The 58583-nt window shown below is 43.0% G+C and overlaps 1 protein-coding gene across 1 annotated transcript; it reads right to left on the bottom strand.

The window, feature by feature from the left end:
* Positions 1 to 3249: 3249 nt before the first annotated feature.
* MED13 (mediator complex subunit 13) lies at positions 3250 to 57326 on the bottom strand. The gene is made up of 30 exons (XM_010150554.1): positions 57261 to 57326; positions 55127 to 55361; positions 45248 to 45416; positions 30983 to 31128; positions 29681 to 29878; positions 28646 to 28840; positions 27709 to 27871; positions 27300 to 27410; positions 24660 to 25343; positions 20481 to 20697; positions 19475 to 19559; positions 18993 to 19114; positions 17692 to 17782; positions 17302 to 17516; positions 16649 to 16845; positions 14541 to 15457; positions 13055 to 13222; positions 11771 to 11994; positions 11032 to 11221; positions 10075 to 10531; positions 8871 to 9090; positions 8070 to 8261; positions 7704 to 7927; positions 7141 to 7283; positions 6788 to 6946; positions 6512 to 6697; positions 6180 to 6328; positions 5793 to 5966; positions 4575 to 4675; positions 3250 to 3928 (listed from the first exon to the last, which is right to left on the bottom strand). The coding sequence occupies exons 1-30, from the start codon at positions 57324 to 57326 to the stop codon at positions 3796 to 3798; spliced, it is 6531 nt and encodes a 2176-aa protein (XP_010148856.1). The 3' UTR covers positions 3250 to 3795.
* Positions 57327 to 58583: the final 1257 nt, after the last annotated feature.

Raw genomic sequence — 58583 nt, 5'->3', positions numbered from 1 at the left:
GACGTGTCCAGAAAGGAGGCCACAGGCTGCGTCATCCCAAGGCCAGCGCTCGGCAAGGTCCTCACATCCAGTTCACTCAAAAACCTAACGCCAGACGAGTAACATCCTGAAAACGCGACCCTGAGGATTGCGGTAGGTCCCAAATCCAGTTTTGCTGTAAATTAAGCTTTACTCCACTGAAAACAAAAACTACACCCACAAACAATACAAATAATATTAAAAAAAACCCTTGATGTATGAAGCACAGTCCTGGGTCTTTTAAAAAAAAAAAAAAAGAAAACCTCAAACCTTCCCAGCTGGAGGCTGTAGAGATGGAAGGTGGTACCATGTCACCTCATTAAGGAGCTCTCCAGAGAAACCGGGATCACGCCGTTGCTCGCGCAGTGCTGCCGTCAAAGCGGACCGATCCGCTGAGCCACGCTGCTGTGCGGCAGCTTACGTGGTGCAACAGCATCTTTAGGAACATTTTACTCTTATTTCGGAAAGCTGTAGAACAACGTGACATGAAACTTCGATATTACAGTGATGAAAGACGCCTGTGAGTCTGCACCGCGAAACACGACTTGAAAATCGCCATCGCAGGGAAATACAGAAATATCGTGATCTGCACCAAAACCGAGAGCCAAGTAAGAACACAGCTGAGGATTCAAATATAAATCCATTTGTATTTCATCGTTTCAGGAAACGGTAGAAACATCTAGATCTTACAGCTGCCTGAAAGTGGAAGGGTTGTTTGCAAGTACAATTGGTGGCCTGCTGGTCTGGCAACAGGGCTTTCAGAACTCTAATGCAGAGTAGTGGGTCAAAGGTGACTAAACGGCGTAAAACCGGTAATAGTCAGGTTTAAAAATATGTATCCAGAGGAAGAGGAGTCCGAGATCCTTCCATTCCCATTAAAAATACGTGAGAGGAGGTCAACCTCCACACAGCTACGTAACGGAGCGCTGCCAGGAGGTGTCTTCTCTTGCAAAACCATTCTGAGAAGCCAGAGCTGAAATTTTTCAAACACTTAAGGTTGTACTTGCTAAAGAACCCAAGTTACTGCATTGTGACAGTTTTATTTATAAACCAGCTATTATGTGCACTTAAGACAGTTCAACGGAAGCAGCCAACAACAAAGTACGCCCGACGTAGTAGCTGGCTTTGCTGTGGCAGGTTTGGTATGGACGTGGCTGGCGGTGACTGTCACCCCAGACACAGCCCTCCTGACCTTTCCTAGTGGTTACAGCATTCTGACTGACTCAACTGCATCTCTTTTGGGGGTGGGGAGGGACACTGGCAGCTTTCACAGCTGGAGAGTGAGAGAGGGAAGGCTGTGGTCCACGTGATGGAAGAGTCACACCGCGTTCAGGCAGCCGATTCACTTACCTTCACGAATACAAGTCAGGTTTACACAAAGAAAGCCACGCCGAAACCCAGCCCCCGGGCTACCTGAGCCGGGGTTAAACAGGACCACAAAAAAACCCAAAAAGCTTCCAGAAACAGAATTAAAAAAAGGACATACGCTTTGAAAATTCCAGTTTTAGGAGCACTTTTCCACTTCAGCCCACTGAGAAAACCAACCCTCCTGTTAGAGAAAAACGTGCGGTTTAACCTGCAGCGCACTACCATTGGCGAGGTAACGGACAGGTTGCTTCCAGCTCCATCCAAACACGCTGGCTCCTCAGCGCACTCACGACGTTTTGAGGAGACTACTGAAAATTTTCACCGCCAGCTGTCAAACTTCTCTACACACAACCAAAAAAGCTGCTGATGTATATACACAATGCAGCGAGACGGCTCACACAAAGTGACCCAGGCAGGCGTTTGGCATTTAGGGAACACGATGGGTACGAGGACAGCAAGCTGAACAGCGGGTGCACAGACAGACCTTAGAACTCGCTCCTCCGAAGGTTTAAGCCAGCGAGACGGACAGTGTTAAGACCCAGGACACGGGTTGTCGCAACAGGCTCCCCTGAGCCCTGCGGGAGTTCAGGTTTCAATCGGGCAGGCAGATGAGGAACCACGAGAAAGCATACGCAGTTGCTCTTCAGCACCCGTAGGGGCTAGTTTCGAGCAGCATCAGACACGTGGCATGTGCTAGGAGAAAGGAAGGAACCTACGGAGAAGAAATGGTGGCTGGAGAGAGGGGGAGACGTTCCCGAAAGCCTCGTGTCAGTCCCTTCCTTCAGGAGGGCTAAGCCTCCTGGCACATGCCCCAGCCAGAGCCAGAAGAGGGGAGGTGGGGAAGGCCACACGTGATACCCAGGGCCTTCACCACAGTGCCAAGAACGCATTAGGAAGGAAAACGTTCAGGGTTTCGTGCTGTTTGGTTTTTTCGACTGGAATAAAATCTGAATACCAGAATTCACTGAGAAACTATATACACCACATTTTAGTTAAACACACACCAATCTTAAAGTCAAGATTGACTATTTTTGCATTTGTAAAATGGCTAGAGCTGGGCTAAAATTTCAGCCTTACAGGAGACTTTGGATAAGATGAGGATTTTCTGGGTGTTCCGCCTCAGAGTCACATTTTGTCACAAACGTGGAAGGAGACAACGCAGTCGCCACAGTGCTTCGACTGGAATAAAATCTGAATACCAGAATTCACTGAGAAACTATATACACCACATTTTAGTTAAACACACACCAATCTTAAAGTCAAGATTGACTATTTTTGCATTTGTAAAATGGCTAGAGCTGGGCTAAATTTCAGCCTTACAGGAGACTTTGGATAAGATGAGGATTTTCTGGGTGTTCCGCCTCAGAGTCACATTTTGTCATAAACGTGGAAGAAAACGCAGTCACCACAGTGCCAAGAGTATCTAGGTAAGGGCGACGCGCGGTAGGTATTCTTGTAGCGTTACAACCTGTGTACTGAAAACTGAGAATCTAGCCACAGCCCTGAACCATAACACAAACTTCAAGAGTTTATTCGCTTTATTCTCACTACAAGTTAAACCACCTACAATATCACTTATATATTGCCATTGTTACTCTGTAAAGGTGTGATATAAAATGCTGTAAGACCCGGTACCTTTTCAATTTATATAAACACAGTGAACTTCATTACTGTACATGTACTCTGCAACTACAGCTTAGCTGTAAATCCCCCACACACAATGGTATGGACATTAACCCCTCTATCCCCATTAAACTGTACATCAAGACAATACAAATTTACTGTCCCCACCCACCCCTTACAAAAAAATAATACTCTAAAAGCAACCTACTGCAACTTTTAATTAAGACGATTACATATATTTTAGACCAATTGCTTTAAAGCAAGAAGGCAGTATAAACCTTCTAGGAAAATTTTTATAAAAGAGGTTAAGAAATATAAGACAATTTATACATTTAAAAACTTACAATAAATAAGAGATGCAGGCATTTTTGAATACTAGGTACTATAATCCAATACAAGAACATTTTGATGTTCCGAAGCCATAGGTTGAAACTTATTGTTCCTCATGTTTCTTCTCATCTCCATGCTTTTAATATTCATTAACCATGACTGGGTACTATGGCTCATTACTCTTCACAAATACTGTGGCTGGGGAAAAATGGTTAATTTTGCTACTAAAAACGTCATAATACACTCTCTGATCATCATTCTAGAGCGTCCCCCGCAGTCGATGACTCAAAGGCAGTCGGGCGATAGCCGCCCCTCTCGCAAGTCAAAACAATATTTGTTGGAAGTAACGAGATTCATACCCCATCACAAACAACTTGGGCTGAGAAGAATTTTATTTTAGTCCTGCAGTGAAATATCCCTTTTCCTCATTTTTGTCTTGCAAAATTCAGATGAAGATCACAGCATATTCATTATAAAGTTATACAACTGATTCAGCACCACAAAATGAACTGGGAGACATGACCGTCTGTCCTGGGTTGCAGGATCACAGGTTAGCCAGGAGAGTGCATTGTACTGTTCCAGAACAAACCTGAAAAGCAAACAAGCTTCCGTCAGGCCAGCAGATTCTCTCACCAGTGCCCGGCAGCCCTGATTCAACATGCTCCATCTCTCGGGTGCTCGCCAGCCTCCCGAAGTAACAGGCCTTCAGCTTTACTACACATGGTTCAAAGCTCAACTATTTCAGTGGGAAACTGCCATTTTAATTGTCAGTACTTCATTAATGTCAAGAGGCTCACACAAAGAACAAACCTACAAGGAAAACGGTGACGTTTTCTCAGCAAGTGTCTTGTGTTCACACGAGTCTATCCAGGCTCCTGTCAGCACTCCAGGATTCCCACAAGTTTCTGCCTTAGGCAAACTACCTTCCACTCACTTACCCACCATCTCCTGGTTACCCCCCAGGCTCTTTCAGCTTGAGGAATTTATTGTCTTCCAAGTATTTCCACCTGTAACCAGCACTAAAGAAGGGCTTTTGCTTTTGGGTTTAATTGCACTGTTCTGCGATAAAGCCACCTTTCAATCGCCCAAAGCCCAGCAACACATACTGTCCCTGTGACGTACTAACGCTGTCAGCAGCACAAAAATCTAACAGCACGAAAAAGAAACACGTAGGTAGCCTCACTGCAGCAGTACTACCAGCGAACCGCAGAGCGCTTTTGCAAGCGATCAAATACCTGAGCACATCAGAAGTTTGATTAGAATCGAGTGGATGGGAGTGTTTACTGTGGAGTAGCTCGTCTGATTGCACTGAAGGCACGTGGAGGTGCAAAGAGGCCTGAAAAATGAAGAAAGATGTTAGCAGGTGCTGCCTACGGCACATTTTCCTCCCTCTGTGGTGCTGACCTGTACCCTGCGGTCACCTTCTACCCTCTGACACACAAGCCAAACCAAATCTTATCCTCAGGCCATCGGCAAGTTCAGGAATTGTCAGAATATAAAGGAAACGCACACAGACCTCTCCCGAAAGCACAATGCTAGCAGCGTAATATATTTTAGGAGGGTTTTTTTAATCGCTTTGCTACTTCAGGTGATTATTAAAAAGGCAACTGAAGTGGCCCAAATAGTCTAGTAAGATACAGGCGTGGAAGTTCAGTTGCTTTCCCTAAGCCCAACCTATTTACAGAGCTGCTTAGGATAAACAAACAACCCTCTGTTCAAAAAACTGTCTTCTACCCAAGCCACAGCTGAGTTTAGGCCAAGAGGAACTGCTAATCCAGACACAAATAAGGCTGAACAAGGTATATCTGAATCATTAGAAAATATAAACTGGTATTAGAGGTGCTAATTTAAGTTCAAAAGTGAGTAACATTAACGGAGAAAGCTTCTCTGTATGCTAATGTCTAGCCTTAAATATCCCAAGTATGTCTTGATTGTGCCATAAACAGATAAGGAGATGGGACAACATCCAGACAGGTCACACAACGACTGTCACTTGGCAACAGCCAACATGGAAAACCTAGCTTTTATGCTCTGTGCGGTGCAAAGGCGTTTATTTCTTACTTTTCCCCAGTGTGAGCTATTGCATGACACCTGTGTATTCCCCTCAAGAATCCAGTATCAACCAGAGATCTGCCTAGGGACACGGCCTATCCTTACAAACTACCGCAGCACAGAGCGGGCCAGGCTACCGCAAAGAAACCTCCAGGAGAGCTGAACCCTTCGCAACATTCGCTACTTCCATTCACCTTTTCCCTTCCTTTAAAACCGTCAACGCAGAAAGCCCAAGCTCAGGAACGTGAAACCCGCCCGCCCTCCAGACCAAAGCAGACGTGTCCCCAGAGACACGCTCCCGCCTCGTTTTACACGCAACGGTTTCCACGGGTCAGATCCCCGCGCAACCTCACGCCCACCCACCCGGGAGGACAGCTCTCGGGCTGCCGAAGGCTCAGTACCTTAAGAAACAAGGGACACTGATTTTGTGCTTGAGGACACGCCGACCAAAACCAGTCAGGCAACGGACCTGCTTTGGCAGTGGACACAAAATAGCCAAGGGCCAAGGGCTGCTGCAGTATGTTTGTTACTTCGTCGTGAGATTCTGTTGAAAGCAATCGGTCTGTGCCCTGACCCTGCAAAACAACAGGCGGCGGTTAGCGTCAGGGGAGCACGAGCCTGAGAGGAATTATCCTAGCTTTCAAAACACAAAGCGTCTTGAGATATCCAAGCATTACACGGATCTTGCAAAGACAATCTGATATCCAATCAATTCAAAGCACTTCATCAGACCCTTTCATTCCACAAAAGGAAATTAGAAACCACTCCATATTTACTCCAATAGTTACCTTGCCCATATCACCTCCGTGGGGGTAGTGGGACCCTGGAGAATGCACAGGGGATCCAGTAGGTGATGCAGGAAGAATATTTATAATATCAGGATCGAGATCATCTCCAGTGTCTAACAAGTCAAAGATTCCCATTCCATCTGCTCCATCTTGAAAAAGAAGAACACCAGTTAGTTTCTGTATTTTCCCTAGGCGAAGCATATGACAACACACCCTGAAATCACATTGTCCACATCAATCTTGTGGTTCATTAGAATAAAGTTGTATTTTTGTCACCAAGGGCTTTTTTGGTTGGTTTGCTTTTGAAACAAGAATAAACCCAATCTACTAACCGTTGTTTGTGTTAAAGGCCAGATCCAGGTTTTCAGTGGTGTATGTTGACGATGCTACTTGCACAGATGCAGACGTGGGAAACACGAGGATGTGAGTGCACGAGGTGTCCTGGGGAGTATTCAGCTGAGACGTCTGCATATTTAAAGTGGTGCTACGTCCAAATACGGAGCCGGTCGATACAGAATCTTTGGAAGAGAAATCAAGCATTTCCTTAGTTTTCCTAACCCCGAATTATTAGTTCCGTTGCCAAATAAGGGAAAGGGTTTCTCAAATACCTGGCATAATAATGAAGGACCCCTGTGGTTCCATTGCCACCAAACAAGCACTGAGAATGCTGGGAGAGTCTGCAGCGGAGATGCCACACATTCTGCACATGTCTTTTAGCCTCTTACTAAGGGACTGAAGGTTTCGGCGACTCAGCAAACAACTCCAGTCTGAGGACATAAAGGATATCAGTTTGCCTACCACCGCACCCGCTGCAGAACACACATTCTACATCTAATAGTGCAGTGCACACATCACGCCTCTTAATTAATCATGTCTACAATTAATCAGGGACAGACACTTTCTATTACTGACAAACAGAAGCTTCAAACCAAGTTTTAGACTCTAAAAATGCCAACGTTACCTTTTAATTCCCCGTGTCCTATTCGTCCTAAACGGCCTATTACCACTCTCCACGGCAACGAGCTCATCTGCACAAGTCCCAAGCACCATTCCCAGAGTTTCTGAAGACCAAGTCTGCGGGCAGAGCCCTTTTTCCTGCGAGCTCTGGAAGTCAGAAAGAAGGGAAAACAAAGCTAGAACTCCTCCGCAACAAGTTTTTATTGCCACGTTTGGAACCCGTTTGTATTAACCTGAACATGCACAGGACCCAGGAACGTCAGTACTGTAGCACATCAGTTGCAACTCTGGCTTGTCCGTTTGTTCTGATCACATTCCTGACATGGACATCAAAAGCCAGCAAGGGTGTGTGGGGACTATGAACACTCACGAATCTCGTCCAACAAAATAGCTTTCTTCTAGAAGTTTAACTCAAAACACCACACACCCAATATGGGAAACACTCATTTGCTTTAGCTAGTTTTGCAACAGAGCACCTACGATACTCTTACAGCATCAGCCACTAACTCTTACGGGAGCGAAAGAGTACGTACGTGTGAAAAACAAATTGGGCAGCTCTGTCCTCACCTGTTAGGGACATCAATGTTAATTATGCAGGTTTCCAGCTGCTCTCCGTAGAGGTCTGTACAGGATGCAAGAAGCCATCTTTGATCGTGAGACAAGCAGTAGCCGACAAAGAGTACGTTATACTTCTGTCCGGCTTCTCCAAAAGTCTCTCCCAGTTCTGTCTGCTTGTCCTTTACAGGAGCCAGTATAAAAGGAGGGGTGTAGAGTCGGATACACTCGGGTCTCTACAAGGATGACAGAGCAGATAATGAAGTTTCAGGAAGTACTTATTCCCAAGAAATGTAGTCAGTCAAGGTGAACGACGACAGTTAACGGGCGGTGACATTTCTCTGACCCACATATTTACACCACGTTAGCAACACTCACATCAGGGCTCTTAAGAGCAGTTTCCATGGCTAAACCTGGGCCAAAGCCAGTCAACGTTTTCACGTTGGTGGAAGTTGGAAGAGGTCTCCGACACTGAGTAAAAGCTGAAAACGCCAAAGATTTTAAATGCTGAGTGTAAATCTGCCGGTCTTCATGTTTCACAGGTTGTAGAAGGTACTGACATGGAACAATCTGGAACAGATTAGAGAGGGAGAGAAAAAATAAATTGCTGATTCATTAGTACATAAAAAGGCTTTTGAGATGGCATTTGGCATGTTGCTTTTAGAATCTTGCTTTGCAATCCAATTTCTCTGGTTCTTGGATACCCCCTGCCACTTCTTCCAAAGCCATGTGGGACTTGAGGCAATTATTCTCACCGAAACGCTCTTCAGAGAGCAAAAGAATGTGTTTATAGAAGAGTCTTACATATTCCTCCAAAGAGGGGCTCTCCGTTAACCAGTCTGGCAGCTGCTGACAGCGTTAGCGCTGGATGTCTGTCAGGGAGGAGCATTCAGGCTCCAGCCATGGGACAAGCAGCTTTCCCATACTTCACTCAGTGGAGTGAGTGGGCCACAACATTTCCTCAGAGGTAAGACTGAGGAGTTTAGAATCTGCTACAGGATTTAGCTTTGGTTAGTAATACCCAAACTGCTCTAAAAACTGCCATCTTAATGATTTAACACTGTAGAACTCTGTTGTTTACAAAGCAAATGAAACTTTCCCCTTGAGGGGGAGTTTTTCACCTCAAAATGCAGCCAAAGCCCGAGACAGTGCGGCGCGTTTCTGTAAGTGCTGGCTCACCTGCACAGAAGTTATGTTCTTAATGTGAGGAGGAAGAACCTGAACCATCTCTAAAAAGCAGCGCAGAAGTCCAAGTGTCCAAAAACTAGATGAGCTGCTGTTCTCATCCTTTTTCTCATACGTAAAAGGATCAATTATGTAAACCACAATTGCAGGTGGGTAGGTGACAGCATGAGAATCTCCATCTGTAGGGACTCCAACTTTATCACGATCCATAGTGCTGGAAATGACATTTTGAAACCCATTACAAACAAGCTAAGGTTTATAACGATTTATTTTTACTTAAATAAGATCACATTGTCAAACACTAATCTGAAAGGCCCGCATCAACTGTGGTGAAAGAAACAGTCTTTTCATTAAATTTGCATATGCAAGCTTGTCAGCAACTCGGTACTGCTTGTCTCCTCTTCAGCCTCCTTTATTACAGACACCCAACGGCACACAGTTCTACAGCTTCTGCCAGGAAACAAGGATACCTACAAGGGCAGCATCCCAGTAAGAGCTGTCTGTACTACTGTAACTTTGGTAACTGAAGTAGAATCATAGAATCATGGAATGGTTTGGGCTGGGAGGGACCTTAAAGCCCATCTACTTCCAACCCCCCCGCCATGGGCAGGGACACCTTCCACTAGACCAGGTTGCTCAAAGCCACATCCAGCCTGGCCTTGGACACTTCCAGGGATGGGGCATCCACAACATCTCTGGGTAACCTGTCCCAGTGCCTCCCCACCCTCTCCATGAAGAACTTCTTCCTGATATCTAATCTAAACCTCCCCACTTCCAATTTAAACCCATTACCCCTTGTCCTGTCACTACAGGCCCTTGTAAAAAGTCCCCACCCAGCTTTCTTGTAGCCCCTTCAGGCACTGAAACTTTAGAATGGTACCAGTTATCCATCTCCTCCTCTCCTTTAAAATACAGAATTGAGTTATTTGGTAAATCTTCTCTCTTTAGAGAGAGAAGAAAAAAGGAAAAGTTTCATGCTGTCCCACAGCAGACACTGAGATGCAACTAGAACGGCAACTAAGACTGGAGCCAAAAAGCTCAACTCCACCATGAATCCTCTTGTCCCTAAAAAGCAGCCTGGGGAGTAGGACAGAAGTACAGGATTTCTCCAAGGGGGTGAGAGTGGCATTAACAGGTTCCCATTAGCTGAGCTGAGGGGTGTTTTAGGCAAAGAAGGTTTGACTCCAGAGTTGATTACCTTTCAGAAACCTCCGGGTGGGGCTGTGCAGATGCTGAAGCGGTATCTCCAGACATCCCTGCTGCTTGCAGTGTTGGCTGTTGCTGCTGTCCCCCTGTCTGCCCACTTGGGACGGTGGCGGCCTGAGCGGGCATGGAGGCAGAAGTGGTATTGTTCATACTGCTGAAAGATGGAAACGAAGAAGGCTTGCTTGTTGGTATCCCACCGCCTATGCTGGCGGAAGAGGCTGATTGGGCAGTGGTAGTCAACGTTGAATTCACGGTGGTAGCTGCAGAAGACATGGCACTGTTTGATGTCGCTGCCATAGTGCTACTGGCAGGAGCAGACGACGGAGCATTGGGATTTCCAGTGGCAACTGTCATCGAGGGCAGAGCAGAGGCAGGCTGGCTGGAGGGTGGGACCAGATTTGTTTGGGAAAGTAAGGAATTGTCCAAAGGCTGAGAAGCAAGGTAAGGACCTAAACCAACCAAACAAAAAGTGTAAGTTTTACATTGCAGCTGGTTTCAAGTATACTTCATCTACGTAAGGCTGTAGTTTTAACAAAACAGAGCAAACCCTTAACGTACATTTTACCTCTCAAATTAAGATCCCCATATTAAATTTTCACCTTCTAGTATTCTTGTAACTCTCCCAGAAATATCCAGAAATCAATTTTAAAAACATTTGTTTCAGCCATGCCGAAATGCTGAAATCACTGCTTCAGGATTTCCGTCACCAATACACAGAGACGGCCAAAGGCCCTGTCAGGCAGCAACACTGCTGTGCCTGAAGATCCCGCTAGGTGGCAAGAAGCCATTTTAGCGCGTATCTAAACATGGGGGGTTGGATTTCCACCCCCCAAGCTTAAAACCAGAAAACTGCAAGAAGCAAGGAATAAATGCACTGACTTTCCTCCACTGGCATGGAGTGAGTGGTAACTGGATGAAATAAGAAACACTACCAAAAATAAACTCATACCGAGCTCATATCTGCAGACTTGGGCGTACAGTTTGAGTCTGGAAAACGCTTCGTTGTTGGCATTAGTCGTCTGAGAGAACCACTCGGTGACCAACTTCTCCGAAAGTTTCTTTGAAGCAGTGGGTCCAATCCTCATGATCCCATCAGGCAGTAACTTACAGATAGGTCTGTGCTGACCAAGCCTGCATGACTGCAGAGAAGGCAGAAGATGCAAGGTAAGGAATTTCTAAGCCTTAAAAACTGAAATGCCACATGAAGGAACAGAGACACCGAGAGCTCGAAGCTGAGTTACGATACTCATTCAATAACACTTAATTCTAAAATACTACACCAGTCTACAGTGTTGAAGTGACTGTACCATTTGCTTTCACATTTTCTTAAATGCAAGAAAAACAGATTGATACATCATCTACTTTAATGTTAATCACAACCCCAGGAATAAAAGCATTTAATTAATTAATTAAATGTTACTAAAACAATTAAAGTGGTAATGCAGAGCTTTACCACTGAGTGGCGTTTATCAGATAAAGACTCTCAGAACAGCTATTGCTGAAACGAACGGTGAGCAACATGGACCGCCCTTATCTTCCAAGCGCCCGTTCCTAAAATCCTTTCTAGCAGCTTTCCCAGACAGCATTCCGTGCAAGCATTCGTGTCAGCGGAGACAAGCCTAAGAAGTAGTTAGGAGTCTGAGTCTTTCAAAAATCTGTTTCACCACTGACTGCCATGAATAACGTACCTCATATATTGCAGTCAGATCCCTAAAGAAGCTTTTCGCTCCATTCAGCAGAGCCTCGTTCTCAGGGCACACCACAACATAAGCAACATCTCTTTGAGATCCGTAAGGTTCCAGCATCAGCCTCTCCCAGTACGGCAAAGCAAATGGAGACAGCACCAGAAAATCATAATCATACCCCAACAAAAACGTTGGGATTGGCAGCGGTTCCGGGGACTCATCAGTTCCTGGAAAAGCAAGACAAATTTTCCAATATATTAAGCAGAAAGCTTAAACACCCTGCTTCTAGGAAACATGGATAGAAAAAGCACTAGCATTCCCAGAATCTAACAGGAAGTGGCACTGATTACAGATGGAAAAGTTCTCATTTTAACAGATACAAACGAAAAAACTGCATGTACGATCTAACCCTTCCGAAAAAAGCATCAGCTAATTATGTTTATCTGAAATCCGTCAGGGCCTCAGGCAGAGGCTCCTCAGCCGTGTAGCATTTTTATCGGCAGACAGCCCGCGGGTAACAGATCTGCAGTGCCCAGGACGCCTTCCCCACAGCGCGATCAAGAAGCAGGAGGAGAACCGCCAACAGTCTGCGCAGGCACGTCAAGGACCCCAGAAAGAAACCCCCCAATGCATTTACGTGCCCTAAACGTTAATTACCATGTTCTAAATCACTACAAGATATCTGCTGGGGGAAGGTCACTCTTCTACCTGGTGGTAGATCCATTTTACATGCTAATGAAGTCAGTTTAAATCCTGAGTGCACAGAGTCGACCTCCTGTCTGTAGAGGTGTAGTGTGTGCTGGCCACTCCAAATATTTATCACAGGCAACACACAGGAAAACCTCAGATCTTCAGCCCCACTTGAACTACTGCGCAGTACAGCGCCCCTTTTTGAGCACGTCAAAGCCAGTATTTTTAACTACGCTATTTTTAGAGTGATTAAAGTGGAGCAATTCTATTGAATTTAAAAAACAGAGCAAGTCTGGGGTTTAACGTTAAATCTGTCTTCGCAATTCCAGTCCCTCGCGTGCCGAGGTGTCAGGTGTACACAGGCAGTGCAACTGGAGCTGTTAATTGTAAACACACATCAATTACTGCACTGCTTTAAGGTATCTAATATTTTCCGGTTTTCATAAAAGAATTCTCCCCTGTCTATTAGCTCTTGTTAGTTTAAAGCAAGGTCAAGTGCTGCTTGGAATTCCAAGAGGCTGAGCAGCATCCAGAGGCCGCGGCTCGGAGGCCGGCCCAAGCCGAGACTGCCGGACAGGAGCCCGCGCAGCAGTTTACCATAGGAGCCTCTGCCAGCCATCTTGTGAAACTGCTGCCACGTGAGGGGCCCTTGCACACCCCAGGATCGGACCGTTCGCTTCTTCTGAATGGCGTCCTGAAGAACCGGCTGGAGCGAGAGCAGCATACGGAGGATGTCCTGGGAACACTGCATGCTCACATCCACAACTGAAAGGACAAAGAGTTGTCAAGGCCTACTGCAACAGCAGGATCCAACAGAGCCCTCCACAAACAACCTGGAACCCTCAACCACCTGGATTTTAAAGTCACTCTCTTCCGAAACGTACGTGCGGGCCACCCACAGGACATTACATAGGAAGTGAAGCACACAGACTTACAGCTCCCCTCCTTCCCCTCCCTGCCCCTGTACAAAACACACAGATGGATTTTCTTTTTCCCTTGGAAGCCTTACCATCCGATGGGTGAACCGTGGGGAAATACTGATTAAAGAAAGAATACAGCCAAGGCTGTACAACCCCTCAACCTGAGGATTTTCCCTCCGAAGCAAGGAGGGTCAGGCACACTGCCACCCAGTGCTCGCTTCGTGGAAGTCGAGGGGAACCTCGGTCACAGCCCATTGCGGCAGCCTGCCACCACTACCCTGTACAAGCAAAGGGCTGACACCAACCTGGAATGCCTACAGCCACACAGCCTTTCCCTTAAAAGTATCTTTACATCTTTTCACCCCAAGTACCAAGGTCACAGTAACACTGAGTCTTCTCCCAGGCACCCAAAAACATCGATTCATCTGCAGCCAGGGCTTTTAAGCTTAATCCCCCACCAATACAGAGGAACCTAGCTGTGTTTTACTGCTAGTCCTCCTCCTCAACCACCACGAATTGCAGCTAACTGCTTGCACAGTTTCATATTTCACTCTTCACCCTGCTGGAAAAAACTAGTATTGAGAGGAAAAGTATGCAACTCCATCATAAAGGGTATTCCATGAGACAGTGTGCCATTGATCAGGTCCTGGAAGGAAAAATCCAAGGATCTCTGGCAGACCCAACATACAGCGAAGGCTACAATAATGCTTTATTTGCCACACATGCCATTAAACTCCTGCCCCAGGGGGGGTGAAGCCAACTGAACCATAAATCTTGTTTAATTCCACCGCAGTAGCCTTGACAATAGTCACCATTTGAGCCACCCACACTTCCTAGGTACACTCATTCCTCAGAGCCTCCCTCGACGCAGCCACCAAACACTGCTCTCTGAGAATGCGCGTGCTGTTACGTTACGCTTCAAATTTACCTTGGGATTTTACAGCTGAAGGTAGCCAAGGCCTACACTCTGCCTGGTGTATCGTACCAGCACAGAGCGTAAAAGGAATAGTTATTCTTGACACCGTTAAAACAGAAGTTTATGCAAGCGTGCAGGTGGAAAAATAGTCTGAAGCATCCAACATTCACAAAAAGCCACAAAAAACGAACCCTTTAAAAAAAGTCATAGGTGGACAAGTAGGAACTGAGCTGTTTTCAATACTTACCATTTCTTTTTGACCAGTGGTGCAAGCAAGTGGTTTTCACAAGTGCTTCGTCAACTTTCCCTCCTGACATATTGTCCATGAACTGCCGTCCATGTTCCAAGGCTAAGTAGCAGTCATTGCAACAATCCCTTTCTTCTACACGTACCAGGTTGCTAACTGCACCAACTTTGGGAATGGAATCTTGATCTGCTGCTCCAAAGGGTGAGAACAGGTTGGTGCATTGATCCTGCAACAACAGTATCAACTCATCAGGCAGTTTCTCAGGTTCTTTCAGCCCTCCACTGCCGTGCTCAATAGAAGTAGCTCTGAGAGCTTCAAAGCGTTTTTCTGCTTCTTTGCCACACTCCGTATTACGTCCCAGAATATCCAACTCATCTTCAAGAAACAGTCCAGAACTGTTGCCAAATTTTCTATTCATAACAGCACTGAAACCACAGGTACACCTATATTGGGCCTCTTGTGTTGGATCGGGAATGTAAACTCCAACATCAGCACCTTTGATGTTCATATTGCAAACACATATGCAGCAGCTATCAAAGTTACAGTCTTTGAAGAGATTCATTACAGACTCGGAGAGGATGAGATTCACATAAAGACTGTGTGCCTCTGGAATGGAAGGCACAGTCGCAGGTTCAACAGAATTAAGCGGTCTACACGTCGATGGCGTGGAAGCTGGTGAGTATAAATCAGAGTTCTCGTACTTGACTGAACCCTGCGCACTTGCAGGTCCACCAGCTCCACGGGGTGTTCGAGGAGTCCTTGGTGTTCGAGGAGTCGGGAAACGAGGGGTGGAAGGAGAAGGGAGAATTCCAGCTCCACTGTTACTGGGAGGCGCGCTGCTCGGTGGCATCCCAAACGGAGTATGAGTCTGTGGCGTGTACGCAGGGCCATACTCTTGATCCATAGTGCTTCCATCACTAACAGCAGTCACAAGAAGGAAGAAAATACATTAAGTACACAACATCTGGTTTTGAAGTTTAAGTCTCAAAGGACCATCCTAATTTATATTTGCTTTTTAAACTTGTCTTCATAATCCACAGCAAGATTTTCCTTCCCTAAGGAACTTCAAGAGCATTTGTTCTAAACGACTTTGCAGGACTCCCCCTGACAGAAGTGTTAAAGGGTATTTCCCCTCCTCCTTTCGTCTCTTCCTTTGCACAAAGCTTCCAGGAACCAAGTACGGTCAGAATAAATTATAAATCCTGTGGCTGTGTGGAGTCTAAAGGACACCTTTTTGTTCATGTTTTATTTACACACTCTGTTGACACACTCTAAGAAAATATAGCGGGTCTATCAACAACAGATTCAGCTGGATCCAGGAGGAAAATATCACCTGGAAACGTTTAACATTTTCCTTCCGAAGCAGCTGAGTATCTCCCAGGTCCTGCAGGGCAACTGTGACCCGCACACATACTGCTTCTGAACGACCCGAACAGAAGCAAAGTCAGAATTTACCACAAGATGTAACAGTCATGTAATTTTATCACTACATACACAGCCTCCGTGTTGCCTCATCCACTTATGCCAGCTACCAGGGCAGGAAAGAACCAGAAATAAGTATTTTCTTCAAGAACTGCCAGCAAGACCATCGCTACCAAATGCAGATTACAGAAATGCCTACTGCAACACTGCTGTTCCCAGGCGGCATCACACCAGGCCTGGCTTCCAACCCAAGGCTTGGCTTTCCTAGTCCCCGAGATTACTGCTATTTAACAGAAGCACCACCTAGTAAGCCCTCACAGTACCTACACCACCACCGCAAAACAAAGTCCCACGTTTACATTTATTGTGTTACCATCTTCGTTACTTATTAGAACTGGACTTGCACTATTAAGCTTCCCCAAGAAGCCTTTACGTGAGACAACGCGTAAAACATACGCGCAGTCACGAAGCTTTCTGAGCTGGCAGTCTTACAGGAAGGTTTATCGTAAGGACTTTTTAAAGGCTTCTGTCAGTTCCATGAAGCCAGGCTGTCTTTACAAATATTTCTCATTACAGCCTTACAAGAACCCCCAAAATATTCACAGATGTAAAATTTAGGGAGACTTCCTATAGCATGGCAAACCGACCACCTTCCAAAGCTCAAGCCCCCGCGGGGCAGGTCATACCCGTCCTTGATGAATGGCATGGCAGGTCCGGGGGGAAGTAAATCCAGCTTTCCCACAGTCCAACTCGGGCGATAAACGCATTCTTCTGGCAGTTTGATGGGAGGAAGATAGTGGCTGGGAAGAGTCTTCAGTGGTGCAAACATGGAACATCCCACTAAAGCTTGACAGTTCTCAGATTTATAAACATAAGAATAATCCTAGAAGTTAGATATGGTAAAGCATTAGTGTGTCAATTCGGTAACTTCCACAGTCACAGTGCTTCTCAGAAAACCACAACTAAGTTTAAGAAGTCATTCTTTGGCAGCTGTATTGGGATTAAATACTAAAGAGAAAGGTTTATACACACAACATTTGCACCCATGGTTCTCAAAAAAGCCATACGGCAACACAAAACAATGAACTGACATTACCGAAACGCGCTCCGAGCTTACCAATGGCTAATTATGGATTACTCTTTCTTGAAGTCTAAGTGGCAAAAAGCTACATACTAGTAATCTACTGTATATTACTAGACTGTGCATTACCTATCCCAGTATAATACAGGGCACAAGTTACAAACTGTAATTAATTTCCCATGTTTCCTATTCAGGATCAAGTAATAAACTGAATAATAATCACTGGAAACATTCACCAAGACTATCAGCACTACCTACCTTTATTTCAGCAGGTTTGGGGCTGCAGAAACCCTCATCTACTTCAATTCTGAACTGAGCTCCCACACTAGAGCTATTCCCTTCAAGTACTGTTCCTCCAAGTGTAGTGTCCATACTGCCATATTCCTTATTATTCATGTTCATTGGAGAAAATCCCATAATATGTTGTTCCAAGGATGGTGGAGTTGGATACATTTTATGGAGATCTGCAGTGCCTTATTTGGGATTAGAAGTAGGCTTTAGAGCATGAAAACATTTTAAAAAGTATTCCCGTTGCCTTAAAATTTCAGTAGGGCAAATGAAGCATGTGCTTCCAAAATCCCACAACATATTAGCAATCAAATGTTTAGAGCGAGTCTCTTATTTAGAAAAAAAACAAGCAAAGCTTACTTATGCACGACAGCGGGTCTAGATTTCCTGCTTTTGCCTCTTTGCAGTTGGATTTGTCATCAGCACCATTCACTGTTCTTTTAGATCCAGGCTAAGAAAGAAATGCAGTATTGTAATAAAGTCACTTCAGACATGACCACACGTTCCTATTTCCTGCTAACAGGAAATTTCATGTGCCATGGACATGTAAATCTGAGACTTTGTATAATATCTAGAGATTAAAATAAATCAGAAGCCCAGCACGAGTAGTCGGGGTTGCGCTTGTCGTCCCTTCATTCCCGTAACTCAGAGGATGCTCTCCCATCAAGTCACGGCGCTATTAAAATGAATGACCAGTTAAAAAATCCCTCTCAGCCTGTTAGCAGACGTTAAAAATGCTCAGGAGGGCTGCCCACAACCTATCAGAAAACACATACGCACTCCCAAACGCACGCTAACGTTACTGCAGTCACCACGTGAACGGCGATAGAAAAGAGAAACACAAATCCAGAACAAGAGGTACAGGGAAGAAAAGCTATTGAAACTGAAAGAAGAAGAGAGAGTTCACTACCTTTAGACTACTATAATCTGTACAAAATAATAGTCTTCATCTTTAAGAGCAAATACACTTGCTTTATATAATGATGACCTTTGATGACCACTGAGATCCCTCAGCCTTCACTCAGCTGCCGCTCCCGTGAAAGCTGATGGTCATTTCGTCTGGGTACGGGGAGTTAGGATACATCACGGAGCAACGTACAGATCAGAAAAGGCAACTGATTACGAGCAGTGTTGAAACAGAAACTAAAAAGATAACGGATTCAGAGCCATCAGAGACTGCAAGAGAAAGTGTTCCAAGAGAATAGCTGCTGCAGTGAAGCTGCTTATTTGGCAGAACGTCCTCGTGTTTAAACCCCTCTTCTCTTTTGGAAGCTCTTGTTTTATTTCAGTATTCCTTTTACTGACCAGCTAAGCAGAACCTAGACCATAGGAAAAGTGCACTACTACCACTGTCAACCCTGTAGAATTCCAACTAAAGGTATATTCAAGACGCATATACTGCCTGGATAGTAATGATATACGGTCAAACACTTGTTTATATCAAAGATGTGACTGTAGGAATCAACCAGAGCAGGACGTCTGCTAGAGAGGAGCCACTGCACTTGCTCATATGCATGTTTTACCACCTCTCCTACCAACACCAAAAAACCCAAACTCCGAAACACAAACCAAAATCATCACCCAACCCAAAACCACGGAGACGTACTTGTTCCTTGCAGTTTTTTGTCTGGCAGCTGCCGAGACTTTTGCCCATTACTTACTGTTAGTTCATCTTCATCAGAATTGAAGAGATTGTCAAGGTCAGTGTAAGAGACCACCAAGTCTGTTTCATGGAACAGGCTAGTTGATGCAGTGCGAGCATGAGCAGCAATACGTTGGGCATCTATAAAGAACAAACATGACAGAAACATTGGCAAGATACATTCGTTAAAAGCACAGAGGTATCTTAAGGACTGTCTCCACAGCTGGGGGAGGAAGGAGAAACAATGAGTACGTTCTCAGCTCCACTCGACTACCTCACGCTTAAGTGAGGTCCCTCCAAGTTTATAACATTTGGGTTTTACAGCCAACATTTATTTGCAAGGTGCAAAAAAGAAAATGTATTCCAAGCAGATTCCCAGTTCTGAAGGGACAGGGAAAGAACAAGCCACCAACTAAGACCTTAGAGGCCTATTAGATGTACTGATTATTCAAGAGATCGTTGATATAGCACAACTAGGAGGGGGGGGAAACGTCACTTTACCTTGCTTGACCGAAGGACTGAACAGAGACATAGCATCCTCTCCTTCGTGGGACAGAACTGTAACACCAGACGTCCCATCCTCGGCCTATTAAAAAAAAAAAACCACAAGAAGGTGCACGTTTGCTTAAATTAACTGAGAGTGTGGAGGGCATTTTATCTCCCTACGGGAATTTCTGTACGTGTCAGAGGCATCAGGTTCTCAGCAGCCTTCTGCTCAGCAAGGTGCAGTCTGGGGGTCTGTTAGTGGTACTTGCTCAGGTCAGAGGAGGACTGGAGTGCAGACAACGTGCCAGCAACACAGAGGTGACGAGCACAGGTAAGGACGGAAATCTGAGTTTGTGTGTTGGGGGTAAATTTAAAAGCAAGCTGTGGATTCCTGATAAACACCTTACTGAAAAACACTCAATATCAAATGCTATACATTAACTACACGAGCTGTTGAATGAAACTCTGGAACGCACACACACAACTAGTCCTAATAAGCAGATTTATTCACAGGCAAGCTCCCAACACAGTTACATTTTCTCCTGTTTTGGAGGGTGTACTTTTGTTTTAAGATAAAGCTTCATATATTGGCTAAAGGTGGCGGGGGGGTAGGGGGCGTGGGGATTCACTGTCCAGGCAACTGGTCAGAGCTCCCCTCACCTTCCCCAAACCTTCCCACATGTGCACAAAGCCCCTGCCGTGCCTGTCTTCTCTTACCCGAGCACCTGCTATCCCCCGTTTTTACAGAAAGGCTACTGAGCCAGATGGGTTGCTGGTCTGGTCTAGCAGTGTTCTCCCAGTACAAGCCACAAACCCTAACGCGACAGCACCACCAGCGTGCCAAAAAACCCCACTTCTGGTGTAGTTAGAGGCACGCTTCAGAATTTCACTGATCTTCTCTGCCAGAACACAAGCGTTTTAATGTACTTCTAAGCATGCAGAGAAGGATTTCAATTATATCTGGTGATTAAAGCAACTTGTTAATCTCATCACTGATGGGTGTTCTCACTCCTTTACTCACCTTGCGTTTCTTCCCGGCTTCCCTCTCAATGTTCTGCCTATCTTTTTTGCTGTCAGGAAATAGGAATTCCACATCACCATCTACAAAGGCGTAAGGATCGATTTCAAGTTCCTGGTCAACTTCCATCACTACTGCTGCTGGGTATTGGTTTTTACTCCAATATTTTTGCATGAGTTCATCTGAAACCTTTAAAGGTTTCCTAAAATGCACCATTAATCTGAACAGAATTTAAAAAAAAGAAAGATTATTTAGCATTTATTATGTGGAAATATTTTTGCTATCACACAGTCTTTACAAGAACAACTTCACCTTCCCTCCCCACTTTCTCCCTCTCCGCCTCAGCTTCAGAAGACTTCTTGGGAAAAAAGATTAAATCATTAGTCATTAAATATAACCCCCTTACACATGTCAAATATAGCCGCGTGACTCATTCTGCCCGTCTCTCCTCAAGCACTGTCAATTCAGATAAAGATTAGCAATTTATCCCAGGTCGTAGCTGTCATTTATTATAAAGTACATATGTATTAAACTATCTATATCCACCAAAAGACACTCACCAGGTTAAGAAAATGACACACTGCCATTTCCCATCCACGCCCAAACAAATGAGGGGAAAAGTTAAAAAACCTGAATTTATCCGTATTTTAAGAATCTAATTCCTGACCATGTAGGTACGCCCACCCTCCCGACAGACCAACGCTGTTGTGCGCAAAGCCTGGCTAACCAAGAGCCCAAGCAGTAGCTATGACTGAAGCACACAAATGCTCCCAAGTCTAGTGGTCATTTCTATCACCCCTCACCATACCAACAATGCTCCCAACACACCGATATCTAATTTTGCTAAGAAAACCACATTTGCCTTCGTCAGCATTTTTCTTAACATTTAGAGCCAAAAGTGGAGTTGGTAAACATACAGATTAAGTTGTTTTTTAGCTGCATTATTAGTTTCACAGATATAACATTGTAAGAGCAAAAAGAGATACTGGCAAGTAGAAACTACGTTGTGGCTATCAGCTATACATACGCCCCTCTATCTTCTGCCCCTAAACAAACTTTACATTTCCTGGTGTACAAGAGGCACCATGTGAGGAAGGTATTCCTCCAAATAGGACAAATATTTCAGGATGGTCAGACTAATGTAGGTACAAAGTTTCTTCTTGCTCTGAGACTCTGTTGCTGTCTGGGGGGAAGAAGATGACCAGTAAGAAGCATTTACAGAAGTCAAGTGCATGAAATGGAAAAAGGGGCATTGCAAGGATGAAGGTTACGGAGCAAGTTCAGGCACAGGTTCCGCCATATCTGTTCTTTCCCTTCTTGAGCATCTTCCCAGAAGGAAATGCTCTCATAAGAGACTGATGTGTCTCACAATTAGTAGGGCTTGGTTTTGACAGCCTAGACAGGCTCACATTTAAGGGACCAGAAAGAAAGAAAAGCATGATACAGAACAAGTCAAAGTCTTCAGCCTTGAAATTGTGCATGCAACGAGGCACAGTGATTCCTCCTCGCTGCCCTGTACAAAGAAAAGCATGATACAGAACAAGTCTTCAGCCTTGAAATTCTGCATGCAACGAGGCACAGCGATTCCTCCTCGCTGCCCTGTACGTCCCTGACAACTATGTGGTATGAGAAAGGACACCACAACAGCTTTACTTCGGTCAAAAGGCTTCCTAGAAACAAGCTGTTCACAGAAACACCCCAGAGTGCACAGCACTCTAAAATCCATCCATGCTGGCTGCCCATACTCAAGAAGTCTTGTGTTAGGCAAGAACACCACAGCACGACTGCCTCGACAACAGCGCAACGGGTGCGGCTTTGCATCAAGCACCACTGGCACCGAGTTGAGGATTCCCTCTTTTCTAAATCCGGCAAAAATTACCATCAGGGAAAAAAAAAAGGGAACAACTTTCTAGGAACAAGGAATTAAACACCAGGAAAAATACAGGGTGAAAGCAAGCAGCAGCTTCCAGTATTTCTGACCACCCAAGACAAGAAGTTAACAGTCAAACATTCTGGAAGGAAAACCAAAACCAAACCTATGTTCAGTAAGTTGTTAAATCGAACTAGAAGCCATACAAGCAGAGACGATGTCTTGAACAGAAAACTTTGAAGCAGACACATCTTTGTCTGGCTGGTTGAAATTAATTCAAGACAAAAAAAAAAAAGCACTAAAAATCCTAGAAATACACATCTTGAAAGAGCTGAGACAGCACTAGCTAACGAACACTCTTAAAGAGTGAGCACGAAAGCATGGCTAAGGAAACGTGCACGAGAGGAGGCCACCAGCTCTGGCGTGTGTCCTCACCCAGCTTTCCTATGCAGCAAAGTCAGCGTGACTGCCAAACCGACACAGCGTTGCCGGCTTGCGAGCAGCTGCTTCACCTACCAACTACCCTACCACAAATTAAGCACACTAGTTCCTAAACATAAATAAACCTCACCAAAAAAACCCAAACCCCACCACACAAAGCGCCTCAATAGCTCGACACGGGTCACACCGAGTCTCCTTTCACCTCAACAAGCAAACTAAGTTCGAATCAAAAATAACCAACAGAAAGTGAGTCGAGAGGGGCAACTCCGGGCACGTGAGATGCGTTTTATCCCCCGACCACAACCCTAAGCAAAGCTCGTCACCCTGCATCCAGGTCCCAATCCCGTTAAGTTCAGAGTGCTGTTCAGAGCCCTGCCGGCACCTGCTGCTTCCCACAGCCGTCCTTTTCCTGCATCACGTCCTCACAGGGAAGTGGTGTAGGAGGCGGCTGACGGGAAGAATTTCTTACGCAGTACAACGGCAGAGGAGACACAACCCAGAAGGCCAAGTGGTGGTGTTTCAGTTTTTTTGTTCTTATGGGTTTTGGGGTTTTTTTGGTTGTTTTGGCTTCCCCCCCAGTTTAGTGGTGGTTTTGGGGTGGTTTTTTAGGTGGTGGTGTTTTTTGGGAAGTTTGGTTTTGTCTTAACTAGAGAAAATTGCCTTAAGTAGAGAAAATCCATGTTGATACATTCTGTAGTAAGACAGAGCTCAAAGAGTGGTTCTGGTGTTAAAACTTAGTGTTATTCTTTTTCTCCATTGCCTCTGAGCTCCGTAATTTATTAGAACTTTAGCATTATCAAGAGTGACCTATTCCTTTATCCTGGTTTAAATAGATAGGAAAGTAGAGTATTTTAAACCCTGCCAGATAACACTAGCTTTCATAAATAAATTTTATCTATTCAACAACAGCCATTTTTAAAATAACTGCCGATGACACATACCTTATTTAACTTAACTCAAAAATAAACACATACATGTTCTCAAATACATTTTCCGTAACTCAAAGTTCCTAACAGGGATCTAGTCTGACTGCCTCCGTCTTTCTTCAGGCCGGACAAGCGCTGTGTAACGAACGAGGTTCCCCGTGAGATCTGCAGTCCGAGAGCAGTAACAGCAGACACCCCAGTCACGTGCCTTCTTTGAACAAGAACCCCAAACCCCGAAGACTTCTGAAGCACAGCACAGCAAGAAGGCACCGTGTGCGAGAATGCTGGTTTATGGTCTTTATTCCCAAGAGAAGTTTCTGACACTGGAAAGCAGCTCAGCCTACATTAAAGGTAACATCCTCCAGGAAACCAGGTTAGCTTCCTCACTGTTCCCATTGGCCATTTAAATACCAGATTTCAAAACCTAAGAGCTCTTCTGACTGCAGACAAGGGCAGAACAGAGGGAGAAGGAACCATCTTTACCAGGCTCAGCCTGCAGTCAAGACCACCCATGTCTACTTCGAATGATGAAGAGGAAGTATTAAAACAAGAAAGGTTTTGGCTTTGGGGGTTTGCTGGTTGGTTGGTTTGAGGGGAGGGGGAGAGAGAGGGGAAGACATGACACATTAAGTTCCAAACCAGCATAATTGGGCTACAGGTTAATTTTACAGTAGAAAACTAAACTTGATTGTGGTTTGCTAAGTCACAGCTCTAATAAGAAAAACTCTTTATTACGTGTAAGACTGTGCATTGTGCCCACATTTCACAAGTATTACCTTCTTGAAGTGGACAGCACAGAGTTACGCTCACCCACAGCATTACTGCTCGAGTTGAGAACAACGTTATAAGCCAGCCTGTCGCTAAAGCGCGATGAGAAACTACTGCCTTTGGCCTTCCAGCTGCCCCGCTTTCTCACGCCATTACTACAGTATTAGCACTACTTACTCTGTAACTGATGTTACGTTTTCCTGTCCAGCAGGTATTACTGGATCATCTCGCAGCTTATCATATGGAAGCTGAGGTGGTAAGAATTCCACGTCCTTTTTCTTTGGAAGCTGGTAATAATTCCAAGGAGTATCAACTTCATTTTCCTCCAAACGCACTGCAGTACCCACATACATTGTAGGCTCTATAACTTCAGGAAATTGAGCTGGAAAAGGCTGAGACAAGCCATCAAGTCTGTCTTCCATTGTTTTTGTGGGAACCAAGGGGTCTGGTGTCGGCATCTGGTAGAAGTGTTGACTCTGAGGAGTAGAAGGAGCTTTAGCTACCCCTTCATCAACTACGTCACAAGGGTGAGGACTAAGTGGTGGTGGCTGAGGTGAATTTACCATTTCAGCATTATGCATCTGAGGAGTCTTTGCTACATCATTAGTTCGGATAGTTGAAAATCTCACTTGACTGTCTGGTGCAGTCATCACAAGCCTCTGACTCGCTGATTCTGCCTCCATGGCAACATCATCACTGATAGATACACGATGATGAAAAGGAGTCAAAGGGCGTTTCTGTGGCTTATCCCCTTTGTCTTGCTTCTCATTTGTCTTGTGCTTTGGAGCCACTTGCTGTTGTTGGCCCACAGGTGGTGCCTGCCCCTGTTGACCTGAATTTCTTGGTTTGAGATTCTTGTGCCTGCAGAATTAACACAGGGGAAAATACTTCACATTAATCTTTCAAATATGTCTATCATGTTCTTTTTCACTGGAGAAGAACCCGCTTCTAAGCCATTAAACAGCCGATTGTAGAAATCTGAAACTGATACCATTCTGAAGTGAAGCTGCCTCTTTCCGACCATAACCATTCAGTGACTTGAGTAATATTGACGGTTTTAGAATACCATTTGAAAAAACCCAGAAAAGCTGTCCCATGAATCAAACACACATAACCCTCATAACTGAAGACAGTATTTTATAACTGGTTTTAACAGAAATAGTCACGTGAACACGTTGGCGCTTTTAGCTTCTGCCAACACTGATGAATCAGTAGAACAACAGATGAATTAGTGAATGACTTCAATTCAAGCATCAGCACTAACCCATAGTGCTGTCCAAGCCTCCTACAGGCTAAGGAGTGGAAAATGAAGCAAGCTCAGTCCTACAAAAGCCATTTTAAAAGCTTTTGTAGTTATTTATCTACAAATTAAGAAGGTGAAAAAACCCCAACCACGACCTCAATGTCTCAACTGCAGGACTACAGCTAGGTTTTTTCCATGCACTTGAGCTTAAATATCTGATCTTGATGTTCAAGATGCCAACCTTCTAGATGACCTGACAGAATGGGAGACAGGAAATACTGAAGTCTAGAGCGAAAGTTTACGATGAAGCTATTGAACTGCATGTACATCTTTTGTGCCTGAGTATTCTTTGCCACTCTTCCATTAGGAAAGTTAGGAAGCATGCAACTTGTATTAAACACCAGGATGAGGCAGGAATAAAAAGCTAAGAGATCAAAAACCTATTTTTACTTTAAGCTCTTCTACACATACACATTTTTTACCACTTAGAATTCAAAATACAGAGAATAAGGGGGTTTAAGTCTTCACAACTTCTCTTTTGGCAACTGCGTGTTCCTAATACACACCTCAGTTAATTGATTGTTTTCTCTTAACTAGTGCTATCCTACCTAAATTATCCTGTAACAGAATATTTAATCCTCCTCCATCTCCCCGCTCTTCTCAGGGCACACCTATTTCTACAGAACTTAAACCAATCATTTCAGTAGAGGAGGAAAAAATGCATTTCTTTCCAAATGCTACATCCTCCAGACATTCATTTTTTTTAAGATTCCAATATTCATTGCAAAGTAGTCAGTGTAACATTTAAATCAGAGAAAGCATTTAAACCTTTGCAACACTTCAGTCACCTGAAGATTAATGTTCAGCTTTAAGTACAGCAATTGAGAATTCATTGAAATTAATGTTTCCATTTATTTTAAACAACTGCATTAACAGTCTGTGTCACTGCACAGTTTCAAGACAAAAAGTCACAACAAGAACTGGAAGTTACATTCAGACTTTTGCTTTGCGTTTCTATTCTTCCCCCTCCCAGACAATACAACCCACATATACCGACTACCAACCCGCAGAACAAGCAGGTTTATATACAACCACCCATGGAATGCCATACTTCCCCAAAAGTAAAGCAGGTTGGGGCTTCTTTTTCATATTCATCAAGACACAGTGCTACAATTGTCTTGCTGTTGATTAACAGCTTTGTTCCTTCAAGGCTAATGCCACAGTGCTCTAGAAGAGGTTCTGAGTTCCTCAAGAAACAGGCATTCCCTTTCCACTGCAGCCCAAGAAAGTTGCCCATATACAGGCCACAGGAATCCCAGCCCAAGACTCCGGAATGGTCACTGAGCAGCCAGTAGGTCCACTCAGATGATTCACATGAGTAAAACCTCTGCATTATCTTATTGGGCAGAGTTTCAAGACCTACAATGACATTTAGGATGAGAGACAAATTTTGTTACAGCTCTCCTACAAGCAGCTATTGCTTAACTACTCCTAAAGGAGTCATCACGAGCTCTCTCCCGAGCACTTCAGTCCCAACGTACATCATTGGACTGTGGGTTAGCCAAGTACTGTACCTTGAACAATTGCAATTTGTCCTCTGCGTGGCTTCAACAAAATCCCAGCACGCTATCTTTTCAGCTATCTCTTCATCACACAGGCCATTTGACGTAGCAGAATACTTCCTCCTACGATTCAATATTGGGAGAGTTATTTGCGATCAACATATGTTCTTTCCTTACCTCCTGTCAAACCTCAGGAGCAATTGTGTGACACAGGATTCAGCAGAGAAATTACAGCCTTTTACTAACATATTAAACTGAAAACTAAACAAAACACTCGTGAAAAATAAATTATTTAAAATGTTTTATTATTGAGAGTAAAGGACCTTCTACTAGCAGTCACAGCATCTTGAACAGAATTGTTTTCTACGACAAGCACACACAACACCAGGGCGGGTTGTAGCTTCACAAAATGCATACATACTTGTTCTGGGCTCTGTTCATATTGCATTCTTGCCAAACTCTGTCCACCACTTGATTGGCTAGCTTCCTAGGTATTTTTCCACCATGATGGCTAGTACTGTCAGAGATTAACCCATCAGAAACTGAAGAAAACTTCATCCATTTCTGGGCAGACTGAGCATCAACTGAAAAGCAGCACCAGAGGACACAGTTTTAGGCAACGAGGCAATACACACATTATTACCCCAATTCAACCACCCCAGGAATATCCTAGGATACAAAGCATCTTCCTAACTCAGTGTTAGGAAATAAAAATAAACAGAAAATGTAGGTACATTAGCTGATCGGTGTAACATGGTTCCCTCTCCTAAATAAAAGAAAAAGCACCATATATGTTTATGTTACAACTGGGCTGGGTATTCTTTATCTTCCAAGAACCTGTAGAGCTGAAAAAGAGAACAACATTGCTCGTTCATCAGGAAAACTTGAGCAAAGCCACCTGATAGCAAATCTAACAGTATTATAAAAAAAAAAAAAAACAAAACACCCAACTTAACTAAAAAAGGGTCTTCCTTGGACTGTGGACAAGGCAGAAAACATCCCCTTGCTCTCTAACGACCGAGATGCACAATGAGGTTTATAAAGCTCTGCCAGAATGCACAAACACACCGAGGGGAAAAAACAGAACCAAAAGCTGGACCACAGAAAACCAGAGTGCTGGAGAGCAACGCCAGGTACAAAAGCAGTCCCCATTTCAGCACCTTGCAAGAGTGCTCAAGTTCATTTGGCCCACAACTGAACAATAACAACTGGCTTTATTACAACAGACTTATGACTAAAGAAATACCGTTTTTGATACCAAGTCAGTTGTACAGAGAACACTGAATCCTTTCCAAACACTGGGAGGTTTAAAGAAACCATCATAATGATTTGCCACGTGCAGAAGCTAATTATTATACCTGTTTGAACCTCCTCTGGGGACGTTGGTGGAGTCAGAGTTACTGACGACATGGCAGGATCTCTTGTGGAAGCAGGCACTTGGTGGACACCCAAGCAAGTAGTTGAACAGTGCGATGCCCCTACAGTGCTAGGGGCAGGGATGTCTGTCTGAGGAACTAGCACAAAGCATGCTGGGTATACCATTCGCACGCCAGCTGAAAATAAAAGCAAGTCGATTTTACAGCTGTTTACTAAAAATTTGCATTTAAAACCATCAACAAATAGGTCATTTTACTAGTCCCTCATGCATTTGCCTACCCCTTCTACCTACTAAAGCATTATCCTTGGGCAAAAAGTCTGCTGTCACCCTCAACGTTACTTTATGAATTGCTTTATACAGAAGATTTGGGTGAATGACTAAAAAGGGCCTTTTATATACAGGCAGAGACAGCCCTGGTATCTACATGCTACTACCTGCCTCTATCATTTTGTTTTATAAAGGCAACCGAGAACACACTTTTTAGTATCACATAAAACTGGTAATATTCCCATCACCATCGGGGTCTCCAGTTATCGCTGCAATACCAGCTTGCGACACTCGTTACAAAGGAATGATTACACCAGTTGACAAATCAAAGGTCAATAGCCCACAGCAGAGGAACAAACTACTGCACCCCAGGGGCTTAGATTTTAGGATAAATGCAGTGCCTGAGTACATTTAAAAGTTCTCCAGGACTGTGGGTTTGAAGACATCCCTGAAAGGCACGACTGTTCTCTTTGAATTTGCACAGCGTCTGAAAGAGCGTAACATGCTTTTGATGCATCTCAGATGTCAGTTTAGAAACAATCTTGCTTACATAAAGAAAAAACACCACCTACTCTTAAACCAACTTGAAGCAGTAACTAATTTTAGATAGTCCTGAGCATTAAACAGAAAAACAGAGCACCAACATCTGCTGCAAAAAGAATGAAGTGGGGTCACTTTTGCATTCAGAATTTTGCAGACCTAACCAGCCAGTTCATTTCAGTCGTTAAAAGGTAACCAGAGAACTCACCAACAAGGACTTCAACAGCAGCTAAAGAATCATCCTCCCAGTCCATATCTTCCTGTTTTTCCTCAGATCCCTCCTTCAGGTTAGATGTGACAGGATAGAATTGTTTCCATTCACCAATAAGCTTTTTTGTCGATGAATCAGAAAGCTTGAATGATTGCCCTGTGAGCGTGCCATTTAATCCAAAGGGACTTAGAATAACTAAAGAGAGAAATAAAAAGACATTGGACAACATATCTAAACAAAATTGACTCTTCCCCACTGAAATAGCATCGCCGTTACTTCAGCCACACCAAATAAACAACGTACCATCAGCAAGTCAAGATGCACCCTGATCACATTTTACTATTCTGCACAAGTTCTTGACAATACGTACTGACTATTTTTTGGTAAAATGATTTGTTAAATCTATGTGTTCTCTAAGAATCAGGGCACCACAATAACATTTACAAATTCATTTATTTAAACAAGCAACAATCAAGTTTTCCTCTTGGCTAGCACGGAGTCTCTAACAAACAGGTGGGATAAAGAAACACTACTTCACATTCTGACAGAGTTAAGGTGTTTCCTCATCCTTCCATTCTGCTTGGTACAGCTACAACAGCAATGTATGCACAGGGAAGTAATCTGTTTTGTGTTTAGTCTTGTCCATAGGAGGAAAGTATAGCTGCTGTTAAATTGCATGAATGCAAAAAAAGCAAGTTTGGACACTGAGCATTAATAAAACAGGGGCAGCACGTGGTCATGCAGGAGAACTGATTTCAAAGCCAACACAAGGCTGTCTAAGACAGGGAATGATCAAACAGCCCACTAACCAGACTCAGGCCCCATCACTCCTCTATCTCCGAGAGCATAGCCTGCATCTGCTGGTGGAACCGAAGGAATTTGCAGGCAAGAAAAAGCCAGAAGAAAAGGGGTAGAGGGAGTGAACAGGTTAAATATGTTGGGTCAGAAACAGGTTTCCAAAAGAGGGGTTGATGGAGATATGTGGGGGTTATAAAGCATGTTGACAAAGCAAAATATTTAAGTCACCGACAGGAAAGCACTTGGAAATTCAGTTGTGTCATAAAGACAAGTTATTTGGCTACAAGCCAAGAGCAAAATGGAAGTGATCCACCTGCAGAAGAGCTGAGACACACCAACTGCCATCCGACTACATCAAGACAGGGGACATTTTGGGGGGAACGTGTAATCAGTGCAAAGAAAACGCCTCTGCTCCCACTTCCAGTCTTTGGCACATGTCCTCATCCTGAGCACCTCAAAGGATTTGCTCGTGTCCATACTCCACTGAGGGGCACAACTTACCTTGAAAGGGGCTGTTGGACTGCTGGGCCAGAGTGAGGTGTTCCTCGCTAAGCAGGTACACGGGCTGATGCTGGCTGATCTCCACACTGGTGCAAACATTGCTGTCCCCATGCAAGAAGAACGTGAACGAGCAGGACAAGTGCTCACTAGGGGAAGAGAAAAAAAGATTCTTAAGTACAGAACTTCAAATAAGTTGATGGCTTTCTCACTAATTTTAAGGCATTTCTTTCCAAATATTCATTAATGAAGTAATCAAAAATCCCTTTTATCTCAATAGCAAGAAAATGCTAAAGGCATGTTCCCTTGGAGCATTTACAAATTATTCCAGCATTAGAGACAAACCCCAAAGATTAATCAGTTACAAAACAGACAGTGAGAGTTTTCAATCTCTTTAGACTGACACTTCATATTCTGAGGTCTGAAGGAAACTTAAAAACACTACTTTGTGCAAGACAAACTGTAACTTAACATTTTATCATATGTATTTTAAACCTGTAAAAGTATTTCTGATCATACATTAATTTTAATGAAGTGATCTCTAGGTTGTCCTGTCACAAATCCACTAAGCAGAATATTGTCAGATTTATAGCTAATAATATAGCAGAATATTTTCAGATTTATAGTTAATATTAATCAACAAATCACTTATTTAAAAGCAAGAACAATTACAACAGCTCTGAGAAGTGTTGTTTTGTGAGGGTTTTTTTTAATTGGATCTTATCCTCATGATCAATAATGAAGCCAATCAAGTAACTAAAAATTAAATCCTATACCTACACACAAAAGATACAAAAATTTTTTAAAAACCCCAAAGCTTAAGTCATTATTAAAGGAAGTATCGATGTTGAGTGCCAGATGCTCCACTACGAGCTTCTCTCAGTCCAGTGTTTTATAAAAAAAATAAACAGTCCCGTGCAGCAAAAAGCATCCCAGCAATAAACATCTCCATATAACTCTGAATTCAACGTTGCTTTCACAGTACTGTACATAGTTCCTCGTTAGCAACTCTAGGAAATCTGCTTCCCAAGACCATGCTTCTGAGACTTCCCAGTTTTGCAGGTCTTCTAACGCTTGTTTTGTCACAAAAAGAGAGATAAACCCCTGCAAGTGGAACTATTACAACATTTTATATTTCATCCAAATCAATTCAGTGGTTTATGTGAAATATATTTTACCAATTTTAATTAAAGGGCAGGACTAGAGCAGAAAGGCAAAAAAAGCAGATGCCTGCCAGGACACCGCAGAAGTGGTACATCTTCATAGCCAGTTCCATCTGAAAAACAACTCCTTTTTTTCCTTTTTAAAAGGAGCTGTATAGGAACAACAATATTCAGTTATATTAGCTACAAGTTATCTCCAAGTGTCTGCCAGCCTAACAAACTCCCACAGGACAGGAACAGATGTTTAGAAGTAAGAAGGTGCTATGCACATGGGACACTGAATTAGGCTCACCACCTCAGTAACAGAAGAATGAAAGTCGAGAACCTTCAAAGTACTTCACAAACTACTGAACAGAAAATAAATCCTCCTCTCAAAGGAGGGTGGCATCAAACACCTGCTCAGTCCCAGGGAAGGGGAAAAACCAAAACCCAGGAGTCAAGGGAAACAGACTCAATTAAGTCAGTCAAAATAGGAGGTACTAGTGCATTTTTTGCAAGGTCAAATGGAAAAGACACTCCATGAGCTACTGCAGCCTAAAACCAGCATATGAACGCAACACCGTTTCCCTCCAAAATAAAATCAGACCCCACCAATGCCCAGGATCACACGCAATGCTTGCATTTCTTGGCAAGTTTTGCGTTCCTGAGTAAGGAACAAAGAGAGACCCAGGGCACGAGGTGACAACCTCCCAGCTTCTGAGCAACCCCATTAAAACCCACCCTCCGCAGGGGCAGTTACTGGATACATCTTCAACGTCCTTTCCAAGAGGTTTCTTCCCTCCACCAGCAGATAGATGGCAAGACAGGAGCCAGTAAAGGGGCGGGGAAGGGAAGGGTTTCTGGAACTAGCAGAGACTGTTCAATCTATGAAAACAGAGATTAAGTGGTTCACTGACTCTCACTCCCCAGTCTCAGAGAGCAGCCACCACGGCAGGCACCACCACGAGAAGAAAGGTGGCTAGTGGTAAATGCACAGCTCTGCCCACCAGCAGTTTTAAAATTAGGGACCTAAAACCATTCAAGGATGAGAGAGCCCACAAACCGTTCAAGGAGGAAGAGAAAATGCAGCACATCGTTTGTTACAGTAACTCAGAGCAGGCCATGAGGTGAACACCGTGAGGAGCCACTCAACGGCTGGCTCCGACTGATGCCGAGCAGACTGCGGGCTGCATCGAGCCTGCGCTGGTATCTGATCTGCCCTTCAGCTTTAGTTGTGTTTTAGGACAAAAAAAGCCAGGAACCAGACACAGGAGTGAATTATTGCGATTCAGTGACAACCACACAGCACAACTGCTTCAGCAGTCCAACTCTGGACAGAATACTCCCTGCAGATGAAAGAACACACGGCTCAGGAACCCCAGGGAAGTTAACTTCCAAAATACAGTGATGATGGAGTTAAGCATCTTATCGAGGATTTGAAGTTCAAGTGAAGTCACACGGTTAACAAACACCACTAAATTCCTATATGGAAACCTGATGAAAACTTTAATCCTCATGCATATAGGTAAGGACTGATTTTCAAATTGAATTTTATTTTAAAATCATACTGGTTTAAGGTGAAAGTGGATTGTGTTCTTGGTTCCCAGTGACACAATACAGTTTGGAAGCTTAGGATAAGTGAGGCAAAGTTTAAAAATTAAAGCACATATGCTTTAAATACACTTTAAATGCAATTACCTATGTCTCCTGTAAACACCACATTATCACACAGATAAAGGGCAGACAATTGCAACATAATCTGATGGAATTCAAATAAACCAAGACAAAGAGACACATCAGCATGATAACAGAAGCATTTCAACTCATTACCCTGCAAAACTTGTCCTAAGAAGTAGCAAGGAAACTTCAAAGTCATCATGCAAAAACTTAATCCAGAAAAAAATAACCCAAACAAAAAACCCTCCAAAATTAGAACTCTTTTCTCCCCCACTCAGCAGGGGAGAAGTTTCCAACAAAATAACGAAGGAAGAGCGCAGCCACAGTTGTTGCCGACATCATTTTGCGAGCTCTGGCATCCAAGCTGCAAGCAGGCTATGGTAGGGCAGGGAGAGCAGATCTGCCGAGGTACAATTCATTCTACAAACTCCAAACATTATAAAGCCGTCACTAATTCCAGTTCCAAATTTCAGTGTTAAACGGCAAAACGACGCACACCACTTCGGGTTTTCATTTCGCTCCTTTGTTGCGCCTCGGAGAGTCGGTTTATGCACAACAGGATACTGTTGTTTCACAGTAAAAACGGTGCTGTCCTTAAACTCGAGGGAAGGGCAACAGTTTTCCACACGGTACCCACAGCGTCTCCTGAAAACGTGCTGCTTCTTCCAACAAAAGGCAAAACGAACACTTCGTGTACTCAAACACAGCTCCAATTTCCTCCTAGCTCGTCATGCTCAGAAACTGCTTCCTAACATTTATCGTCATAGCTCCAGTCAGGTTACAAGGCTTTAGGGAGTATCAATGCATGTGAAAGTCACAAGAAATAAAGTTAGAAACCCTAATGCGGGGGGTGGAGGGGTGAATCAAACCCATACGGAAGCTCTTCGCAGGGGAGCAGAGAAAAGGAAGAAGGAAAACAACCAACCACAGCTCTGAGTCGCTGGTTGCCCCTACAAACACCGTTTTACAGACTTCACAAGAAACTCCACGAGTGCCTTTCAGTATTCTTTCTTAAATTAATACATCTGTACATTCTCCAACTCCTTAAGTTTCCTGAGAATGACTGCTAGTACACTGCCACATCAACCTCAGCTGAGGAGGAATCTTCTCAAACCTTCCTGTAACCTGTTAAACTGATATCCATCCCTCCCTCCCCACCATTTCTCTCAGTCTCCCTCCTATTCTCAGTAACTCCCCTAGTAACTTCACAGCCTAAAGTCCTAATCAAGCCAAATATTACCTACTTACCACTTCGGGATAACTAGGCAAGTTACCTTTACAATTCAGTTAAGGACAATAACAGAGAGCAAGCTGGTGGTTTCCTGCATGCTACTGCAGAATTCACCCTATGCTTTTATTTCCTGGCTTTGTTTAAAGTAGCCGAGATCACCACTGGATAATCTGTGCAGAGCATCTCACAACTGAGATATTAAAATATACCTACACCTCAACATGCAGAACATTCGTCCTGCGAGCAGAGAGTCACTGAAGTCCTGAAGGTGCAGGTATCGTAAAAAAATAACAGCTTGTCTTTAAAGCTACATTGATATTCCCCTCCCCTTTTTTATACTTTTACCATCACAACCTTATCATGTTGCTGCATGGGCACACGTATGTGCCATATGTGGATGGAATTTTAACAGAAAATGCTGAAAACAAAATCCTACTTCTCCAAAAAAACTCATTTTCTTGAATGACACTGCTTTACTCCAAGTTACTCCATTAATATCTCTATAATTAACTTAATTTCATGTATCCATTACTCCCATTTCCAACTGACCTCTGAATACAGATGTTCTGAAGTGTCATCGGAAAGAGCATTCTTTAAGAATTTTGATCTGAGCACATCAGAATTCAGCCAGAACAAGCTCCAACATTGAGAGCTGGTTCAAAAATTTAAAAAAAAAAAAACCACACAAAAACACCACCCAACACCAAACACCCCCACTCCCCCCAGACACTGTTTGGCAGTAATGCTATTTTAAGCAGCCTTCAGTCCTCACCTATACGCTATTAAAGTACATTCACATAAAAACCATTTTTGATTCCCCCATGCTCCCTCTTCACTCCAATCCTACAAAACAAAGATGTTTCATTTCAGAGACAAAAGGATTATGATTCTCTGTGAAAAGAAACAGAAACTGATGTGGACAATTTCAATACAATTTCTGCTTCTACCTTTGTAAGGGAAGATGAAGGGTAGGAGGGGAAAGCACACCAAGACTTACACATACACGATGTTTCTACATCTCCATTAGCAAATCTGAAAATACCTTCTTGACAAAAAGGTAATTAAGTCTGTTTTTTCCTCCACATTAGTACTTACTTAGAGCTTTATATCTTCAAAGTGCTTCACAAACATTAGCTCTATTAGAACCCCACTAATCCACTCTTCACTAGATTGCATACTCCAAATCAGCGCCACTGCTGAAAGGCAAGGAGACTGCAACAGCAGATGCAACAAGGAAGTCTCCAACTCAAACCCCTACAGCACATTTAATAGTCAGTTCAAAAAAGCATCCAAGTGTTTCAGCTGAGAGAGAGAATGGTTTCTGCTGTTTGTTTTCCCTTAAGTACCACCTCATGTTTTCCTACACTGCCTTTGTGAATTACTTGAGTTCAACCAAGGCTGCTTACTGAGTCAAAGGACTGCTAACCCTACCAAAATATTTACCATATCCTTACAAAAATATTCTTTCTACTGCCATTTCCTAGATGAGGAAAATTGATATTGCAAAGTCAAATTACCATCCCAGAACTAATGGCTGTCACAATCAGGATTCCACTATTTCCCTTCCAGTGAGGTAGAACACACCCTGTTTAGGAGCACAAACACATCAGCTACAGTTTTAAGTTTCTAATTAATATACATCATTATTTCAGACTGTTATGAAATGTTTGCCAAAAATTGGTACTTACTGGCTGGTACCCAGAATCCCTCAGGGCATTTTGACCAAAAAGCAATATATCATGACAGTCTGACAACAACTGTCAGCAGCAGCAACAGACCCCAGGGTCCCCAACTGATGCACCACAGCTGCCCAAATAGAAGCTTCTCTCAGTAGTTGTTCTTCACTACAGACTATTTCAGTATACTTCAAATTTATTTAAGTGGTATCAAGTGCCTTTTAAAAGGTGACAATTGCCTTCTATAGTAAAGTCTTGGGCTGAAGAACACAGCCTTACAATTAAACAGATTCTTCTGGAAATAAAAATTTCCATAGAAAGTTTTAAGGTGACACACACCAGGAAGCCCTAAGACCCTTCATTCTCAGTTAGTTGTTTGTTGGGTTTTTTCTTCCTTTAACAAGTTGAGAGACAGCGCTATAGCAACCAGCACAGGACAGAAAACAAAATGTAACTGCCAGAGAATAAGCCTCGAGGAATTACACACCTGACCACACGCTCATCACGCACTACATCGTCCTCTACTCCACGATTCCTTACACTATGCGCTTTGTTCTTTGTCAGGCACCCTCTAGGGCTTTTCATCGTGAGGAAGAAAGTGAAGCTGCCAAGCCACTTGAGGCTTTAGGAGGCAACAGAAGAAAAGGAGAAGCAGCTCCCTCAAGACAACCCATCTACCACCTTTTCTTTGTAAGTGCCTGTTCAGAATAGTTCTTTGTGTCTACATACATCTGCCAGGTATAGCCATAACGCTGCAGTGCACTAACGAAGAGAAGCTTTTTATGCAGCCACCTTCACACCCATGCTGCTTCAACAGCTTATCTTCTTTTAAATATGGCATCTTCACTTTCCACTCACTATCCATGATCCTGAATTACAGAAGTCCATGATCTTAATTCAGACTAGAAAGGAGCAAGAAATTACGTTTTTGCTGTAGTAAGCAAAATACGAAAATCGGATTGTTCTATTAACACAGCACCAAAAATAATTGCCAGGAAAAACATTTCAGTTTTCTTGATTTAATAAATGAAGGGAAAAAACCCACAAGGCAAGTACACAAATTGCTGCAATTTTCAGTTTCAAAGTACTTGAGAAGCTTGCTTTTGTTTTTGTTATTTTGGGACAGGGGGGTGTTTTGGTTTAAGCGCTGGAAGCTGAAAAAGACAGAGGAAAAGAGAAATGAGTACCTAGTTCTCTGGGAAGAGCATGCTGTCATACATGCTCATTATGCTGCAGTACTACTTTTTATGGCAAGAGTTTGAATCATCACTAATCAATTCACAAACGTGCCTTCCTTGCCCTTGGCTACAAGTTCCCTAGAACATCAGAGTCTGTATCAGCCCCATCACGAGATCTGCACTTCAAGCAGGCACAATGGCATTAAATATCCTTAATGTGAAAGCGCAAAGAAACCTCAGCAAATGCACATCCACATTTTCTAGCAAGTTACGTATTCTGTATCTTAACGTGAAGTAATGGGATCTCAAAATACAGATGCTTCTCTAACCACTGACAAGAAGATGGAACAGCAGACATTTTTCTCAGCATCTCGGAGTAAATCCCTATGGTCATGAAGGTAAATATAGCAGAAAGCTGATTTTGATAACACAAAGCAAAACACATAGCTAATAGCAAAGTAGAAAAAACCCTTCCAGTTCAAAGCACATCATTAATGACTACTGTCAAAAGGCTCTCCAAAGTATTTTTCACATAGCTGAGGATGTTTTGCTTTTAGTTAGACCTGCGAGTTAAAAATATTTATTTATTCCATAAGCAAATTGTGTACTAAACCAAATACAAATGCAGCAAGTGACCTGTACTCCAGAATAAGTCATATTAAACCTTAAAGGCTTCCACATTTTTAAATTAACTTCATCCTTAATGAGCTTCGCTTCATTCCAATAAAGACGAAGGTTGAAACAAATGTTATTTTTGTACACTACTAAAACTACAGCACGGCATCTTACAAAGAAGCAAACACGATTTTTTCAGAATGCAACTACAAGTTTGTATATACAGACACACACATTAAAAGTATATACTTCTCCAGATAAAACATGTTCCTGTATTTCAGAACTTCAATGAGAGTTAATAAACCTGTCGTTTTATATTTTAGCATTCTTTAATTACTGAAGATGCAAATCTCAACCTGAACTGGAGCTTTCACAATGAAATATAGGTGTGGTATAAGGAGTGAGAATCCAGAACATATTTGGAAAACAGATAATAGCTAGACATTGCTCTGTTTCAAAGACAGTGTAACAGCTTTCAACGTATTGCTCTTTCCCATTCTGGAACATTTACAAACATCCTGTTAAGCCAGATCTTTTCAAAGTTCAAAATTGTAATGCATTCTAAAATTTTCACTTAAAATCTGAAGTATCTGTATGTATTTTGTATTCTCTTATTGTCCAGTGAACAAAAAGAGCAGATTCATTGTTGAAATCTAAAAACCAAGAGCCATATCATTTTTTGTTTTTTCCTGATGAACAGACTACCTTCACTTAAGCTAAATAAGAGAAAACTGCTTTGTGATGTAAAGTGCTAAATTTGTCTGCTCGTAGTCTCTGTAGCAACCCAATATTCCAAAGAGACAATCATGTGATCAATGCTCTCAGCTCCTGCTGTTTATCCTGCACTGTCCTACTTACAGCAGCTCTCAATTCCAGCTGTCTACAGTAAAAGGAAAAACATCACCTGCTCTCCTGCCGGTACATGATGCCAGAACAGCCTCATTAGAGCTGTTGTAAAAAAACGTTGACATTGTTTGATTTAAAGATTAGGAAATTTACGCTGCAAAAAAGAATTGAGCAGACTTAATGGAAAATATTCCAACAGGATCAAGGAAGAGCCCTGTAGTTTCAGCTATTAAGGTTTCAATTTAAATATATAAACACAAACCTGTGGCTACATGTTTTTCTTCTAGAGTTAACTCTCTCAGGTGTGAAGAGGTTTGAGCTTTAGCACCCAGAAACCTCATTCTGTTCCTTAATAACAACTCACAGCATCATTCTAGAGGGATCAAGAAGAAACTAGTCCGTTCCTATAGAAAAGGGGCCCATGGGAAATTGGAAAAGGTAGCCAAACAGGGATAAGGCATAAATGTAGACTCGGGACTAAAAGCATAGCATTGCCTTTGTCTTGGGGGCAGTGAAGACCAGACAGACAACAGCTGATTACATTCATGCTGGTAGGTTATCAATACAAACATTTCGGAAGCGGGCAACAAGACCATTTCCATGGCCCAACCAAAAAAAACCAAAAAAACAACAACAAAAAAAAGCCACACACAGTGCAGCCACAGCCATTCAAGGCTGCAGATTTGCCAGGACACTTGCACCAAGCACGGGAATCATATCCACTGTGACTCATTTTACCTTCTCCCAGCAAGACAGAGAAAGAACAACCAGCAACAAAAAAGCCACACACAGAATGAAAAACCCCACTCCCTCTATTCAGAACTATGGTAAGCACACCTTCAAATCAAGATAACCACATGTACCAAGGCTTATAACACAATCAGATTTACGTCTAGAGTACCTTACAGCAGTCAGTTCCCATGAAGTCATGTACTTATTGTTAACATCAGGTATGGAAAATGGTATTTCCATGAAAAACCAAAAGAATGGTGCCTGGCACTAAGACCCTGTACCCAGAGTAATGTTAAACAGCATTACCTGTGACACCTGTGCAGCAAGTTCCAGTTGTAAACTATGATAAGGTATATCACTATTTTCCAAGCAAGGTCTTTTTGGGGAAGGGAAGTTATTTATTTGGTGGTTTTGTCTGGGTTGTTTTTTTTCCTGGTGGGTTTTTGTGCTTTGTTGGTTTTTTTGGTTGGTTTTTTTTTTTTAAGTGAACTCAGACACAAGTTCTGCTTTGCCACCCACTGGAATTGGTTATAGCATTTCCTATTTACAAGTCAAAAAAAGGCGACCATCCAAGTAATATAGTAGCTTTCAGTATTCTAGATTTTCAGTTGTCTATCAGACCTCCCACAAACATCAGGATTACTCAATTATTTGCCTACTGGTATTTCAATTGTGTTAAAATTTAGCAAGTTGAACTTGTACCAAAGCTTCCCGAGATCTCCTCCATGTCGGCACTTCATACCTGGGTTTCACCAGGAATGTCAGATTTGATCTTGATGAAGAAATTGTATCTAACTTAGTGCTTAATCTGACCAATTTCCTAATCATATTTATTCTAGATATACACCACTATTTTATCATCCAGCTGGCAGAAGAAAAAGCCTCATCCTTGTCTGATTAGACTGCTCAAGTAACAGTCTTTGGTAGACAGACAGTTGGATGCAGATCAATCTTCATCTCATACATTCACAGGGTGGATTTTTGACTACAGCACACACAACTGGATTTCTGAGCACGGCAACAACAACAACATAACAGGTTGGAAAGGAGAAAAGAGAAAGACATTCTTATTTGTCAAACTTGGTAGTTTAACTTGCAGTCATTTAAACCACATTGGTGAGCTTCTGTAGTCTACCTTGCTTTAAGGGATTGAAAAAGGCCGTGATCATTTTTTTCCCTGTTTGATTACAAGTAAGACCATTCGCAAAACCTTCTTTTTAGTCTCTTACTCTACTGTTGTTCTCCTGCTGAGCCCATCACCCATTCCTGAAAGCTGAAAATCGCCTACTTACAGATGAACAAAGCACCCACCACACGCGCTTTAGGGAGTTAGTTCCTCCATTCCTGCCCCATCTATAAACAGAAGTGGAACCAGCATACTTGAAAACCTCAGACAGTTTCCTCAGGCACGGTAATCGTGACTTGTTCTAACAGATCACATTTCCCCAGATACATGACTGTCTCGCTTTTCTCAATGCTGGTTTTAGACTGGGGAGACGCAGGGGGAGGGAGGGAAGAGCAGGTCATGGTTATTACCTTGCAGCCTTGTCAACACGCAGCACGTGACTGCACAGTGCAAACATCTGAGGGTTCTACTTTTTCCACAGCAAAAATTTTAAGAGATACTAAACAATGATATGAGGTTAGTTTAACAGTTTAACGAGTTAGTTTGTTTTAGGAGCCACACCGTTCAATTAAACAGTGACCATTTAAAACTAGTTAATTCTTGCGTTCTTAGTCATCTCTTCACATGCCGCAGTGGCATCAGTTTATGAACATGAAGGACTGTCCTTTTAAAATTAAAATGTATGCAACACCATGATGAAATGGACTTTTTTTAAATATAGCCTTACAGAAGGAGGAAAAACAACAGAGCAACAGACGGGAAGCCATGGCTGCCTGAGGATCTGCCATCCCAGGCAAACACCTATTAGGAATCACAGCCTGCTGCACTACCACATACATACAAAAAGCACCACACAACTATTATTGGGACACCAGGTAACAGAAAGGCTGACATTCTGGAACCACATGCTTTCAAACAGGACTCAAAAATCCAGATGGGTTCAACTTCAAATGAAAGACAGAGCTCTATTTGCACATCCATCAGAGAGAAAGAAAGTGGGAAAGTGGGACCAAAATCCTGCACATCGCTCAGCCACGGCTCCAGAAAGCACATGTGAAGCTGTTACCTCCAGCACCAAGAGCACTGACTGCTCAGTTTCTCATCAAAAGTCTTTGGGACTAAAGGCTGCCAGCAAGAACAACCAACCTTACCGACGTCTGTTGTTAGAACACCGAGAAAACAAGTCTACAGAGCGGCTAGCCAAGCCCCAAGGTACAGGGTAGTATAAACGATGATCTGAAGCACACTGGTACCAGACTTTGCCTCCCCCGTATACTAAGTGCTTAAAACTCACCTCCCTGTGTAATTGAATCTCAGGGTTTCTGAGTATTAATGCAAAGAGCAGTCCCAAAGAAAGCAGAGCATACATAACACTATGGGATGGACGTAGGCACTAAAGGTAACAGCAACAAGGTCTGAAAGGAAGCAAGAGAGCACTCCTATGGGATACCAGAGAGTGGGGCAACGCCTTCCTATTTCTGGGTACGCGCAGTCCCTCCCTCTATGTCTCTATGCAGTTTGCTAAGAAGGAAAGAATGAATAAAAATATACCCCCACAGGAAACTTTTTTCTTCCTTGAGATACACATTTAAATCAACAGTAGCAATACAGAGAAGGAACTAAAGCCTTCCTGAACAGAAAGGCTTTATTCCCTGAGACAGATGCAACACTTGCCATGTTCATCTGTGGCCACTTCTACATAGGAGCAGCACTACTTTTTGAGGCGGGAGATCTATTTCTCACAGAGGAAGAAACATGAAGTCTTCCTAAGATGACTGTTCTTCCTAACCAAGCTAGTATGACATGCTTTTGAGATTATAAATATTACTATTCCTATTGCTTGCAAGATGGTGAAAGTGTCTGAAAGAGGGCAAACATAACCATTATGATGCTTTTGAAGCTGAGCATACCCACAGTCATGAACAGAAGAATGGCTTTGGGCACAGGCTGCTGGGTGTTTGTTTTGGTTTTTAATTAAGTCAGCCACATCTACCAAAAAACTAAACAAAAAACTCAGTATAGGTCTTGTGATTAAATGGATCCTAAGGAAGAAGAAATACGCAGAAGTTGTCTAGAACTAGCAGAAACCAAGCCTTAACACCAGTTGTTTGGTAAGAAACACATTAGCACCCCAGGTGCAACAGTCAGAGCATTTTCTAGGCAGCCTGCAAGTCCTTTTATGTTGAGTTTGCTGCAGTGTCATGCTTAATGTCTGATGAGAGAAACGTCCCTTTTGACTAGAAGAGTATTCCAATGTATACGAGACCAAGATCCACTCAAACCATTCCACTTGGCCTTTCCTCCCCCAGCACAGACACTTTCTAGCTACAGGGGTGGTATCACACAGCACCCATTTTAATCTACTGGGAGCAGCAGAGGCCTGAACCGATGCCTCTGAACAGCCTAACTTTCCAGGGAGTATAGATTATCCAAATTCTAGATATTCCTAGAAGGGATGAGATGTAAATGCCTCAAGTGTGCACATCTGTTAACCATTCCCCTCACTTCATTTCATAAAAGCCAAGACTCAAGAGTACCACGTGCTACTGAGCTGTCTGGTAGGAAACATCGAGATTTCTCTATAATGAAATTGTCTTACACAGATCTGTCTAATCTTTCTACATATTTTTCCAGGAGTTCTGGACTACTTATGATGAAGTTGTTGTGTGGGTAAGCACACAATGCCTCCAGTTATTTTCATCAAGCATGCTGACCTTTTGATCTTCTTAAAAAAAACCAAAAAAGAATCAGTCCCCAAATTAAGCAAATACTACTATTTTATTTTAAAAGCTGTCATCAGCTTTACCAGCTGCTGCAGAGAGCTTTACAGAATTACTGTAAGAGATGCCATGCCATAACTAATGCTAGTTTCAAATGGCAATTTAGAAAACCAGTTTCTCACGTGAGAAAAGCCCAGGCTATGCCAAGACAATATTGGCCTAAATAGTTACAAGTAAACTCTTTACTATCGATTCATAGGAACAACACAGAAGAAATGGATGGACAAGGACACCCCAGAGAGGAAACATTTGCCCTGACCAGGGTGGAGAATGAGATGCCTAGAAGGACAAGTTCATACATAAATTAAAAGCAGCAGTTTCACAACTACTAATAGAAACACACGCAAACATGTGCTTCTGCTTCTTTTGCTCCAGAACAGCTCTTACTTTATTTTAAGTTTAAATTTATTGCAGAAGATGCCAGCAATTGCTTTTTGGGTGTGAAGTTAGCCAAGCCACTGATCTCGATTTCCTGCAAGCAAGATTTAACACATACATATACACACACATGTAAAAAAAAAAAAAGCACGCCATCGTCTAAGCTTTAAATTACTTTGGATTTTAAAAGCTGATTTGGGAACAGCGATTAAACTTGTTCCAGCTAACCTAGTTTTTATTCATTTCATTATTTATTGCTAGGCAACATAGACCGTGTCAAACCATGTTAGAACCATAAGAAGTAGTCCTTCCAATTTATATCAAAAATTCTCCTCTCGCCCGCCTCCCCCTCAGCGTGGGGGCCACACATACTCTTTTAATACCCGCATTCCCAGACAACCTTCCTTCTGACCAGGAGCTGACCTATCAAATGCTCTTCTCGACATCTCCCGTAAAATGCAATTTATCCAAACCTCATGCAGTGCCTGTAAATAGCTCCCTAGATCCCACTTGCTCAAAGAAGGAGTCTTAGTATTTACAGTAAGAATTAGTCCCAGTCACTACATCGGCAGGTCCACAGAGCAGGTCTCTTCGCAGTTATCTTTTTCTTCCTTTCTAGAACACTCTAGGTTCTTTCCCAGCATCCCTAGCATCCATGGCCTGTATGTGAGTACCAGTACAGAAGAGACTGTCTACTGCTTTTAGTGTTGCTTCCTTTTGTCACAAAGATGTTTTGAAGAACTCCAAAAAGGCAGAAAACCAAGAGAGATCAGAAATCCAGGTTCCCAAACAAACTATACACAGTGTTCTTAATTCCATGTTTCTTCTAGCACAAAGCTTAAATAAACCCTACATTTTCTTTAATAAAGCAAAATAAGACATCCTACCTTTTGTTGATAGGTTTTTCATCCTTCTCATAAGGCTTCACAAACCATTTCCCAATGCGTACAAAATTCCGATTCATTAAACACCTCTCCAACAGGTTGTGAACGGCTTTGAAGAGCAGAGTGCGACATTCGTAAGAAAGTCCATTCTCCCAAACACCATCTTCCTCTTCTATAAAGCAAAGAGAAAAATAAACTAGCATTGAATTCCATCCCATTATTTCATGCACATATCACAATATCCTTTTCTCTCTTACAAGCCTTTAAGACATTCGCAGCATAACATGCAACCCAAAAAAGCTTGTAACATTCAGATAATAACTCTACTCACTTTCTAACAGTGGAACTGCTAAAAGTAAACAGCTATAAAAATATCTCATCTCACACCAAAAAAAAAAGCTTCAGCAGCTATTTGTACACAAAAGGGAACAACTAGCACCAGTACACTAGATATTTCAGCCTGCAAGGTCACTGTATACTGATCTGTCTGCAAGGTAGCTCCTGTTTTGGGTAACGTGAATTACTTATCCTGAAGAGTTACCTGACAATTATGCTTAAAAATAAATTGCCCAAAGGCAAGCTTTTACTATATCCTAGTGTGTTTAGCTATCACTGACTGAGGAAGGCTGGGAGTGAACGTAGCACTGACCCTCAATGTTCAACAACTTGCTAAGGAGGGGGAAAAAAAAGAAAAGGAAAAAGTAACAAAACACCACACAATCAAAAAACACCCAGATTCAGAAAACTGGTAAGAACAACCTGATTCTCCCCAGAAGACTCTCACAACTGCAATTTTTTCTTTTTAATTCAAAATAAAAAAGAAAGCTATTTACACAGGCTAGTCCTGCTTTCTGGTCTATACATGGAAGAGAAGAGAGAAACAGCAAGCAGAAAGACAAAGCCCAGTTCATACTGACAGGATTCTGAAGTGCAACACTGAGATCTGATGTGCCCCACAAATCAAACACAGCCATGGAATCCAACTTACACAAGCCAAGTTGGTTTGCCAAATGGAAAAGTAAGATTCATTAGAAGCTGTAATCTTTTCAACCACTCTGGCTCATAATCAGTGTTTGAACACGGTTTACGGGCTCTAGAAGTATATGCACTGGTCCAAAGAAATACAGTGGCATTACAATTACATTACACAAGGAAAATGAGGGACATTTGAAAGTTCCTGGAGTATCCCTCAGCATGTGTGTGAAAACATTCATTCCCAGCAACACACCTCCATGGAGGATAACGCAAGAAAACTCAAGATCTTGTCCTTAAATTACCGGCAATCAGGTCTTATCTCTATGTCTACAATTCCCTGTGTATCATGTTTTACATATATCCCTAAGGATCCACTGCTGGTCTCCTTGGACTAACCTAGCACAGTTATTCCTACAATGTCATCGCTTTTACACTCCAGGTAGCAGCAGAGACTAGAAGACTGTCTGACACAGATAAGGAGACATTTTTACTTCAGTTTTTGGATAGTCATGGAATAATTTAGGTTAAGAGACCTGTGGAGGTCATCTGCTCCAACCCCCACTCGGAGTTCAGAGTCAGAATAGGTTGCTCATCTCTCACATTCACAGCCCCTCATGCCTTCGCTGCACACCTCCAAGAAGTGAGGCTTGGGTTTAGATTTAGTTTTGTACAACAGGTCTTACAATAGCAATCTGTCTGTGCACCTCTCCTTCTCAGAGGACTTTGGTTCAAATAACTTTCCACTGGTTAGCTCGATGGTCAGAAAACCTCAGTCATACAGCCAAGTCCTTGCATTTTAAATCTCCCTTTGAAATAAGCCCCTTCAACTTTATCTGGAAGCCACTTACAAGCTTAAAAGGTTACAATAGTATTAACTAAAGTCTCAATATCCTTAAATTAGAGAGCATGTAGAAAACTAGACATTTAAGAGTTTTATTTTGAAAAGAAAACTTAAGAGATTATTACAATAAACAATCTTTAAGGCAAACATGACAAAGAAAGGAATTTCAAGATACTACTGCAACCAGGACATGGTGGCCACATTTGTATATTGCTAGACTCCACACAATTAAAATACATTTCCACTCAACATCAGTACTGCGAGTTAAATAGAATTACTCCCAGTATCCTTTTCTGAGGGAGAGAAGAGTAAACAGACCTGCTCCATAATTTATAAAAGAGCTGCACACCACATCAGATGAATCATGACATGAAATAATTTTCTGGTAAAGGCAAGGAAAAGCAAGGAACTGCATTTCCCAAATAAGACACTTCACCATGAGTTTCCCACCCCAGCACAGTTTTGAAGTTCAGCGAGAACTTGCTTTAGAAAAACCCCATAAAGCTGCCAGATAATACAGTAACTCACTACAGACACCTTACAAGAAGCTTGCAAGAAAAAGCAACAAAGGTCCAAAGTCAAAGGGCATAAAATGTTTGTGCCAAGGGGACACATTTTTCCCCAGCTGGGAGATTTGTAGACATACCCAAATGAGCAGTCCCATCCCGCAGCCAGCTCTGCGTTCAGCACACACTGCTCCACCGGCAGCAAACAAACAGCTCAATAGAGCAAACATTAACTACAAAGCTTAATGATATTGGACTTTAACTGCACAATAAACTCCACACCATTTCAAAGGTTAAATAGCTGCTTTCTCTATGGCACTCATCATTTCGAAAAAATCATTCTCAGAACATCTCCTGCATCAATTACCTATTATAAGAGGAAATAGAAAGAGCTATTTCCAGCCTTTGGGCCTAATTTTGTTTTGACGTATTTGCGTCTCAACGAGACGAACGCTGAGGAAGTCGCAGAGGTAGGAAGCGTAATTCAAAGCTTGTCTTTTGACGGTCAGGTATGGACACAAAGCAGAGGTTTCAACTTTCTGAAGACAAGAGTGCTGGGTATTTCATTTCGCGTTAACAGTTGTGCTGACAACCCTGTTATGAACCGAAGTTCCCAAGCAAGAACTTGCCACAGGACTGTAATTCTCCGGCACTCTCCTGGCTGTCCTGGTTTAGTGCTGAAAGAGTGCTCTTTGACGATCCCATTACATGGGGAAAGCGTAAGGCATTAGATGGGAATGACAATTAGCACTCCAGCATTAAAAAAGAGAGCATGCTGTAAGCGTGCCTGCTGATCAGGAAGGACGTCTGCTACCCAAAAGACGACCAACCACCTGTTGTAACCGCGGTGCACCCCACTATAGAAAGGGAAGGTTAAGTAAGATGTCAGTTACAGATATCCTCATTTCAGAACATTATTCAAATTCATGCAAAAAAAAAAAAACCCAGCAGTAAGTGTTCTGTGTCTTGCTGAAGTCTAGTCATTCCCCCCCCTCCCTTTTTTGAGAGTGGCCAATGGGAGGAGAGCGGTGTGATGCCTGCTCACACCTCCCAGCTACTTTTCATCTTCATTCAAGCTGTTCTCAACACAAGGAAAACCCTCCTACTTAATAGGAATTGTACAAAGTGAAACATTTTTTAAAGAGGGAGGGCAAGAGGCGCTTTTGTCTTCTAATCCTTCTTAAACACGGTAACTTGCAATGTTCAATCTGATAACGATAACAAACCAAAATAAGTTGCTGACTCATTTTGAGAAGGTGTTAAGCCACAATTTCACTTTAGACGAGTGTTATCCACAAGAGTGCTCTGGCAACCTGAAGGTTACAAACATTTGGGTTTTGATTAGTCCTCTTAGCTGTCCAAACCACTCAACTCCTCTGTGACATCATTTTATGTCTATATATTGGTTTAATGGATTGACATATCATCCCACAGTAGCTAATTTTGCTCCCTCCCTCTTTACACCACATGTTTGTTAAGCACAGAGTTCCCCCTAAATAAAGCTAAAAATTCTCAGGAAATGAAGAATTACTGGAAACAATGTCCAAGAAAAAGCAATTTTCACACTGCACATAAATAACAAACTTTCCTCAGGCAACACGTCCTTGATACTACCACCACCCAATTGTAGGAGGCTGTTTGCTTTCAGTACTTTGATATTCTGCTTTACATTCTTCACACAGTTCACCTGAAAGAGTAAAGTTCACTTTTACTGATTTTTAAATTATTGTTATAAACTATTAAATGGTGGCTAAAACATACAAATACAGACTTGTGCTTAATGTTACGGGGGTTTTTTTACAAGAATACCAATTTTGAATTTCTTGAGTTACACTGGAACAAGTAAGTATTAAAAAATTACATTTTCAAGCACACTTTAAAGATCGTGGACTTTCCCCCTTCTTCCTTCTAACATTCAGCTGGCTACAACAGCAAAACACCAGTAACCATCAGTTCTTGAAAAGGCTGAACATGTTTACCATACCAGCAAAGTTCTTGAAAAGGCTGAACATGTTTTTGCTGGTATGGTAAACATCTTCCTAATGATCAGTGGGCCTCCAAAATAAACTACGCAGAGAAACAAATCACAGTCAAGCATCCACTTTGGAGTAAGATTCCTCCCCTCCTCCCAGTTATTTCAATTACACAGAGGGGAAAAAAAAAATAATCCTTTCTTTAGTACCACGACTGAGAGGCATCTTTTAAAAGTATTACTTACCTTGATAGGCTTCCCTTCTGCCAGCATCTGCCAGCATGCCAGTTACAGACACAAACTGATACAAAACTGATTTGTACAACCAAATTCTCTAGATAAGCTTCAGATTACAAAGGAAGTGTAATAAGCGAAGTAGTGTGAAACTGCTGCTGTATGCAGTATTGCAATAACGGGACAGAAACACTTCAAGTAACATTTTCTATTTTAAAAAATTATTTTTAAATTCAAATATGTTAAATAGAATTCCTCAAAGCAAGAATTATGCAGTTAACCCATTGAAAAATAATTCTGAGGGCCTACCTCTCATGAAATAAGTGAGAAACAATAGGTTTTGGGGGAAAAAAGGGGACTGGATACAATTCAAAAGTACCAATTTCAGAATCCAAGTAAGACAATTGAAGTTTGTTTCTAGTAGAGTTTGTTACCTACATTCACTCAAGAGTCATGATATAAGAGCCTAGATACCCAATCTCGTTGGGAAATTTCAAGCAAGCCAAAACATGACCTACTGTCCAAAACACCTTGCTCAAAATATTCATCCCAGCGCACTTGTGTAGCACTAACCCTTTACCAGCATCACATATTTACATTTCGTGCCTTCTCTACCCAGCAGAATATTTTTCTACATATTAAAAATTTAAAAGTATGACCTTTTTCTAAGCGTGTAGCTGTGCTTGCTTATAAGGGTAACAAGGAAACAGCTCCCCTTCGCTATTTGTTGGGTGTAAGTTTGGCTGGTTAGTCTTCATGGCCAGAAGAAAAGCTAAAAAAACTAACAACTTTGTAGCTGAATGCTCCAATATCCTACTGAACACTGCTCTTGAGTTATTCCATATGCAGATATATTTTATTTATATTGCTAAATCTTACCCTTAGTGCCCACAGAGTCATTGCTCTTATTTATACAGATATATTATGCACAGGACATTGTAGGGACAACCAACATAAATGAGGATTTTTGCATCATGTTACTGTGACAAAGTATTTATCACCTTATTCCACAGATACTTCACATGCATGCTGGCCAGGAGAAAAGAAAAAGTGGAAAAAGGCAAACATCACCTTCGAGCTGGTGCTCACACCAAGTCTCAGCAGTTCCACAAAGACTGCTTCAGTAACGTTTGCGTAATGCTTGTCAGCAGTTTTGCTGAAGCGGACACGTCTCTAACATGGAGACTGAAGAAATGCTCAAGCATCAGTGCCCTACACAGCAAGGAAGGTTCGTGTTGCCTTCCTATGACGTACACAGCAGCACACGTATCCGTCACAGACAAGGTGCTTCAGCTACCATGCTGGCGAGAGGTGCAAAATGGTTAAAAAAGCTTTTTTTTTTTTTAATAGGATTTAAAATAGTCTGAAGAAGCAAATGGTATTAAAAAAAAGAATGCAAGCAACTAGCTGAACAATTCTCAAAGCTCACTGTGCCAACTGCTTGCAACCAGCAGGCTTTTCTGCAGAACCCTCGGTATAACTGGCTCATACTCTGGTTTCCATTGTATGAGAAGTAATGAGACACCGAATGCCGACATCAGCACAAACCAACCAATTCACAGACTTGTTTGGAGACAAGGATTTGATCTATATTGTACGTATACTGAGAACTACACAGCACACAGACAGCTCTGCTGTTTTTACCATATGTATCAGGAGACAAGCATGAGCATACAGACCTTTCTCCTTTTTCTTTCAAGCTCTCCTACAAGCCCAGCAAGGAGCCAAGACTACCATTATTTTTCTACGCTTATCCCTCGCAGAAGCATGAGGAACACTGTTCAGCAAACAAAAACTGATTAACTTACATATGACAGGTGCAAGGAAAGCTCTTTAATTTTTAAAGTAAATTAACAAGATTTAATAGACACCAGAACAAAAATGATGCATCTTATAGCTCACCATTTAAAAGATGCGATTTGAAGGTCAAATCCATATAGAAGTGTTCCCCTACCCAAGCATTAATCAAATTGTAACCATTTCCTTGGGACTTCGTCCTGTACATAATTTATACCCAACTGTTCTCAGGTTTGAGACCATCTACTGCCGATTTTAAAACAAATCCAAGCGTATAAGCAACCACTTTAAAACAAAAAAGAGCCTATCTGATAAAATAACTGCTGATCAGGCCAGTGAGAGACCACTGCCTTCTGAAATTTGAAGATATGTCCTACTTTAAGGTTTGAGTTGCAGAAATTACTATAATCAAGCCTCACTGTCACAACAAAAATATAACCTTTGAGGTTGTCAGAGGATAAAATAACACTTCACTAACTTCTGTCTGCCTCTAGCTATGCTGGGGTAGAAACAGACAGGGTTTCTTGGTATTACATACAGTAAGTAGCTTCCCAAGGATGGGCAAAAAAATATGATTGAGTGAAGTCAATATTACTGATCAATCAGCATCTCTGAACAAGTCTCCTTTTGACATGCCCTCAGGCAACAACAAACCCTGACCGTCAACAAGACGGTTATCCAAGACTTGATACAAGAATTCAGATACAGCCAGTAGCAGGCATTCAGATGCATCTCCAGGGCAGACTGAACTTACAGAATGTACAGGCTGAAGAGAGAGATGCTGGGTTTTTTTAATCTGATATGCATAGATGTACACCCACAAAACTCTACGTTCCCTCCTGAGTGATCTTGGGAAGGCGCTCTGCAAGGGACAAAAGGATTCCTGAAGGCTGCCATGTTTCCAATCCCCAAGGGCTGATAACCGAGATGCGTTCCAGACACTGAATGTCCATTGTTCATTCAAACTACAAATCACCAATAAAAAAAAGCCAACCACTGTTAAAATACTGACCTCTCCTTAACAGGCATAGTTTCACACCAAAGGAATCCAAAATCAAAAGTTACTAACATTGCCCTGGCATACTTCTAGCTACGGCTCATTCAAGGCCCTCTTCCCCAAAAGAAGTCTGTCCGTAGGCAATAAAGGACAGGCGAGCAGCAGCAGACTGCTCCTAGCCACTCTCTTCCTCCCTTGCCCCTTTCTTCAGGGCAATCCTGCACCCACCGAGTCGAAAAGTTCTAAATGAGGCAGCACCTTACCAGCCAGCAGCAAACAATTTCTGATCAATCTTGCAGGTAGCAAGCCTCTGCCAGGAAGTAATTTATCTTTCCCACTGAAAATGTAACAAGCGATCACGGGGAGAACAGGACAATGAATTACTGGGAGAAATTGTCAACCAATGAAAAAAATCCATTAGGTCTATGACAAAGGTCAGATAACATTGTTTGGGTTCAGCCATAATTCTTCCTTATATGAGGCTCACATTAAGATTTTGTGTAACGGGAAAAAGTGCAGGTGCAGGCACTCCTCAGCCATCTCCTCCACAATCAAGCTGATTAATATCTTTATCAGCTTCTGGTCATAAGAGCCAACCAGACTAACGCACTCCAGGAGATTATAATGTCTCCTTTTAATTAAAAGGAGACAAAAACATAACTGCAAAAACGAAGGTACCAGATACATCTACACACAGACACAGGTAACAGTCTCACGAGTGATAAACACCTACGCAGAAAAACACCAAACAGCAAGAGGTGTGGAACACCTCTACTGAAGTGCAGACATCCACAGGTGACCTGAACAAAGAAAACACCCAAAACAATTGCAAAGGCATGGTTGGGCGACTATAATCCTTTACCATCTCCCCCTTATACCCTCAGAGAGGCTAAGAGTTCATAAGTACCTAGGACGACACGTGCTTATCCACCTGCGCAAAAGCGTAATTCCGTAAAAGCATAAATAGGCGCTGATCTGAAAGTTCAGCTACAAAACACCACTCTTGCAAGAGGTGTATACCAGTGTATTCACCCTATACCAAATCATCAGTAAACAGATTCAGGGCACAATGCAAAGTTGCTCAAACAAGCAATTTTGAGGGCCAGGCAGTGCCAAAATGCAGTCTCCAAATGGCTTAACGTTTATTTGATCTTCCACCCAAAACACCCATCTCCATTTAATCCCGCCAGCCAGCAGCTTCCAAAATTTACAGAGATACTTTCCACACAAGTATTGGTCTTTGTTCAGGGCAGGCCCAGACCAAAACCAGCAGTTAGTGTAAGTTACATCCCAGCCACACAGAGGATGTTCCCTGCAGGTCAGGACTGAGGTTATTCATAGGGCAAAAGAAGGAAGCCTTAGATGCAATAAAACATCAAGCAGCCTACAGAGTAAGTGCCATTTAAGATGCAAAGCTTCTAGTTCCAAGACCGATGGGAGTATGAGCAACATCCCAATCTTTGAAGTCAGTTATTCAAAGAAATAAACATTTTAGTGCGTCAATTGTTTCTTCAGATCATATTATTTTTGTATGAAAATTCCACACGATTAAATTGTTTCAAGTCAACTTCCTCCGTGGCACTTCAAACCCGTATTTGTTCCTGCTATCCACACACACAGGCAGCATTAACAATCTCTGCTTAGAGGTCACCAAACCTTGGTCTCATTTTACACTTCAGTAAACTGAATACTGTACATTATTTGAAAGGAAATTGGAGTGGTGTGACTTGGGTTTTTTTCAAGAATTCGTGTAGTCTCACCACTAGGCTTACACACTTTAAAAGCCTAAACTTCCTCACCTTACTTATCAGCAACTGGAAAGCCACCTACTTTGGGAATTGGGACCAACAAATAACCATTTTCAGAACAAGGCGTCAAATTTGAAGTACAACATTATGGAGAAATATAAATACTGTCAGCCTTTTGGAAGCCTGATTTTGAAAGCACGTACAGATTCAGAGCAGTGGGAAAGGGGGAGAGAGAAATCATAAAAATACCATGTTTAGAGATTCTTGTATTAAATCAGCAAGCTACTTTGAGGTGCCACCTTCTGAGGGCTTCTCACCAATGATTTCACTTCCAAACCAAAAAAAAAAAAACCACCAAAAACCCACCACCTTTCAAAAGTTGCCGAAATCTCCACAGCTCTTCTTACATAATAAACAGGGTTTACTATTTGAATTTGAAAATTCTAATTGCCCAACAAAATGGATCTTATCAAAACATGTTTAAGCCATCACTTCTGAATCACAGGCACAGCTTCAGGCACAGCTTTCTTGTGAAGAAGCTGCCAAAATTCATAGGCTTGTGTTTTTCAAAAGAAACAAGTGGTGAGCAAAAACATGTTTCTTGAATATCGAGCAGTCCAAGACCACCTAAACACCAGCCGTTTGATAATAATGTTGCTTTTCTGAGAGCTCCTTCCACTATGCCATGAACACAAAGGTGTAAATTTTAATAAATTATCTACAGACAAGAGTTCCTCTAGTACAGGTGTTCTCAGGGCAACCCATGAGTAACAGCATCCTTTCCCTGATGGAAGGGATTCATTTCCTCCTACCTGAGAGATCATGATGAATAAGGTCAGCAAAGTTGGGGTCATCACCCCACCAAAATATCCACAGCTCCCTGCGTCCAGGTCTCTGGTCTCGGCGCCAAACACTAAGGACATCCGCCTTCAGACAGCGACTGAAACTGCTCAAAATAGGGTCCTCTTCCGTGACCGGAAAGAGAATCGGGGCAGACGTTGGACCCTGCCATACATATCGCTTCCATTTAATCCCAGTTAGATCAGCCTAAGGGAAAGAAAAGTGCAATGGTCAGGAACTGAGGTAGGTGCATCCAACAGAAACATCCTGCTGTAACAAGACGATGGCACTGGAGGAAGCAGGTGGAAGAAGGGAAGGAAGGATTAATCCAACAGTGTTTAACAGAAACCACACGTGCAAGTTTTGTGTACCTTAGAAGACAAAGTGGAAATCACCAGGCACCCTGTTTTAAAATCTCCTTTAATAACTGCAGTAAAGCCAAGAGCTGTTCATTTTTACTGCAGCTTTAAGGTTACAGACAGAAAAGTCGATTTAAAATTTAAAAAAAAAGTGACAAACGAGTTAATAACATACTATTTGCAGACTGCAACTGTCCCAGCTACTAAACACTTGCCTTAGCAAAGAATGCCTTTCTTTTTGCTTACTTACACACAGGCTACCTTTTCAGTCCAAGGATACCCTAAGGCAATAGGTACTACGGTGAATCTCACTCAAGCGTACCTTCTTCCCGGCACATACTACTTGGAAAAATTCACAAGCTGCTCCCCTGTAAAATATTCTCAGTACCTCGCACAGGAAGCCTCTCAAGTACACTTATTTTACCCAGAGCTATCACACTTTTCATTTCTCACACCACAACTTCAGAGTTTAAACCCCGGCTTTATCATTAAATCACGCGTCAGACTTGCGCCCGCATCATCAGCCACCGAATCCCCTGCTAGGCAAAAAAGTATTTGATTTTTACAAGGCAAGCGAGTTACCACATAGATAAGTAAACAGACAGTTCCTGGACTATCAACAGTGAAAACACCACACCAAGTTTTAGCACCAACTATTGTCATGCGGGGACAGTCACCTTAAGGCCCGTAGGGGAGGCACCGTCCCCAGGTTCCCTTTGGGAAGGCAGAGGGTAGCTGGCATTTGCTAGGAAGTCACTGGGGTTTTTCATTCCCACTATGACAACACACAAAAGATTACTGCAACATTGGAGCCTGACATGGCAGCCTTCCCACCTTCAGGAGGAGAAGAGGTTGGGACGAAAGGTAGCCTGCACAGTTGACACTTTAGAAACACCTGAAGCTTTAAAAATACACTATTAATATGGAGCTGCAGGCCTGGTGCAGGCTGCAGGCACGTGCAGGCTGCCCAGATCCCCCTCCATCCAAAAATATTAGTGTGTATATAGCACAGGTGTTTACCTACAACAATCCCTCGAATAATAAATGTCAGGCAGTCAGCTAAGATGAGCTAATTTGCATTAAAAAGCAAATGAACCAGCTCAGCACAGCCACCAAAAATTGCATCACAGTCCAGTTGCATCAAATTTACTTTGGGAGCTACCAAAATCAACAATTTGAACGATTTCATACTGAGGTTCAAAAAAAACCAAAAAAAGGCTACAAAATGGTGCACAAAACCCCTAAGATCGCACCACCACCAGCAGACCTCAAAGAAGCAGCAAAAGAGAGCAAGGCAGGAGGGAGGGCCCGGCTGGAATTCGCCTGGGATGTCAGCAGCGGGGAGAGAATAAAGGAAGTTCCCCGAGACGTGGGGCTGGAAGGAAGAGGGAGCAGCAGCTCTCCCCACCTCCTGCGAGAAATAGCAGGTTGGGAAGCAGGGATGGGGAGAAAGGAGGAAAAGTTGCAGGCGAGGCAAGCGAAGGAAAAGGCGAGTTGCGGGGTGGATACTACCCAGGAAGAAAGCGGAGGGAGGGGCAAGGCTAGACAGACAGCGATGGAGGGGAACCAGAGGGGCATGGGAGAGTTGGCTGGCTCCAGGCAGGGCCTACTCTGAGGACTCATCCAACAGAAGCTATGCTAAAAATGGCTGCTTTGCTTCCACTACCCCTTCCTCCCCTCCCCCAAACCTCCCCTCCCTTGCACTCCGGGTCCGCCGTGCGCGCGCGTGCCGGTGGCCGACACTCACCAGGCAGAAGAGGTTGGAATGGCAATCCTCCAGGCTGGCCCCGTTCGGCACGAAGCAGGAACTCATCCTCACAGCCACAACCCACACGCCATTATCCCACAGCCTCCGACAAGAAAGAAACAGAGAGAGAGACAGACACCGGGAGGGAAAGGGGGGAGGGGGCACGATGCACACGCACAAATAATAATACAATTAAATAAGGGATTTACACACAGACACACACGCACGAGAAATGGTGGCAGGGTAAATAGCCCAGGAGGAGAGGGGTGTCGGGGGCGCTAAAAAAATATTTTAAAAATTGGGGGGAAAAAAATAAATGAGAACGTTTTCTCTTCTTCTGGATATCAAACGGGGGTGGGGGGGAAGGTGGTAAAGCCACCGCGGAAGGGGAGAGCGAGGGAGGTGGGAAGTAATCCAGCGACGGGAGATTAAGAACGAAATCCTCCCCGTTCCTCTTGTCTTCTCATTCGCATGAGGAGGGGAGGAAGAGGAGGTAAGGTGAAGGGGTAGTTGATCCAAAAAGCGAATAAAAATGGGGGGATTAATCCGGGGGCGGGGTGGAAGAGGGGGCTAGGGGTAAAAATCTGTTGACATCTCTCCTTCCTCTCTTCTCAGATGCCAAGCAAGAGGAGTAGGAAAAAATAAATAATCCAGCGGGGGCAATTAATCCAGAAACCTCCCTCCTCTTCCTCCTGTTTCTTTAGTCATCCGATGAGAAAAGGGCAGACTGTGGAATGGCTGGGAAGGATTGGCTGCGGGAGAGAAAAATCCAGGCTCGTCTCTTCGGAGTCCGAGGGCAACAGGGTGGGGGGGTCAGATTCTTCTCCCCCGCTCCAAAAATATTCCAAATAAATTAAGATTTAAAATCATAAAAACAAACTTCAGGGGCCAGAAGCAAGGCGAGTCTGAAGAATTCGTCAAGGCAGGACAAGAAAAACCTCCTGGGGTGTACCTGCGGGGGCAGGAGGGGGGGAAGGTGTTCCTTGAGAAAGGCCGCAAAAGTCTCCTCAGCAGCCCAGCGGGAAATGAAATTCCCCTGTGGAAACCCCTCCTCCCCCAGCAGAAATCCTCTTCGCAGAGGGCAAAACCCAAATATCCTCTGTCGGGTAAAAATCCTTCCGTGGGGAAAGGAGGGAGGGAGAGAGGGGTGGGAGGCGGAAATTACGGGTGACCCTTGAAGTCTCTTCGGGGAAGGCTGCAGGAGTCTCTCGCTCTCGGGGGAGAGAGAAGGGGTCGATCGCAGCGCGTCTTCGGGGCGGCTGGTCCGGCCCAGGGAGCCCCGCGGAGTCCGCTCGGCCGGCCGGGCCTCTTCAGGGGAGCCGG

The sequence above is a fragment of the Eurypyga helias genome, unplaced genomic scaffold (assembly GCF_000690775.1).
Source record: "Eurypyga helias isolate BGI_N326 unplaced genomic scaffold, ASM69077v1 scaffold12294, whole genome shotgun sequence".
Classification (NCBI taxonomy): domain Eukaryota; kingdom Metazoa; phylum Chordata; class Aves; order Eurypygiformes; family Eurypygidae; genus Eurypyga; species Eurypyga helias.
Note: the sequence above shows the minus strand (reverse complement) of the source record. Positions and strands in the feature narration are given on the sequence as shown.

Bases quoted from the DNA above. Each gene is read 5' to 3' on its own strand.
- MED13 (XM_010150554.1), bottom strand. From the start codon at position 57,326: ATGAGTTCCTGCTTCGTGCCGAACGGGGCCAGCCTGGAGGATTGCCAT. The intron at 25,344-27,299 runs GTACAGTACTTG...TTAATTCTGCAG, and splicing joins ACAAATTGCAATTGTTCAAG to GCACAAGAATCTCAAACCAA. The intron at 11,222-11,770 runs GTACGTTATTCA...CCTTCTCTGCAG, and splicing joins ATCTGACTGCAATATATGAG to TCATGCAGGCTTGGTCAGCA.